General features: G+C 37.4%; 4 protein-coding genes across 4 annotated transcripts; all 4 read left to right on the forward strand.

Annotated features, from left to right (window-relative positions):
• Window positions 1–1807: 1807 nt before the first annotated feature.
• On the forward strand, window positions 1808–34177 carry LOC128208901 (nidogen-2-like). Its single transcript, XM_052912594.1, has 24 exons — window positions 1808–2322; window positions 4078–4223; window positions 5213–5354; window positions 7526–7740; window positions 10489–10583; window positions 11649–11804; window positions 12121–12357; window positions 12635–12832; window positions 13706–13924; window positions 17076–17198; window positions 17963–18082; window positions 19228–19359; window positions 19625–19759; window positions 21496–21621; window positions 24450–24665; window positions 25652–25804; window positions 27213–27341; window positions 28049–28168; window positions 28547–28660; window positions 28945–29067; window positions 30056–30227; window positions 30652–30933; window positions 31406–31524; window positions 33244–34177. The coding sequence occupies exons 1-24, from the start codon at window positions 2122–2124 to the stop codon at window positions 33387–33389; spliced, it is 3819 nt and encodes a 1272-aa protein (XP_052768554.1). The 5' UTR covers window positions 1808–2121; the 3' UTR covers window positions 33390–34177.
• Window positions 34178–37708: 3531 nt separating this feature from the next.
• LOC128208403 (uncharacterized) lies at window positions 37709–40313 on the forward strand. The gene is made up of 4 exons (XM_052911961.1): window positions 37709–37894; window positions 38025–38139; window positions 39063–39533; window positions 40096–40313. Exons 1-4 carry the CDS (start codon window positions 37709–37711, stop codon window positions 40311–40313), a joined length of 990 nt encoding a protein of 329 aa, XP_052767921.1.
• A 1751-nt stretch (window positions 40314–42064) lies between these two features.
• On the forward strand, window positions 42065–44681 carry LOC128208404 (uncharacterized). Its single transcript, XM_052911962.1, has 3 exons — window positions 42065–42611; window positions 43696–43821; window positions 44095–44681. Exons 1-3 carry the CDS (start codon window positions 42065–42067, stop codon window positions 44679–44681), a joined length of 1260 nt encoding a protein of 419 aa, XP_052767922.1.
• A 12733-nt stretch (window positions 44682–57414) lies between these two features.
• Window positions 57415–60995, forward strand: LOC128208405 (uncharacterized). Its single transcript, XM_052911963.1, has 3 exons — window positions 57415–57961; window positions 58258–58383; window positions 60409–60995. Exons 1-3 carry the CDS (start codon window positions 57415–57417, stop codon window positions 60993–60995), a joined length of 1260 nt encoding a protein of 419 aa, XP_052767923.1.
• The last annotated feature ends 11094 nt before the right edge of the window (window positions 60996–72089 follow it).

Genomic DNA, 72089 nt, shown 5'->3' on the forward strand with positions numbered 1-72089 from the left:
TGCAAAATAGAGCTATCTGACTTGTTTTTTTAAGTAGGTTGGATGGTTGAGTAGCTTCATGTACAGTATCAATGAAATACATCAAGCAGTTGCTAAGATATTAACATATGGGTGCAAAAGCTTAACCGAGATTGCTGGGAATACATGTCTAAAGTTTCAATGCAATACATGACGTATTTGCTACGATAGTGACTTTAAGGTGCTTACATGCAAATCCTTACTAAGGTGTGATGCCGACGCCGAGACGCAGACGCCTGCCCTAGGGTGAGTAGTATGGCTCTCCTTATTCTTCGAATATTCTAGCTAGAAAGTGATTACCATTTCGGAAGTTAAGGGTTATAAATTGTGTTAATGTATGAAAAACATTTTGTATTGAAATAATACCATTTATAATTTTGAGATATGTTTTGATGTTTTAGAATTATGGTTTCGGCCCCAGTGAAGTTATTACAATTGATATTTAAAGTAGTCCATGTAGTTGTTAATTTCACTTAAATGGACATGCGAAAATATCAGATTTGTATTTTCACTGTAAATATTACACCGAAAGCATAATAGAAACAATTCTGACAAACATTTTAAGATAGAATTGTATACCAAAGAATCTTCACATAAGAAACTCAGATCATTAATACGGTTACAGGATAAGACGTAGATTCAGTGTTGTTTACATCAAGCGTGTATTGTATGGCATTAAATGTGACAGCGATGTTAAATTGGTTTGGAACATTGCCGACACATATTTCGTGACCAGCTTCAATATGTTCCCTGGTGATCAAGGCGGACTACGTCCTTCTGATCGTATGCCGCCATAAAATCAGTCAGCAACAATTTGAGTTAAACTGTATCTATTATAAAGTCTCGATGGACACTGCATTATTTTTAAGACCATCACGGACGTAATATATGGCATCGCTTTATTTTCTTCTTCCACATTCAAACCCAGTATATGCTGGCGTTTCGACGTTGTTTTCATTATATATATGTCTGCAAAATAAATGATTAGAAAGTAGTACTAGTATTCTCGCCATTTTCATTTTGTGAATGCAATATTGTTAAATGTATCACATTGGTTCACAGATACTTGAAAGTATGATGCAGATCCCAACAGCTGCCCCTGGCTTACTTAAATAGTTGCCTGTGGCCTCAGTTGGGTAAAATCAGTCTTAACACTGAAAATAAAAGAATACAACATTTTATGGCCTGCTTATCACGTGATGGGACACAATACAACTATTAATCATGATTTGTCGACGATAATTTCAACAAATTATAAAAGCTTAAAATCCACTAGGGTTATATAACTCTAGTGGATTTTTAGCTTTTATAATATGTCCAAATATCGTCAAGACTGATTAAACATATTTTGCTGTTTATCAACGTCCATAGTTTGCCCTCTACTGGTAAGCTATTGTTGTCTGTAATAATAACAATACGATGCCTGCCCTGTATGCCCTGCTCAATAAGCCTACTAGTTGTGTTGTATACTACGGCACAATTATCAACTGATAATTTGTTGCGAGACAATGTCGACAACGATGCCGCCGCCGTCCTTGCTGACGATGACTTAGGCGATGTTGATGAAGATGATGATGATGATGACGATGACGATGATGATGATGATGATGATGATGATGATGATGATGATGACGACGCAGATGATGATAATTATTTTCATGACTGCGCATTGGTCTACTAAAGAAATTTCAAAGTCTCTAATGCGAAAATTATGCGTTACTTTTTGAGCATCCCTCTTACAGGTAGACGGTTATGCGATGCGCACGTAGCGTGAAGTTCGCACACCCGTCCTGCCAATCAGCACAGCTGGAGAAATATCTCAGCCTTATCTCCAGATCAGCCACTGGAATAAGGATAACGCTCCGGTCGGATTAGGGCGTTTAGGGGATTAAGAAACACACATTTTGGGGACCCACTGTGTAAGAAACCATCACAAATTCGCTTGGATAACAATGTGGTTTTAAAACTGAATTTCAACATAAGAGTTTGGGAGATTGGTGGATCGCATTCCTGGAAATTACTCAGTGTGTGTTTTTCTGTGCTTTGTGCTGATATCCAAGTGGAGTTACTGGTACCTGGATTGTTTACCCGCTCAACATTGAGATGGGAGCCAGTGTTTGTGCTTTAGGCTTGCTGATATGGGCGTGTCTGGGGCTGGTGGCCCCGGTCCCCCTCAGACTTTTCTACCCGTACGGATCATCCCGGGGGGATGAAACTCTATCCAACGAAGACGACATCAGTTCGCCGGAAGTACAACTCACCACACCTATACATTATTATGATGGCTTCTATACTAGTATTTATGTAAGTTTTCAATGCATTGAAACAATATATTCGGACATATATATCTTGTTTGTGAAACGAATAATGTACTTGAATAACGGGCGGAACACTGATTGACCATCATTGTGTTTTAATCGGTTTAAAGGATAAACGATGATTGTTATTGAATAAGCCATTGTGTCTTCTCAATTGGAGTTACGTAAGGTGTGAAAATCCTTACCAAAACCGCTATTTAAAATTGTTGACATAATGAAAGTTATTGTCATGTTTCTTTGAATATGTCAGAAGCATTTTATAAAAGAACCATATATATGGGCATGCTTGAAATACGTGTATCCGTATCAAAAACAGTTCTTAAAAAAAATCCATTAGTGTCGCCATTAAACTGCTACTGTATCGCTACCACCTGGGACCAATAACAGATTTAATTTCACTCCTAGCTACTACGTATACCTTTAGCGTATTTCTCTTGTATGGTGAAGTTTAATATAGAGAACATGTGTACATGTACACACAATAGCAATATTTTGTTTAATATAGTGAACATGTGTATAGCAATATTTTCTGGCGCCATGTGTACATGCAAACACAATAGCAATATTTTCTGGCGCCATGTGTACATGCACACACAATAGCAATATTTTCTGGCGCCATGTGTACATGCACACACAATAGCAATATTTTCTGGCGCCGTGTGTACATGCACACACAATAGCAATATTTTCTGGCGCCATGTGTACATGCACACACAATAGCAATATTTTCTGGCGCCATTTGTTTGGATTGTTAAAAAAATATTTCAATAACTAATTACATGCATAAATAAATTTAATTAAATACTAAGTTTAATTGTTGACCATGTTAAGCGCTAAGTTTCATGTTTAATTGGCAAGATCGCAAATTCATAAGCCTTTGACCATGAACAATACGTTACCAGGTACATTTTCGTACCATTTCAGAATATTTCCGTTTATACTTGATCAAAGCTCGTGGGTTGTTTAACATAATTGATGGACTACTTCCCTATTCTCGCAGAGTCTCAAATACCAGGTCATACTGCGAGGAAATATAGGCCAGTCGACTGATGAACCACATGTTGGCTGAGCCGCTATGCCAAATTATACTTGATAAATGCATGCGTATAAGGTTGTTACTCATCTACAGAAACATGGTTCTAGGTGTAGGTTGGCACGGCATAGTGTATGTTTACTCCCCACGATACATGTTCACTTTGATGCTATATCAAAGAAATGTAGCGCCACTCGACAAGTTACAGACAGATACTTAATGCCGAACAGATGTTTAATAATGGAGAATGCCAGAATAGCCATTATTCATACTATATGATCGATGTAACGCTCCCAGTCTTTGTGCGAACATCCTAAACTCCTCATATCCGGCCACATTATGGGTGGTGTTGTTCCGGTTTTAATTTTAATAATAACAACAGAGTAAATTCAATCTTTTTTAGCTCGTAAAAACGAGAAAAGTCAGTGTATCCCAAGAACCGAATGAAATTGACAAAACAAAAGAAGATTATTGATGGTTAATACATGTACTAAACTCTAACATTACACTACATCCGGGTCCCCATCCCATCAACAAACGTATCGTGCGATCACCTTATCGAATAAATATATATGAGTTGTTATATTGTCATGTCAAAAAATTGATGTCACTTTTAATAGGCTTTAACGTTTGACCATTCTTACTTTGCAATGATACATTTTATATCATAATTGATGCTATTTTATTATAAATGGCAACTGGTTTCAGGTAAATTCCAACGGTCACGTGACATTTGAGAGCGAATTGCCGGTAATCCAGCCGAACATGGTGCTGCCGATGGGCCGCGAGTTCCGGTTAATCGCTGCCTTCTTTGCGGACGTCGACCTCACACAGGGTGGCAACGTTTTCTATAGGTGAGAACAGTTGATGACTTCGCCGGTTACGGGTGGGTGTAGAGATAGGGGATATGGATAAACATTACGCTTTTGCTTTGGTTTATAACTTTTTATCAACATGTAATGAACAAATTCCTTTTATAAATAACCGATTGTCAAACGAGTTTAATTGTTCTTTAGTGCTGATTAACGTAAGAGACGATAATAGCCCAACAGAATAACAGGTGAGGCATTGAGGAGGGTTAGACGTCGAGGTACGAATGGGAGGAGGGTAGAGGGTAAGCGTATGAGGTGTGCATGGGGGGGGGGGAGGGTAGAGGGTAAGCGTATGAGGTGTGCATGGAGGGAGGGTAGAGGGTAAGCGTATGAGGTGTGCATGGGGGGAGGTTAGAGGGTAAGCGTATGAGGTGTGCATGGGGGGAGGTTAGAGGGTAAGCGTATGAGGTGTGCATGGGGGAGGGTAGAGGGTAAGCGTATGAGGTGAGCATAGGGGAGGGTAGAGGGTAAGCGTATGAGGTGTGCATGGGGGAGGTTAGAGGGTAAGCGTATGAGGTGTGCATGGGGGGAGGTTAGAGGGTAAGCGTATGAGGTGTGCATGGGGGAGGTTAGAGGGTAAGCGTATGAGGTGTGCATGGGGGAGGGTAGAGGGTAAGCGTATGAGGTGTGCATGGGGGAGGTTAGAGGGTAAGCGTATGAGGTGTGCATGGGGGAGGGTAGAGGGTAAGCGTATGAGGTGAGCATAGGGGAAGGGTTGAGAATAGGAAGATGATGTGCAAATGGGGGATTGTTTGCAAATAACGGGATGGTGTGCGAATTGGGGAATGATTGCGAGTAAGGGGAGAAGGTGCGAGTGGGGGAATATACGGATAAGGGCGAACTTGTAAACGGAATAAAACAGTGGGGTTGCAGATGATGCCACATCGAGCAGAGCTAGTGTACATGCGGACTCAAAACCTTTAGCGATGCTGTAGTTTTAATAGATACTTTACTTGTCACTTTCATTATAGGGAGACGAACGAGGAAGCTCTTCTACAACGAGCGGGAGCGGACGTACAAGGGCACTTCTCACAGTTCCCGGACTTTGAGCCCCTCGGACTTTTCATCGCCACCTGGGACAAGGTCCTACCACACAAGCCAGAAAGCGCACTGGTAGGTTATATAGTTATCAAATGACTATATTATAGTCTTTCGTGTTTTTTCTTTGGTACTTTTTGTCCATCCGGAATTGTTTGTCTCTGTGTGTTTTAAAGCCAGAGACTTTAGCCTCAGTCAAACCTAACAAAACGGTTCAAATGTCCACAAGAAACTTCGGACAAATAGCTCCTGTAACAGTAGATATGTGTACAACAAAACGTCATATTTTTCAAGCAACATTTCCCTACCGGTACTTCTGAACGCTCACAGACCGCTCCGATGCTCTTGTACTGTTTGCGCAATGTGTCTTGGCCGATGGCCATGTCTTGTTCAGTTTTGGCCAATCGTTCAAGTAATTTGACAGTACAATTGTATCGAAGGACAGAATTTATTTTCATGCTTTCAATGTATAGGTATATTTGAGACATCATGCTATTCTTAAGTTTTTATTCAGAATCGGTTCTTAAATAAAAATAATTAAAGAGTGAAGTGAAGAGGGATTTATTCCTGTGTGCCTCTAAATGTATAATTCTAGTGAAGCCAAAGCCCATGAAAGTAACCATAAGCGCCGATGGAAAGTGCTTCTACATAACAACTGTTCATAAGTTCATGATATCACATTATTTCCCGGAACCCGACTACTCTACCGGACTTAAGACACATATGTTGGTCTATTGGGAAACCATCCTCATAAAATGCCGGTAAATGTGACCGTCCTTGCATGGCCATATAACCTACACTTTGCCCTTTTTACTATTGGCATTGACGTCATTCGACATTTGTTTAGAGAATTAAAGATTACTATTACTCCCAAATAAGACACATTTAATACAATTGTTTTAATATATCAAAAAGGATGAACAAATGTCGGAAAACAATGGCTCTTATGAAGACTAACGAGTTTAATTTAAAGAAATGTGCAGAAAACACGGTATTGCTCCCTTATGAGACCATAGTAAATCGCAGTAAATCTTTTAGCATTCACCAATCATTTAATATTTTTGCGTTTTCAGCTTTTAAATACACAGTTATAATATTGTTAAAAGTAATTAATATTTTCAATAAATGCATTTCGTAGTAAGTAGTTGAGGGTGTAACACTCACAATTTATGTTTGTTTTACATGTGTTTGTATTGTTTTTTAATAAGAGTGTCACTTTAATGTTAACATCAATAATGTACTTTTGCTATCAACATCAAATGACTTCGATATATATCAATTAAAATGAATTGAAGGAATGGTAAAAATGCATCAAGTGGCTTGTTAACAAGGTTATTCATTATCATTTATTATTTTTGTTATTTTAAAAAAAATGTATTCGTGATTGACTGACGGTTAAGACTAAGATACTTCCATTTTATTACTACCACATTTATGTGAGTTTCCGTTTCAATATCACACAAAGACAATGCTTCCTGCAAGCGAGGTTCTATCTGTCGGCGGTTCCATCAAGTGGCTTGTTAAACAGGGTAATTAGAAAGAGATAAGGGCGGGACGGGTGTTTATTCCGGCTCTTGAAATGTTATATCACAGGGATTGATAGATAGGCACGAGATAAGACGGTGATTGCGGCTATAAATCAAGAATTTAGGCTATTTGCTAAGTATTCGCATAGTTGTAATCGTAACACTAACGGTTTAGCCATGATCACTGTTTGGCATTTATTTCGATACGTCCTTTACCCCGTTTAGCCAATTAAGAGACTCCAAAAGTATTAAGATACGAACACAGACTTTATAACAACCGGTTCATCGGTAGATATTTACTTCAAAAGATGAATGTTTCTTTGGTCGGTCCACTTTTCATCTCCCTTCATACGTCTGTGAGACAGTGGTGAGGTAAAAGAGGGTCGTTCAATAAATACCAGTAGTAGAACATCGACAACTGTATGAACACACTGAACCAAGTGGAATTTGAGCCGTTTACAACAGGTGATTCCTTGTTTTGTCTAAGACGTTTATCGTAGTAGAAATTGTCACAACTCGTGTCAGCCCATTAAATTTGTATGTCCCTAAAATGATATCATTTTACATTGTTGAAACACACTGTACATATATAAGTAACGTTGAACGTTATCTGCCTATATTGAAAACCAAACCCGTCCTCTGGAATGAATCGGGACTACATTTATACAAAAACTTTATTATTTTCATGCAATTGAAAAACAAGTATTTTTTTATCTTCAGACCAATACATTCCAAATTGTGATAGCCTCCGACGAGCTCAATTCCTTCGTGATCTTCAACTACCTGGACGAGGGGGTGATGTGGACGAAGAGCGTGGGGAAATGGGCGGAGTACAATCGACCCGACCCCCCGGCTCAGGCAGGTTTTGACTCCGGTAGCTCCCTTTCCTACACCCTCCCTAAGTCCGGCGAGCCGCAGGTTACCCGTCTGGCAAGGTGGGTTTGCAATGAAAAACATAATGCACACAGAATGTACACTTATATTGCATATATATTGTCGCTTGTGTGTCAAACTCTGTTTTAATCATCGTAAACAATGCAATACAGCATGGAGGTACATTTACAAAATATAATACAGCATGGAGGTGCATTTACAAAATATAATACAGCATGTAGATACATTTACAAAATATAATACAGCATGGAGGTACATTTACAAAATATAATTCAGCATGTAGATACATTTACAAAATATAATACAGCATGGAGGTACATTTACAAAATATAATACAGCAGGGAGGTACATTTACAAAATAAAATACAGCATGGAGGTACATTTACAAAATATAATACAGCATGTAGATACATTTACAAAATATAATACAGCATGGAGGTACATTTACAAAATATAATACAGCATGGAGGTACATTTACAACATATAATACAGCACAGAGGTACATTTTACAATATTAAAAGTATCATCATTATTATCATCGTTACCATCGTCGGTGTCGTCGTCGTTATCAACATCAATGATTTAACTTAAAACAGGTGAAAAAGCCAAACATTTGTCAATGTTGGTTATTTTGGAACGAACACATTAAAACAACGCATTTATGACTGTCTTTGTTTTTGCTGTTGTTTAACTTCTTATTTATTTCATGAAAAATGTATGTTTGTGACCACGTCATTGTCAGCGGCGTGAGAATGATCAGGCAAACTCGTTCTGGCGTTTATGTTCCCTGTACAACGTTCACCCCTGTATTGAAATATGCCTCTATTACTACAGGTGTCAATTACTTCAATCAATTCACAAAGACCAATTTCATTGGGTGGTTCTTAGTGTTAGCTGCATTAAAGTATAATCGTGAAACAGGGGAAACAACTAAGCGAAATGAGTAAGAGTTATGGTTCTTTTCTTTTTAATAAAGGCAAGCAAATGGTTTATATTTATCTTTTATTACTTAAAACATAAAAGTCATTTTGTCAAAGAAGAACAAGTTGTGGATGTCGTCTTAAACGGCACGAACTAATAATTTACTTTGTTGTGAGCTGCATGCGGCATTACAGCCTATATTCATCAGTGTGTCGTTCATTAGGATTAAGTAATTCTGAGTCAGAAAATAATGTATAAATAACAAGTATTTGACTTCACACAACAGTATCAGATTCGACCAACAGTATCATATTCAACCAACTGTATCATATTCAACCAGCAGTGGCAGATTCAACCAACAGTATCAGATTCAATTAACTGTATCACATTCAACCAAGAATATCAGATTCAGCCAAAAGAATCAGATTCAACCAACAGTATGAGATTCAACCAACAGTATCAGATTCAACCAACAGTGGCAGATTCAGCCAACAGTATCAGATTCAACCAACAGTGGCAGATTCAACCAGCAGTATCAGATTCAACCAACAGTATCAGATTCAACCAACAGTGGCAGATTCAACCAAAATAATCAGATTCAGCCAATAGTGGCAGATTCAACCAAAAGAATCAGATTCAACCAGCAGTGGCAGGTTCAATCAACAGTATCACATTCAACCAACAGTATCATATTCAATCAACAGTAACAGATTCAACCAATTGTATCACATTCAACTAACAGTATCACATTCAACAAATTGTATCATATTCAACTAACAGTATCAGATTCAAACCGATTGTATCACATTAAACCAACAGTTTCCGATTCAACCAACAGTATCACATTCAACCAACAGTATCATATTCAATCAACAGTAACAGATTCAACCAACTGTATCACATTCAACTAACAGTATCACATTCAACAAATTGTATCATATTCAACTAACAGTATCAGATTCAAACCGATTGTATCACATTAAACCAACAGTTTCAGATTTAACCAACAGTATCACATTCAACCAACAGTATCATATTCAATCAACAGTAACAGATTCAACCAATTGTATCACATTCAACTAACAGTATCACATTCAACCAATTGTATCACATTCAACTAACAGTATCACATTCAACAAATTGTATCATATTCAACTAACAGTATCAGATTCAAACCAATTGTATCACATTAAACCAACAGTTTCAACCAACAATCATATTTAGTTAACAGTATCATATTCAACCAACTGTATCGCATTCAATCAGCATTATCAGATTCAGCCAACAGTATCAGATTCAGCCAACAGTATCAGATTCCACCAACAGTATCAGATTCCACCAACAGTATCAGATTCCACCAATAGTATCAGATTCCACCAACAGTATCAGATTCAATCAACATTATCAGATTCAGCCAACAGTATCAGATTCAGCCAACAGTATCAGATTCCACCAACAGTATCAGATTCAATCAACATTATCAGATTCAGCCAACAGTATCAGATTCAGCCAACAGTATCAGATTCCACCAACAGTATCAGATTCCACCAACAGTATCAGATTCAGCCAACAGTATCAGAATCAACTTTTTATTTTTCACCGTTATTCAGGTTTGCCATGATTTGTTGTGAAATATAAACAGGATCGACTATCAGAATTTTTTGTTAATTATTTCTCCTATTTAGCCAGTAATGAGTTTTGTTATGCAGCATCTTTTTAAGCATTTTCATTTGGGGGAGGGGGGGGGGTAAGTATGTATGTATGTGCACTTCTCTGTGAATTTGTTCGATTTAGAAGAAACAATAATTTTAATCCGTAAATAAAGTAAATAAATCACATACAATTTACGTTTGACGTAACATTCCAGTGCCTCTAACGTGAACGTGCCGGGTGTGTGGATGTTCCACGTGGGTAATACGAAGGGATCTAACGTCGGCGGGCCAGACCTCAACACGGGAGACGGTAACGCCTGTTTTACATTTCTCATTTAGACCCTGGTTCATGTCATTTTCGAAAAAAAACACCCTAAACTTGGGCCATGCCACCTATTAAACCCCCACCTTGAACATAGGCCATGTCTATTTCGGAAAACGCCACCCTTAACTTGGGCTATGTCACCTTTGAAATCCCCACTTTGAACTTGGGCCATGCCGGTTTGAAAATCCTCACCTTGGACTTGGGCCATGCGAAAACCTTCGAAAACCCAGCCCTTTAACATGGTCCATGTATATTTCTGAAAACGCCATCCTTAACTTGGGCTATGCCACCTTTGAAAAGCCTCACTTTGAACTTGGGCCATGTCACCTTTGAAAAAACCCACCAGGAACTTGGGCCATGCCACATTGGAAATCCCCACCTTGAACTTGGGCCACGACACCTTCGAAAACCCCGACCTTGAACATAGGCCATGCCTATTTCGGAAAACGCCACCCTTAACTTGGGCTATGCCACCTTTGAAAACCCAACCCTGAACATTGGCCATGTCATCTTCGGAAAGCCCTACTCTGACCTTGGGTCATGCCACCTTTGAAAACCCCACCCTGAACATGGGCCATGTGTCTTAGGAAAACCCCACCATGACAATGACCCATGTCGTCTTAGGAAAACCCCACCATGACAATGACCCATGTCGTCTTAGGAAAACCCCACCATGACAATGACCCATGTCTTCTTAGGAAAACCCCACCATGACAATGACCCATGTCGTCTTAGGAAAACCCCACCATGAAAATGACCCGTGTCGTCTAAGGAAAACCCCACCATGACAATGACCCGTGTCGTCTAAGGAAAACCCCACCATGACAATGCCCCGTGTCGTCTTAGGAAAACCCCACCATGACAATGACCCGTGTCCCACCATGACAATGCCCCGTGTCGTCTTAAGAAAACCCCACCATTACAATGCCCCGTGTCGTTTTAGGAAAACCCCACCATCATGACAATGCCCCATGTCGTCTTAGGAAAACCCCACCATGACAATGTAAATATTGTATAGTACGGTATAAGAGCCAACGTGCCGGTTTTCAGTGGTGATCTACCAACCGGAGCTGGATCAGGGGACGTGTGCAGGCGGCGGAAGTCAAGAGTGCCATGAGGACGCCATGTGTGACGACCACGAAACCGGATATTGCTGCCATTGCGTTCCGCCCTCCTATGGCAACGGACAACACTGCATACAGCCAAGTAAGTCCTTCCTTGATCCAACTGTTGAACAGTACAAAACCTCGTGGTTTTGCATTTCGTTTCGAAATAGAAGCTTAAGAGTTTTAAATGATTAGTATGTTGTTGCTGTTGTTTTTTCAAATAAGAAATAATATTGTCCACCAGTAGCATAATTAAACGAAATCATGAACTTAGGGTAACCATACGTTTTAGTTCGTTTTACATTCTATTTAAAGCAAAGGCGAAAGATGTTGGTGTCGGCAAACGACATAAATTTAAACACTAAAATCGCTGTTTGTGAACATTTGTAAAGGCCAGTGCAACTATTTCCATACAGCTGCTCCACAACGGCTCAACGGGAAGATCTCCGGTCAGATCAATGGCACAGAGCTCGGTAACCTGGACATGCACACGTTCGTGGTGACTACGGACGGACGGGCGTATACCGCCTTCAGTCGCATACCGGAAGAGCTCAGCACGCCCCTCATGACGCTCAACACGATAGGGGGCGTTATTGGATGGATATTTGCATTGAGAGGCGGCCCCGGCGCTAAGAACGGATACATGTACACTGGTACACTATTATTTCCTCTCTTATTTTGCCACAATTTTGCAACGAATCCAGATATGATCTCATAGCCAAACCAAACATTTTCTTGTTTCAATGGTAATACATGTGGTCATTTTGAACAATCAAACCGGATGGTAGTGATTGTCGTTTATTGTAGCCATACAATTTACAAGAAACATCAGTAAATCGTGCATCGAAATGTCATAAGAGATCAGGGGGTACATTATCAAATCAGCTCAAGTTAATAATTCAAAAACATTTGGTTTTTTTATGCTATCAGGCGGGAACATGAATCGCACCGCTCGTATCACGTACCGTGACGGTGGCGAGGTGACGATCAACCAGCGCTTCCTGGGCCACAACGTGCTTAACAGCATTCGTTTGGAGACGTCAATCAGCGGCACTGTCCCCACCCTCCCAAAGGCCGACCGCATCACCGTGGATGATTACAATGAGGAGTACCGCCGGGTTGGCAGAGGTACATAAGATATGGGTCGTTTCGGCATATTACCATTTCGGCCTGATTCAATTCGGCCACAGTGACAGACTCAGCCTATTACTAATCGGCCTTTTTTATTTACCTTTGAACAAAATGGTAACATGACTGAGATGACTCGAAATATTTCCTTTAAATAGCAACTTTTCAGAATTTCCGTATTGGTTCGGAAGTGTCTACTTTTTAAACAAGATCTCCAATTGTCTTCATAGATGCGAACATGAACGTGGGGCTTCCTTTCTGAGTGCTGCGTCACGTAGATATCTGTATACATCTGTATACACGTAGATATCTGTATACATCTGTATACACGTAGATATCTGTATACATCTGTATACACGTAGATATCTGTATACATCTGTATACACGTTGATATCTGTATACACGTAGATATCTGTATACATCTGTATACACTTAGATATCTGTATACATCTGTATACACGTAGATATCTGTATACATCTGTATACACGTAGATATATGTATACATTGTAGAAGTTGATACATTGTGTCAGCCAAATATGAATAATTTAAGTACAAATTCTTGTTCCCAATTTGTAAGTGTTACTATGCATACACTAAACGTTCAAGTACTGTTTCGGAAATGTATATATGTAGTTTTTCTGGAATTAATTCACTAGTTTGAGGTAAGATAGGGACACGTATACCAAAACGCCACAACGTTACAGCGTAGTATTTGAAGTATGTTTTAGTGTACACATTGTAGAATTACTTATCCACTCAAAGTTTAGCAGATACATGGTTAAATACTATGGGCTTTTGGCATTGAAAATAATGGATTCGTTAAAAGTTTGTTTTCATTATTAATGAATAACATTCATGACGTCATATTTTAGGCCGTATTCAGTCAACGTCAGAGCGTACGTTCCGCGTGAATGAAATTGCCCACCGCTACACGTGGGACCAGACGATCACGTACGAGGAATGTGAGCACGCGCCCGTTGACGCGGAAGGCAACTACATGAGGCTCGGCGTCACACGGAACTTCATCAACTATGACCCTCAAGAACGTGTGGTGAGACACGCCAGCTCAAACAAAGTCGCGCTTATGTCAGGTATGAAAACATTGAGGGACATGTACAGCATGTAGGCTCGAGATGCTTGTGTGTATGTTCTGGGTTTGTAGGTGGGCTATTGGCTACGTTGCCACTAAGAAGTCTTGGGTTCGGGCACCATCAGGGGCACGTTCTCTTTTCTTCACTACTCGATATTTCAAAGGGGACACCTGTTTTTGTTTTTACACAGGAGATGGGGTCGACGTAATCCATAAAAGAGGTTAGCTCTCTTCATGGAGGAGGTAGACTTTATTTATTCAAACTATATACTAATGCGTGGATTGCGTTGTATAACTTTTATTTTAGAATTTAAACACAAGTGAAATCAAAAACGCAAGTAAGTATGAAAAAGAACGTTATGCACTGTATCGTCGTTAAATTTTTACAATAAAACACTCATTCAAATTAGATTTTAATTAAATTTGACAGTGAAGCGCCTGTTTCCAACGGCATCGACGAGTTCTCGTTTAACAGCCCTCTCTTTGGCTTCCTGTTTTGCCATACCGTACTTCCTGTTGAGGTAGTCTTTCTTCAGGACGAATTCGTTGAGAGGAACGAAATGTCTAACGGCCTCCCGGAAGCTGTACAGTGGCGTACAGCCCACGTCGTTGATGAGGTGGTTTGCGATGTGCTCGAGCCCAGTCAAAGTTATAGTCAGGTTTTCCGTGTTCATTGCTCTACATGGCGAGGACATGTTGTTCATGTTGGTATTGAAACAGTTTGGAAAAAAGACTCGTTTCTTGTGTTTGAAGAGCTTAATTAGTTTCTGCATGTCGTCTATAAACGCCATGAGGCAGTCGGCCAGCTGGTCATGTAGCGGGCACCTATCGTCATGGTAGATGACCAGTTGTCGGATCACGTGGTCGGTAAAGTACTCCGCCTCCGCCACCGCCGTCCGGTTGGGACCCTGGACCAGATACTTGACGATCTTGTAGAGGCGCTGGTGGTTGGGCTTCATGGTTTTTAATATCTCATTTTCAACGTACTCAAATGTGTATTTGAAATGGTCTTCAGAAGAAGGGATGGGTCTCAGAAATAGCATTCCCGACGACGTGACATGATCAAAGATGAGTTTTGATACTACATCACTTTGTTTGAACTTTGACATGGTCTTGCTCCTTATGACAGGCGTGAACATAAGAGTTATCCTGTGTTCATTCTTCCAGGAAAACTTAATTACTGTTTCAATGCCACGTTTTGTTACACAGGTCTCCGGCACCAAAACCAGAAGCCCAGTTTTGCGATGCAGCGTAGCTCTGTTTTTGCTTTTGACAATATCTAACGCCTTTACAATTCTATCATAAAACGTGGTTGCTAGGCCAATGTCGCCTTTAAGTTTGTTTTTGCCATTCGTACTTTCGTCGACCATTTCGCTCCATCGAACACCACAGGTATCCGTCAAATATACACTAAATACCTCATCATTATGAACACTTTCAGCAACCCATTCTGTTACATTGTCATCAGACAAATCGTCAATTGTTACTTCAAAATGTAGTGTTTCAACGGTGACAACCTCTAAATCGATGTAAAAACTCCCAATCCGTTTAATATCATGGACGGGAACCTTCATACGCCTGTCAATTTGCTCTATCTCGTGAAACAGAAACCCAACAAACTCGTCTGCAGCGTCTGTTATATCTTCTCTCTCATCTTTTGGAATATTCACAGGCAAAGCTTCCTCTTCTATGTCATCAAGGTACTTCGTCAGTCTAACGTAAAGCCAGTCTTCAAAGGCGAGTTTAGTTAACTCATTGATCGGTTTCTCATTCTCTGTGGAAGTCGGCGCCGCTTTCGTCTTGGGTCCTCTGGACGCTTGCAGCTCATCGAAGCTCTTCCTGTTTCTGGATCGCTCCCCCGCGGTCGCGCGTGCCGGCCTCACTACTGTAGGCTCATGACGTGAATCAGATATGGAATTAACAGCGTTGACTTCGTTACTTGTGTTATTCCCCATATTAATCAACTTAACTTATCCATCATAGTATATCGATTTCTGGCAACATGATAAAATGCAACACCTCTTCGCTGTTGTACATTTCTACATTTAAAAAAACAACCTTACATAAGTATTTTTGACGTGTATTAACTATTGAGTAGTCATTTAATTGTAAGGGAACGAAACAAGATCCGAATAGAACCGTGTTCCGTATCATATTACCCGTATCATATCACCAGATTGTTTATTGATACCAGAACTCTATTTAAGTGTATTTTATTGAAACAAAAGTAATTAAACAAAGGGAAAGGTTCAATTTTAAATCAACCAAATGCAGAGCTCTGACGCATAGGAAATCTCTTAACAAATTAAATGCTTTTCGTCAGTTATATGGGCGTCATTGAAAAAAATATAATGAAATTAAACGGATGCAATTTTCAGACATCGAGGCAAATAAAATTCAGTTGTAGGAATGTTTAGATGTCTTTATTAAACTCTTAGGAATTTCAAGATGTGTTTATGAAACTCGTATCTTTTGTCTCTATATATATCAAAGATATACCAATGGTTTGTCTCCCTACAGGGGGTGTCGGAGACTGATATGAGCATTGTTATTGCCTTATTTCGTAGAGACTAAAATCAGTCCTCTCGATGTATTGATTTATCAAGTCTAGTGTTCGTTCGGTAATGTTCATGTTGCTTCCTATACCATTCCTGACACAATACGAAACCATTATTTCAATGTTTAATAGTAAAGTGAAATTGTCAGTTGGCTCTTGGACAATTCCGTCACACACAAGCACACGCGCGCACACACGTCTCACGCATGCACGCACGTACGCGCGCGCACACACGCACGCACGCACGCACGCACGCACACACACACAAATACACATCAATATATTATATATTGACTGAACACAAGTCGGTTGATTACTATTACACTTTGTAATAACCAACGAAATAATCACACTGAGGATTTTTTGATGAGTACTCCACAAACATAGCTTCCATTCTGTATGATAAAAATCATAATATGTATTACTAGTATATACATTATATACGAGCATTATAATCAACCCTTTTTATTGAATATAAATGTTTAAAATCGGTGAACGAAAGCGTTCTACTTTTTTCGTCTCTGCGCGCATATGGATAGAAACGTATACATGCTTATACGCCTGCTATATCTCAACTTCCGGTTTAACACGGCAGGCGCGGACCCATGCCAGGAGGGAGCAAAGTCATGTGACCAGAACGCGGAGTGCATCCCCGAGGCCGACACCTTCCGGTGTAAGTGCCGGACAGGCTTCCTAGGGGACGGATTCTCCTGTCAAGGTACGGCTGTTGTTTATTAGAAATTGTTGTTTTTTCGACGAAAATAACGCGAAGTGTTGTGGTAGCCTTTTTGTATTGTGTAATGGTCGGCGGTGCAAAGCCCACAACTCTGGTGTTATTCAATTTCGAGTTATACCTTTGTTTGACTTAAAATTACAACAGACGATCGTTGGTGCTCGTTGCGCGGCGCTCTCGTCTCTCTTGGTTGTATATCATTTTTGTGGCATAGCATTGTTTCCAAAAAATGTAAAAGTAACTACATGTATATGTACATTAAAAAAGATATGTATAAACCTCAAAGCTAACCTTTGAAAAAAGATTCAGTAAAAGGCCTTGATTGATCAAAATTGTGTTCCGGGTATGTAACATTTCTTGTAATTTGTGCGCAAAATAAGCATTTAGCTTTAAAAGCATGTCATCATTTTTTTTTTTAATATTTCAATAACTCGCCTGTGAAGACAAGTTTTCGGACATGTTCAATGCTTTTCATTAATCAAATAATTGAAACTAAAGAACAAATGAGAAAGGCGCCAAATGGAGAAGGGCGGACAATTTTAACCTACGGTATAAGAAAGAGTTTCCTCCTTAATAGTTATTAAATTTCCTCAAAATTTGTTAAATTCCTGTAGCATGTTTAGTTAACGTTTAATTTAGTTAAAGTTTTTTTTTCTTATGACCAAAGCATGCTCGTTGTGAATATCCCCCGAATGCTAGGGTTAGGTTTTGTTTGCATTTTTTGGAATTGTCTAATGCTGTGTTTTTAGACCTAGACGAGTGTACCATCTTGTCGGCGTGTGACCAGAACGCCGTCTGCACAAACGTCCCAGGCTCCTTCCGGTGTCAGTGCGTGTACGGATTCACCGGTGACGGCCGCACGTGCACACGTAAGCTACTGCACACACACTTCATCACTTTGTTTATCATGAGTATCAGAGTAACTTTGCATACTAGAATTGAGTGATAATCAAACGTGTGGCACTGTAGGAGAATGGAATTGATGGTTGAACGTTTGAACTTTCTGATTCAGTATGCCATGAATGTTCTGTGCTGTTTCAAATGATTTTGTCTCAAATTATATTATTGTTTAGAGGATCTCTATAATGGAGATTGATGTTCTTAAATGTATAGTGTGTGTTTTGCAGCTACAATGCCCTTTTCAGCTGTTAATAGCGATTTATTGGAGGGCTCAGGTTGGTCTGGTGGCAGGGGCGTTTTATTCAATGCTTTCTTTGTCGCTCTCATCATTATGTTTGTGTATAGAGGCGGCCCACTGATACACGTTAAACTATATACTGCTCTCCGTCGTGATTGACCTGTCATGTTTTTACCCTTTTTGATTGTCATAATTTGCGGTATCTAGTGTCTGGTATCATGTTTTCTTTTTTCGTTCCGAATTGTATCTAGATAATGAAATACAATATTATTATTAATATTATACGAGTAAATCTCCAATTCATACTTTAAAACTGGCAGGTTAATCATCAAGGAGACTGGTTATGATTTTTTTTCACGTTAAACTAATAAAAGGTGATGGATATTAATTCAGTTTTATGAAATTTGAAATTTAAAAAATGTAATAAATAACTACGTTTCTATTTTCAATTATATTCATTAATGTAAGGGGGCAGGTGTATCGTACATAACTTGTCACCATAAAGTTTGTTGTTATATTTGTCTTCTTGCACCATTTCTATTTTGACAAAATAGGAACGAGTTTCTAACACTCGAATAACCATTGATGTCAACTGCCATGGATATATGTATAGCCTTTTAAATTGGCGGAGTATTCGAACATAACGTAATTTATGTATAACCATTCTTCGGCTCTTTCGCACAATTCCATTTAATCAAATGCGCAACTTACAATTTTATGTTAGAATACACTTTATTTATGTGCTTTGTAGACGAATGGGCAAAGAACTATGACGAATTATGATATCGTTAATCCCGAAAGCTTTGCTTGCCTTCAATCAGCAAACCCTTAGTGAGAATATATAATCATATGTACTCGTTCAACCACACGCGACAGGTGAGGTCCAGCTGTGCGGTGACGCAATATGTGACGACAATGCCCGGTGCGTGTTTAATGACGTCGAGAACAAGCCGATGTGTGAATGCAAGACGGGTTACCGCATGGACGGAGATTCCTGCCGAGCTATCTGTAAGTCCACTAAACATATTTTCAGCCTGAATTTCATATTTAAATTAATGAATGACAGTACTCGTTCTTAACTGCAGTGCAATTTATTTACTTTTTTGCAAGTTATAGCACCGAGCGGATATCAAACATATGCTACTGTTGAACATGCCATCGAGCGATAAAACGTGTGTTGACACACATCCAAGTCAGACCTTTTCAACCCACGAATATAAGAATCAATCAAATAAGTATTAGTTGATTTCCCATGTGTTATGGTTTCTTGCAGCGTTCGACTGTAGCGAGTTGGACATTTGTGGCGATAATGCAGAGTGTGTATACAGCGAAACAGAGGGCGGCTACGTGTGTGAATGTGTGGAAGGATTCAGCGGGGACGGCTTGGATTGTGGAAGCACCGTTATAGGTGAGTGTGTTAACACGGTAATTACTAAGTTTGGATGTGAGAGAACGATGTCTCCTTGTACGACGAGATGAGGACCGCTGTATTCTGGGTTTTATAAGCGTACGGCTTTGAATGTGGTTGCACAATCATAGTTGAGAGTGACTACTTGGTCATGCGTAAGTGTGAACGTGAGAGTACGATGCCGCCATGTACAGCAAGGCAGATAGCCGCTGCGTATGCGGTGGATTAAATGGGTACGGCGTTGAGTGTGGTAGGTCAGTGCGACTACTTGGTCATGCGTAAGTGTGGATATGTGGGAACTATGCCTGCGTGTACAGCGATGCAGAGGGCCGGTATGTATTCGGGTGAGTAAACGGGTACGGCGTTTAGTGTGGCAGCACCATTATAAGTAAGTGTGGATACGAAGGAACGATGCCTGCGTGTAGAGCAATGCAGAGGGTCGCCATGCATGTAGGTCACGGTACGCGATTCAGCGAAAACAACGTATGTGGCAGCAATTTTATAGCCTGGGTGAGTGGGAGTACACGGTTATGCACCAGTCAATTGTAACCACGCCCCCCCCCCCCCAAGGTCCGGGGGTATACAGCGGATAGCCGGGGAAATGGGCCGTGTTTTTACTTCCCAGGTGGCCCCGCAGGGCCGGGTTACCGCGCGTTTTTTGTCTGAGCGCCAAATTTAGCGGAGATTGGGCCTTATATAGAGTCTCTGGGGTGCAGGGGCATTTGGCCGGGATTTTACCATCAGTTCGTCCCTGCAGGGCGGGGATTTTACGCGGGGTTTGCTGGACCGAAAGTCAAAGTCCCCGCTATTCCCCGGACCTGGGGGGAGGAGCTTGGTTACAATTGACTGGTGCATTATTCGTGAGTGTCATGTGAGAGAACGACGCCTGTGAGTACAGCGAGACAGAGGGCCGCTACGTATTTTGAAAATTCAACGGGAACAGCTACGTATGAGGAAGCATTATTATTGTTGAGTGTGATAACACGGTTATTGGTGAGTGTGATAACACGGTTATTGGTGAGTGTGATAACACGGTTATTGGTGAGTGTGATAACACGGTTATTGGTGAGTGTGATAACACGGTTATTCATGAGTGTGGGTGTGAGAGAACGATGCCGGCAGAGGGTCACTACTTATGTGGGATTTCAGCGGGGACGGCTACCTGTTTGGCAGCAACACATGTGGAAAAAGTGAGTGGCACGATAAGTTGGTGAAAAGAAAAATAGAAAGTGTCCATGGAAGTCTTTGAGGTATATTCTAGATATATGTTGTAAGCGGTATGGTGTATGGGAGACAAACGCAAATAAGTACGTGTTAGGCGTTACACCGAGTTACAGCAATATCAAAGAGATATCTGATGTAAAACCATTTCAAAACCATTCAATTCCCGCTTTGATTTTAATTGACGTCAGTGTATTTCTCTTGGTAGACTAATAGGCATCATGATGGCCGTTATAATGAAATCTTTACAAAACATGATCAAATTGTTGATTTTTGGACTTACTAACTGAATAATCATATAACTATTCCATCTATTTGTGCACTATTTTACGCTTTCAAAGCACGTCGTCGTTTTATTTGTTTTATTTGTTTTATTATTGTTATTGCTCGCCTGATGAGTTTAGGGCATTTTCTTTAAGAATTACCAAAAAATACTCGTTGTGAACAACTCTCGTAATATGTTTTTCTATTTTACCAATGACGTGTAACTTCTATATGCCACTCTCCGCTTACAGCGACTGGCTGTGAGGACTGTGACATTAACGCTCGATGTGTGACGGACGTTGACTCGTTGACGTACCGCTGCCAGTGCCGGGAGGGATACCGAGGAACGGGTTACACGTGCACCAGGGAGTACATCGGTAAATAAAGACCGTTGGCAGATTGGTCATATGTTGCCTAATTTAGATATTCAAGTTGCGATCCCTATAACTTCATATTCAAACAACGCTAACAATTTCTAGTTTCAGACACCTTTAAATCATTATGTTAAAGGCGGGTTTAAAATACGTTTCAAGTTTCTTGATGAACAGTAAAGGTATTGTTGCACTAGCGGATCCAGGGGAAAGACGCACCCGGCGCTCCTTCCCCTGCCTCAATCGTCCAAGTTGACTTTTTACTTCTATACAGAAAAAACATAGCCCAAAATGCACCATTTCGGACAAGAAATATTTACATTACCTTGGGGGAGTACCCCCAACCACCCTACCAACACTTAAAACCAAGTAACTTTCGGTTCTGAGGAAGGGGCGCAAGTCAGTAGGTACGCCGCTAAGTTTCGATCTCTCTGATTTCAAATCATGGATCCGCCCCTGATATGCTGTTCGTAGCAGCGCCAGTGTGATCTTTCAAAAGGCTAAAAAAGACGACAGATGATCACTGGCTTTCGCCTTGTGGCGCTCTTGTGTTGCTTAAACTAGCTTATATTTACTCACGTGTCTGTGTGTTCATATATGTCCAAAATACAGTAGTTAAACACAAAACAGTTTACTAACAAAGCCATGGCAGTTATTCACAAAAATCACAATTGATTTGGATAAGTCATTTTATAAGTTCATCGATTTCTTTTTTATTGATAAAATAGAAACAATCAGAACGAACATTTCATCTCAGCATCAGAGTGAATCAGTACCAGAAGATCGACGCACAGAAGTACGTGATATTGCGCGAATGGATAATTTCATTCCAGCAACAGAGGAGAAGGTGAAAAAGCTTGTTCAACAGTCAGCTAACAAGTCTTGTGAACTAGATCCTCTTCCTACATGGCTCTTGAAATCGTGTATAAACGAACTTCTACCAATTTTGCTGAAAATTGTTAACAGCTCCCTTCAAAGTTCAATCGTGCCTAAATCATTTAAAGCATCACGAATAAGGCCATTGTTAAAAAAGCCTAGTCTTGACAAAACATACTCAAGAACTACAGACCAGTATCAAATTTGCCATATCTCTCAAAAATCCTCGAAAAAGTGGTAAACAGGAGAATTGAGGAACATTTGACAAACAATCAATTACATGAAACAAACCAGTCAGCATACAGGAATTTTCTTTCAACTGAAACGGCATTGGTAAAAGTTCAAAACGAAATTCTTGAATCATTAGACACAGGTGATGTTACAGTACTCGTGATGCTGGACCTGTCGGCTGCATTTGACACCATTGACCATAACACCCTTCTTCAAAGACTCGAATCTGACTTTGGATTTGCAGATATACCTTGTCAATGGGTCGCATCATACCTAACAGACCGCTACCAAACGGTATGCATCGACGGCAAACTCTCTGAACCGGTCCTTATGAAATTCAGTGTTCCTCAAGGATCGGTACTGGGCCCAAAATTCTACACGATGTACACTAAGCCGGTCGGGTCTATCTTTAAAAACCATCGTCTAAACCACCATTTTTATGCAGATGACTCCCAACTCTATCTTTCGTTTAAACCAACTGACCAAGCATCAAAGGTAGTCACAATCACGCGAGTTGAACAATGCCTAAAGAAATCATATCATGGATGAATTCAAACATGTTAAAATTGAATGCAGACAAAACTGAATTAATTCTTTTTTTCAAGTCAAAAACACTCCAAACTTGTTGAAAATCTAGAACTGGAAATTGGCGATACGAGCATAAAACCATCAAAAACTGTTCGAAACCTTGGTGTTACGCTTGATTCGAACATGCACATGGACCAGCATGTTAATTCGGTGACTCGAACATGCTATGGTCAGATACGACAGATTGGTCACATTCGGCCATATTTGACCGCTGATGCCACCAAGACTCTCATAAACTCGCTTGTGACATCACGGTTAGATTATTGCAATGCTCTCTTGTATGGCGTGCCGAAATCAACAACGAACAAACTGCAAATTGTTCAAAACACAGCTGCACGTATCATTACGAAAACAAGCCGTTTTGAACACATAACACCAATCCTTAAAGACCTTCACTGGCTTCAAATACAAGATAGAATTAAATATAAAATTATCATTCAAACTTTCAAGACCTTGCATGGTCAGTCACCGGTTTACATGAGCGACTTAGTAGAGGTTTACGTGCCAACTAGAAACATGAGATCAGCAAGTGCAGCAACCACCCTTTTGCCACAAAAATGTCGACTGGTCTCTTACGGTGATAGGAGTTTCAAAGTTGCTGCCGCAAAACTATGGAATTCTCTCCCGGACACTCTCAGAAAAGAATCATCACTTAATTCATTCAAAAGAGCTCTCAAAACACAACTTTTCAAAACTTCCTACGTATAGATAACAACTGTGACTGTTTTTATCCCTACTTATTTTTACGATACAGAACTACAGTAACTATATATATATATATATATATATATATATATATATATATATATATATATATTTGGTTTCATGTTGTTGATTTCTTATTCTTATTTTACTTTTTTATGCTTATTTTATTGCATATAGCATTTTAAGGCACTTAATGTGTGTGTGTGTGTTTTTTACAACATATGAGTTTCACTTGAATTGGTTTGATATGTTAAAATATGTCACTTTTGGTGATTTCCACATATCTGCGATATGTCACATGTTTAATTGTAAAGCGCCCTTGAACGTATTTTCTTATGAAAAGGGCGCTCAACAAATCTGGTATAATAATAATAATATAATAACTGGAATTTGCAAATAAATGTTAACGAACATTACTCCGTGTTATTCTTCAGACAACAGGGTTTGTGACGACTGCGACCGTAACGCAGAATGTTTGTTCGACCAGTCTGCGCAGGCGTACCAGTGTGTGTGTCAGGCCGGATACCGGGGTGATGGAACTTACTGCAGCGCATACGACTGCCGGGAATCAGACATTTGTCACGTCAACGCCGCGTGCGCCCAAAATACTGACGGACAGTACTTGTGTGTCTGCAATCCAGGATATAGCGGTAAATTATTCACTTCAGTGCATAGAAACTATTGTATATCATTAAAACTCCTGTTGGGTCGCAAATACCGTAGAGACAAGGGTTTTGGTGATAATTAATGTTTTCATTTAAATATCAAAATAAGCTTGAATTTGTCATATATGATCTCGCTTCAAATAGCAAAAAATAGTTTTGGGCTAAATAAAACAACAAGATATATTGTGTCGCCTGCGAAAAGTGGCTAATAGTTTTCGATTAATACCATTGGTATGGCTTGATGTAGAGTCTTCAATCCTTATAATGAACATTGTCCCTTGTCAGTCGATGACCCCTATTGATGTTTGGCTAAAAAAATGTCAAAGGTCAAGACCATGATGACAATTACTAGAAGAACTACCTTTAATATAACGGGCGTTTCAGATAAATACATTTTGCAAAATCGGGTGTCGAGTCTTCAAACTTGGTGTGTTCATTGGTAATAATATCAGGAGATGACACTTATTCTTTTTATGTCTAAATAGGTCTAAAATAAAAGTTGCGGTAAACTTTACTTGAACAATACGGGCGATATCAGCTTTGCGGAACTCTAGTTTATATAGGGAATTTCCTATTGTAAATCCGGCCTTTAGATTAAATGGTAATTAAACAAAATCAAAATTTGTTTAAAAAACATTAACCAAATGCCTAAAAACTTTCAGAATGTCTTAGGACATTTGTCGATCAGTGATTACATTTTCACTGAAAAACATTGATTTTCCAAGTATTCTTATGTTCTTCTCTCAGAAATCTTACTTTCCAATTTGGCAAGTTACAAGATCCGAAATACATATAACCTTCAAATTTCAATGAAATAATGAAGTGAATGATAGAAGTTAAATTCAGAAAAAAGCTTGGTAATACAACATTAAGTTACATCATGTTATAAGTAAGCCTTTGAGAAAACCCGTATGTATTATAATGTATGTGTGTGTGTTTATGGTAATCATTTTAATTTCAAAATGACACAGGTGACGGCCGTCGGTGCGAGGCTGCAGGCTGTAACGTGTTGAACGACTGTGATGTTAACGCGCGATGCGGGCCCGACCCTAGGGACACAAGACGCTACATCTGTCGCTGTAACGCCGGCTACACTGGGGACGGCAAGGCCTGTATCAGAAGAGGTGGGTTGCCGTATTTAGGCCGTGTATATTAATAACCTGGCGGCAGTTTCTCGTATTTCATACTCAACTAAGCGTGTCTGTAAGGCATAAAACCAACAGGGTCGTTGAGCAGTGTCGTCATGAAAAGATGTTCCACTCTGATTGAAACGGTTCAAGATTTCCCCATAACTGAATGCCAATCTGTTATCTTCAGATGTGTTGTTTACCTCATTATATGTACACAAAATGATATTAATCAACATTTAAGACACAAACAATCAGCCAGATGCCTGTGGGACTATTAATATCACCTTCATCGTTTAATGATAAGTTAACTGGTCAAAATCTTCTGCTCCTTGACCAGTGTAATGCAAGCAAAGTTCTTCGTTATTGTTAATGGTGATTCATGCATATACATTGTATACAGTTAACTATTAACACTTGTAATTCAACAAAATGATTTAAGCATTTAAAAAATGCGTTATCTAATCAGAACCGCATTCTAGCCAATTCCCGCACTTTGACGACGCTTACATCACAAAATTACCAGACAAACTATTTCATTCAACGTTACTGTTAACGGCCTGGCGAATATGTTGTCAAATTCTGCCATCCCATTGGTTTAGAAATGTCCAACCATTATGTAATAATAAAGTTATTAATGAGACACCATTTTACTTCACCATTTTATATAATTAAGTAATCTTTAAAGATTTTTAGTATGTACTTAAATAAATGGTTTTATGTGACTGCTGATTTACGGAAAAAAATGTATTGGTAATACTGCATTATTGGACAAAAATATAATGGTGACCACAAGGTATCTCTTAAATGCTGGAAGTTAGACACCAATTTCTTTATGCATATCATGTCCAGCCAGTATGCAAAGCCTAGTCACGTTAATTCAATCACTCTAGTAGCATGTTTACTGGTTTAAAATTATTTCATTCTAAAATAGGAGTTTTGGTGTTCAGCATTATATTATGACCAACAAGAAGGCAGTAGTTACCCATTACATTTACCTCAGTAAATCACCAGTCAGACGTTGTTGATTTTTATCAGGTAAAGCGGTATGTATGAACAGTGGCTGTGGCAGTCAGTGGGTTGTGTACACAATATAATGTATACCACTAAATCATAACACTTTTGTTAGTATCTACTTACACAAAATAAACGGTTATGCGGCTTCGTCAGTTTAAACCATTTATTTTCGGAAGTACATATTTACAATCTTAAAACATTACTTGACATTGATTTGATTTTCTTACAACAAATTTAGTGTGTAACGTCATGTGATCGCCATTGTTTTTCGTTGTTGAAGAAAAAAATAGATTTATGTTTAAATGCAACAGATGCATGCAGTGATTCTTTGTAACGTGATTTCCCGTTGCTACGGAGTTGTTCAAATGAACTTTATTTCACCCCACAGTGGTTCCCTGTAACGAGGTTAACAAATGTTCAGAGGATGGCCAGTGTCTTTACGACCCGTCTGTAGAGGGCTACCAATGTCGTTGCAACAGAGGCTTTGAAGGCGACGGATTTACGTGCAGATCTAGAGGTACCATTCTGATCGAACTTCTGAAGTTGTCATTATCCGTTAACGTGTTATTCTGTTCTAAAACCAAAGAGTGCATTTCTCAGTATACAAAGGTTATGTAGAGGAAATTCTAACTACTCTGTTCCATATTGAAATTCTTAGTTTTGGTGTATGTGCACCCCCCCCCCCCCCTACAACCCCAAACCATGCCCCGCGCGAATTGTGTATAATGACATTCCCACAAAACAGGTAAGGTTATACTTTTCAGCTTCACGGTCCGTCTGTTGTTCTATTGATCGGTTTGTCTATTGGTTGTATCCGGACGATAACGGGCTCAACAGATTTATTTTTTATTTATTTGTTGGTTAACGTGCATTACACCATAACTACAGATAAAGCTTGACTTTGATGGAGTTATGGCCCCTTTTCCCCTGAAATTTTCTCCGCATTTGATTTCTGGGTGATAACTTATGAAAGGTACGATGGATCTAAATAATGTGTCAACACTAAAAAAATACATTTCAAGTTCGATTTTAGTTAAAATACACCAATGTTTGACAGAATTATGACCTTTTTCGAAAGAAAAGACTTACCATCCTAGTGTTCAGGCGGTGAATGGGGGTATTCGTCAGCTCTTGTTGTACTAACGCGGAATGTTGGAGCAGTAGATTTTGAAAATTCCAAATATTTTGATTCTGTTCTCATTTGTGCAATTATTTTCCCTGTAGGCGTTGACTGCCAGCGGCGGCCGGGTCTCTGTAACGAGAACGCAGACTGCATCCTCAACTTGGACGCCTTTATGTGCGTTTGCCGGCTAGGCTTCCGGGGAGACGGGAACTCGTGTGAACGTACGTTTGTTTGTGTGTTTATTTATAATACCTACGAACGTATCATTATGTCACTGTACAGCTTATATAAGAGTTTGTGATTTATTATTATCGACCATCTAAATGTTTAATTATTTGTGAACTAATCTTAAAATGTTTTTAGCATAATAGAACATAGTCACAGTCTTTAAGAATAACTGAATACAGTAGTTTACGAATCCTTGTTTTAACGTAGTGTCTAATTCAGGTAAAAAAAAGGATTCGAGGAAATATGATAGCCTTCTGTTCCTTGTCGCCATCGTGCAATAACTTGGCCATTACTCAAAAGCGTTCAAGATACATATTACTCATCAATGATATTTTGCACATTTATAGCCAATAACTCGTATTTTGTTTTAGCTGTACGTAACGAGAACAACTACCTACTGTTTTCCCGGGGCTACTCCATCCATAAGGTGCCCTACTACCAAAACGGTGACGTCTCTGACGGCTCCCGCGTCCTATATCTACCAGGTAATGAGCTTAACCTCTCGTCATTACTTTTTGATTACAAATCTAAATAATTGGAGTTACTTTTATGTCCCTTTAAAGGCAGAGCTATCATTTTCGTACACTATATTGAATACGGGTAATATATTAAGCATAGTCAGTGAAGATGTTTCACACTCCACCGATTTTAAGTGACACTGTTTTTTTGTAGATCGCTCTGTATGTAATGTGTGCTACAAAAAGGCTCGATTATCACTACAATTAAACAGATAACATAATTACATAATGATTGTACTTAATTCCGCCAGACGAGCTCGCTGTTGGCGTGGCAACTGACTGCCTGGATGGAAAGTTCTACTGGACGGACGTGTCTCGTGGCCAGATTTCCCGCGCAGATATTGACGGCTTTAACAAAGAGCGGGTCATGGACGGTAGGTGACGTCAATTAGAAAGCATTGAGTTTTTAGTTCTTTTGCAATGTTTGATATAGCGCCAAGAAACTATAGTGGTAGGTGGCCCTTGACCTCTTGTACCAGGGATGCCAATTTTCCTCTTTTTAACTGAATTCCTCTTTTCTCTAATTGTTTTTCTCTTTTTTTTGGCCACACATCTTATGAATATAAAATTGTTGCATTTTATCTGATCTATACAAGAAAGGGTTTTTATGGAGATTTACATGTAAATCTTATTTATATACAACCCGTTGGAGCCTCGCACTACGCGGGCTTTCCCGGACGCTGATCATTCCGGACAATCTGTGTCAGGTGGTTGCAGCGTAAAGACCTGTGCTTGCTTTGTTTGCCTATATAGTGTGATGAGGATACTCCTTTCTCTTACTAGTTTCCTCTTTTTTACAAATTTGCGTTGGAATCCCAGTTGTTCGGAGCGATCAGTAGACAATAAGATATCTTCACTGGTCCATAGTCTTAGGAAAACTTTGGTCAAAATTTTTGTGCATAAACAATCGATGTATTTTTTCTTAAAGTGCCTTTATATAACCTTACCCATGGTTCTGATTAAATGGCGCCCAGGGGGGTGGGTGCTTTTGGGAGGAAGCATAATGTTTGACAAAAATCTTTATTAATGTCATTACGCGCACATGGCCGGAACACCGACGACGTCATATCCAGAATGACGTTATATTTGTTTTAAAAAATACAATTAATTGTCATTTTATATCATTAATGCATTTAACAACTAAAAACGTGTTTGTTTCAGCGTAAGCAACAGTGCAATATAATGTTTAGTTTATATAAAGCTCCGGAAAGCATATAGTGAAATCAAATATGTTTACGCCAATTATATAAATGTCTGCAAAACTTAAACTGCAATAATAAACAAAATTTGAACTGAACTACAACAACAATATACAAATGTATTGTTGAAAATGGGTCTAAAACGGCGTAGTTATCTCCGCAGGGTTCAGTTCGCCGGAAGGTATCGCCGTGGACTTTGTAGGACGGACGTTGTACGTGACGGACTCCGGGCTTGACGTCGTCGCCGTGGTGAACATTAACGGAACGTACCGGAAGACGCTGATCTCGGACAACATGAGGGACCCCAGGGGCATTGTCGTCGACCCACATCGAGGGTGGGTTATTGATTTACGGGTTTTTGGTCTCTTCCATTTCTATGTTACCATCCTGTAACATACTCTCATGCACATTGAAACATTAATCAAGTCTCAATAAAAAAATTGTTAACTTTCCTTTTTTCGTACAAATGTAATGTGTATTTGACATTACCCTTGAGCGTAGTTGAAAACATTCTCGTATACCAGAGTGATGATGCCATGCGTACCACAGATTTATCATTATCAAACCTCTGATGAATGAGAATGGTTGAAAACGATATAAGAATAAATGAACATGCAAGAAAAGATAGCAAGAAAAGATAGAGTTTTAAACTCGTCCGTAATAGATACATGTAATCAACATTGAGAGAAGACGTTGAGTGGGAGGAATCCCATCAATACTCAATTTCATCCTTTAATTGATGTTTATGTTTCTATATAGAGTAATGTACTGGGCGGACTGGTTTAGGAACGCTCCCACGATTGAGCGCGCTAACATGGACGGCAGCGACCGCGCCCAGTTCGTCACCACAGACCTGGGGCTCCCTAACGGCCTTACCCTCGACACCTACACCCAGCAACTGTGCTGGGCAGACGCTGGCGTCAAGAAGATAGAGTGTGTCCGGACGGACGGCATTGGACGCCGGGTAGTAACGGAGGAGGCGCAGTATCCGTTTGACATCACGTTTTACGGGAACATGCTTTATTACTCTGACTGGACTGTGTAAGTCTCTTGTCCATTTCCCATTTATAACGCATTTTTATACACATATAATAAATAGGAAACGGACAGAAAACATACATCACAAACATTGTAACATCGTTATTGTTCGCTATGCCAAGGGCTTGAGCACTTCAATCATGGCCCCCAGCCAAACTTAATGGCATTAATATTACAGTTATTTTGTCACGGACCATTCTATATGATTAAGCATTGTTATCTTTAATACAACGGTCACAGGGACAATATTTAATACTCATTTTTAATCGATCTTACATTGAAAAATATTATTCCGTTTTTATTAAATTGTAAAACTTATTGCAAAGTCAATTGATACAGTAATTGGAATTACAGAGGCTAGTACTGGAAAAGGGTAAACATTTTACATTAACTACGTTGTCTGGTTTCAAAGACCCTTCTTTCTCTGTCACGTTTACGACTTCGTATATAGACATTACGATCTATCTTTTTCCAGGGATGGAATCTCCAGTGTAGATGTAAACAGCGGCGAGGCGGGAGACGTACTTACACTTCCTGTAGGCGGAAACGGCCGTCTCTATGGCCTTACTTCTATCGGGGAGTTCTGCCCTAGAAGTAAGAGTTATTTATTGTTGTTTTAATTAGCTGCAAATGAAGCCCATCTTCAGATGATAAACTAACGCGTTTTCCACCTTATTGTTTATGCGCCCATCTAAAAAGTTCTTTTTAGTTTACTGTGTAATATATTTCATCTTCAACTTAAATAATTGACAAGTTAACTTCGTATTTTGAACATTTTTATTACAGCAGTTTATATAGTGTCACTCTCTGTGACACGATGTTACACGAACATGAGGTATTTTAGTGTTCGGGAAATTGGGATACCCGAACAAAACCAAATTGTCCATCCTAATCAACACAAACTTTCTATCATAAAATAGCAAACTCGTGATAATTTACTTAAACTGCATATAATGCAAATTATGACCCTTTATTTTTGGCAAGGTATTGCATGTTACCACATTTAAGCCAATATCTCAGCTAAAACCTTTTGACATGAGATCCCAACTTTTCAACCATAGTTAAATTTATCAAGTAATCAAGTGTGAAGTAAGATAACTCTTTTTTGCATATAATGCAAGATATTGCCCTTTATTAACTCAGACATTAAGGTTTCATGCGTATCCGTATTTGGGTCAATATCTCAGCAAATTCTTCCTGGAATGCAATGAAACTTTAGACAGGTGTTCCCAACTATCCAACGTACTTTAATTATAATAGTAAACTCTATTCTGCGTATAATGCAATAGATGACCCTTTATTGTTCAACTTAAAAACCCAGTCATGAGTTCAGCAAACGTGTTTGCCGTTTGGTTCCCCGCTTGCAGTGTATACGCTACGTTGCAACAGGGATATAAAACAGAATGTTTGCCTACGTAAGCAAACGCTCGCCCTACTTTCAGCACTGCAGGTTAAGGTTGTGCATGTAGGCTGCATTACTCAATATCTCAGCACCAACATTGTGTATTGCATATTGGTACTTTATACAAGGTATCCCAACCATCCAACATAATTAACTGAGTTAGATTATAAGTATCTACAATGGTCGAGTGTGTAAGATCGATTCGTCCCAACTGCCCGAGGGTTGGGGTAAACCTATCTTACAAGGGCGGCCAAGGTAGATACCTTTTCTCCCACCGCACCGCGGTTCAACAAAATTAAGTAAAAATGTATTTTATTTTTTTGTTTATATATGGGTACTTTTTTATTTTTCGCCCTAGGGATTTCCAGCATGGCCAAATATGTGTATCTGTAGGAGAAAGTTCTATATTGCATATAATACAATTTATTGGCCTTATATGTAATTCGAAACAGAAACTCAGATTAAGGTTTTTTATGTTATCAATGCATATGTCAATAATGAATATATCAACAATTCTTGACATATTGCATGAAAAACTTAAGCAAGGTCTTTCATCCATCATTCCTACTTGATTTATCAAATAATATAACCTCATGCTGCATATAACGCAATTTATGGTCCTTTTTTATTCGACTAAGTAATTTTGTTAATTTTTTTTACATGTGGGCGTGCATAAGTAAATATCTCAGCAACTATATACACATGTATAATGTATTGCATTGAAACTTTATACAAGGGCTCCCACACAACCAACCGCCTTAACAAATGAAATAAAATGCCCTAGGAATTCTGGTTAGAAGCGATGAAAGAGGCGAGCGCGCTGTCTCTATGACAACTCATGTAATTTCACCGATATTTCGCTAAAGATCACTGGAAAACATATCTTATAAAAGTTATTTTAATATTTTCAGTAACAAACGCGTGTTTCCGGAACAATGGCGGATGCCGGTACCTGTGTCTCCCTACCCCGAATGGCGGCAGAACATGCGCGTGCCCTGATGACGTAGACGAGCTGACATGCGCAGAAATAGGAATTGTTACTAAGCGAAAGAAGTGATCACGTGACAACTTTAGGATATATTGTTGTGAAAGATGTGTGTAGTACAGCATACAGCAAACGTCTGTATATAGACAGAACAATGAGAGCAATACTCATTAACTACCTATTTTAACTTACAATTTTGTATTTTGTAGATCTACATCTTAACCGAAGTAATGTTTTATTTTAAAAAAGGTTTTAACCATGAATCTCTGTGCAATATATATTCTGAATAACATAGATCTAGGTATTATTTCTTTGTACTGGAAATTTAACAGCAAGTTGTTGTTGGTATTCGTACATTGGTACTTTGTGTAAATGTTTACACGTGTATTTGTAAGTGCATTATATATATATAAATGCTTTAATTTGTCTATAATCTTGGTTGTATTCACATGTACTGTATGAGTGGACAATGGTCAGTTACTCTTCATTCTAGTGGAATGCTTGGACATACATGTACGTGTTCTAGTATCTGTTTATATTGCCTTGTCTTGCAAGAGCGTAAGATATTTTCTCAAAACTACCGTTACTTTGTTTGAATGCACTTGTCTTTTGGAGATTCACCCCGCAATATGTCAGTATGATTACGTTGGAACTGTAGAAGTAGACTAAAAAATCCTCTCCTAAAAATATTTTGATTGACATCAAATTTACTAAACTCCTTGTTTCACGTGATAAAACATCGGAAGTGTTTACTTTTTTACTATATGGTACAGAGTTATTTAGCACAAAACAGTTTTCATTAAAGAGCTTGGTAACACTTATGCTTTGATATTTCTTTACAATAAAAGTTACAACATGTGTTCACAGGTTTTGTATTCACTACAACGATTCGGTTTAGTTTTGGCGGAAACAAAACTCATTGCAAGAGAACAAATAAAATGGATCTTGGTAAGAAACACGGTTTGGTAATAAAGTTAACATCATCATCATCATCATCAGCAGCAGCAGCAGCAGCAGCAGCAGCAGCAGCACACAGCAGCAGCAACATCATTAGTTATTTCGTAAACCAATTTTGGTCCGAAGCAAAACACGGAAACTACTACGTATAACTGATTGCAACGAAGAAAGATGGCTATGTAAAGCTCATTTTATGCTCCTCTCAGGGAGAAGCATATAGTCGCCGCTTTGTCCGTCCGTCCGTTCTTTCGTCTGTCAGTCCCACACTTCTAGAGGTATGTGATTTGTCCGGATTTCAGTAAAAAACATTGCTAAAAAAATAAATAATATATTTCATACGCCAGTCGTTTTTCCGCCTCATCACGAAGGGTTTGTAAGGACATGGTTCACCAAAACGACTACAATTGGTTCTTACTTGTTAAAACAACTTGATTATTCGACCAGCCTTGCGAACATGTGACTATTATTGTAGGTAACATGTGGGTATTGTCGAAGGTAACGTGTGGCTATTATCGCAGGTAGCATGTGTATTTGCTCTCATCGTCGAAAACCCATGACACACTATAGCGCTAATGGAAGAGGGTACCATGGTTGCCGACGATGATTGGCTATGGATATGTTACAGATTAATATAGGCGATCTTTTGACGTGGTTTCGCTTTCATATCTGCAGCACTGAGGGTTTTACTATGAAGCGGAGATCTAAATGATTTGTATAAAAACGTGCATTGCGACTGTTCCACATACAAAGGATGAAAGAAGATTTCATATCATAAATGAAATAAAACGAGAAATATTCGAAATAAACTATAGATAATTTCGTAAACACTGTGTAAGAACACAGTCCATTCAAATTAAGTCCATTTAGACAAAATTCACCAAAATAATTTATAGGTCCGTGCACAAACTTGATACTTAAATTATTAAGTTCGGGGATAATTGTTATAAAGCATGCACAACTAACATACTTAGTTCATATTTACGGCCCGCCAAATCGTTTTTTTTTACGCCTGCTGGTAGGCCTTCGACATTTCACGCTCATGTATGACTGAGTCACGACATTACACGCTCATGTACGACTCTGTTACGACATTACACGCTCATGTACGACTCTGTCACGACATTACACGCTCATGTACGACTCTGTCACGACATTACACGCTCATGTACGACTCTGTCACGACATTACACGCTCATGTACGACTCTGTTACGATATTACACGCTCATGTACGACTCTGTTACGATATTACACGCTCATGTACGACTTTGTTACGACATTATTCGCTAACATACGACTGAGTTACGACACTACACGCTCATGTACGACTCTGTAACGACATAACACGCTCATGTACGACTGAGTCACGACATTACACGCGCATGTACGACTCTGCCACGACATTACACGATCATGTACGACTCTGTCACGACATTACACGCGCATGTACGACTCTGTCACGACATTACACGCGCATGTACGACTCTGTCACGACATTACACGCGCATGTACGACTCTGTCACGACATTACACGCTCATATACGACTGAGTCACGACATTACACGCTCATATACGACCCTGTTTCGACATTACACGTTCATATACGACTGAGTCACGACATTACACGCTCATATAAGACTAAGTCACGACATTACACGCTCATTTACGACTGAGTCACGACATTACACGCTCATATACGACTGAGTCACGACACTACACGCTCATGTACGACTGAGTCACGACATTACACGCTCATGTACGACTGAGTCACGACATTACACGCTCATGTACGACTCTGTTACGATATTACACGCTCATGTACGACTTTGTTACGACATTATTCGCTAACATACGACTGAGTTACGACACTACACGCTCATGTACGACTCTGTAACGACATAACACGCTCATGTACGACTGAGTCACGACATTACACGCGCATGTACGACTCTGCCACGACATTACACGATCATGTACGACTCTGTCACGACATTACACGCGCATGTACGACTCTGTCACGACATTACACGCGCATGTACGACTCTGTCACGACATTACACGCGCATGTACGACTCTGTCACGACATTACACGCTCATATACGACTGAGTCACGACATTACACGCTCATATACGACCCTGTTTCGACATTACACGTTCATATACGACTGAGTCACGACATTACACGCTCATATAAGACTAAGTCACGACATTACACGCTCATTTACGACTGAGTCACGACATTACACGCTCATATACGACTGAGTCACGACACTACACGCTCATGTACGACTGAGTCACGACATTACACGCTCATGTACGACTGAGTCACGACATTACACGCTCATGTACGATTCTGTCACGACATTGCACGCTCATATACGACTGAGTCACGACATTACACGCTCATGTACGACTGAGTCACGACATAACACGCTCATGTACGACTCTGTCACGACATTACACGCTCATGTACGACTCTGTCACGACACTACACGCTCATATACGACTGAGTCACGACATTACACGCTCATATACGACTGAGTCACGACATTATACGCTCATGTACGACTCTGTCACGACATTACACGCTTATATACGACTGAGTCAATACATTACACGCTCATATACGACTGAGTCACGACATTACACGCTCATGTACGACTGAGTCACGACATTACACGCTCATGTACGACTCTGTCACGACATTACACGCTCATGTACGACTCTGTCACGACACTACGCGCTCATATACGACTGAGTCACGCGATACACGCTCATGTACGACTCTGTCACGACACTACACGCTCATATACGACTGAGTCACGACATAACACGCTCATATACGACTGAGTCACGACATTACACGCTCATGTACGACTCTGTCACGACATTACACGCTCATATACGACTGAGTCATGACATTACACGCGCATAAATGGCTCTGTTACGACATTACACGCTCATGTTCGACTCTGTTACAACATTATTCGCTCATATACGACTGAGTCACGACATTTTACGCTCTTGTTCGACTTCATTACGACAATTTCGCACATGTATAGGTTCTATGACAATGTTTCACGGCTGCTGACATAAGCTATTTTCCATCTCGTTGCCAGTTGTTGAAAATCCACTTGACCACAATCAGCCACTACTACTTTGGAGGAAACAGTTTCATTTGTAGTCGAAAGATTAAGAATGTCAAAGTTAAACGATATCGTAACAAAACGTTTATTGCTCAACATTGCGTCATGATGGCTCACATGCTGACAACGTCGACCCCATTCGTGACGCCGGATTTCACTTGACGTAACGTCATTACTTAGCAACGTCAAAATAATCCTCAACATCGAACGTCGAACGCTCTGCACAGTTCAAATCTCAAAAAAATAAAACAGTTATTGCAAATAATGTTTCAATTGTTCTTTGAAAAGTCATGGACCGAGTGTTCGGAATAAGAAGGGTTTCTCGGGAGATGGCGCTGCAGTACGTGCCAGGGGATTGCCACGTCTGTTTCCAATCCGGCGTCCGCGTGCGGCGTTTGACATGTGGCCGCCATAACTACTGCCGCATGTGTGCAGACTTTCAGCCTAGGCTGGTCAACGGGGATTTTTCTTGCAAGGTACATTTAGTGTTTGTCCACAGTTACACTGACCATGCAGTTTGATTTTTATAGAGATACACGAGTTTGAACAATACTTATAAACTGCATTAGCATATTGTTAAATAATGGAATTTCGCTCACTTCCTAGCAATGTCAAGACGGAAAGAGGAGGCGAGGCGGCGACCGGGCTATCATTGACGACTTTCTTGCTTTGAGGACAGGGACGCCAGCGACACTTACTGGCGACCAAAGGGCGCCTGCTGGTTGAAAAAACACACTTTTTGTTGGCTACTTTTAGAGCATTTGTTAAATCTGCATTAAAAGACAATGAAGTTGATTGTTAGAAAAGCATCCATTTTAGAATCATATAATAAGATCTAATATCAAACAATTATTTGGATTCATAATTCAAAGACCACCGTTAAGCGTTTCCGGAAAGCGATAAAATGAATGTAATACTGAGAATTAAAAGTCACACTTGACTTAAAGGTATTAAATAGGGAATCCCGTATGAATTAAGTGTACATTAACAGAAAGAAATATTTGTAATCAATTTTTTTTTCAAAGCACAATTTAAGCCTAGAAATAGTTTCAACAATAGGTCAAGCCATTTCACGTGTTCTATTTTAAATAATAAGCGTAAAAGCATTACTTGTATATCTGTCTGATTATATAATTTGTTTGATTAGTTTAAGTGATACTCTTATTCAAAAACAGTATATACACATGTATAACAAACATAAATTTTGACTGATAAACCTTTTTGCTACTTGCTGAATAATGCATTATGGAAAATATGTATTACTGATAACAAGATTGTAACCGTTTATTGAATAGAAAAAAGCGCAAAAATATTAAATGATTGTAGAATGCTAAAATATTTACTCTGGTCTACTATACTCTCATACCGTGTTTTGTGGTGATTTCTTTCAAATTAAACTGGGAATCCTTCAAAAGAACCATTGTTTTCGACATTTATTCATCCTTTTTGGAATATTAAAACACTTTTATTAATCGTGATAAATCTTATTTGGGAGAAAGAGTGCATCTTTAATTAACAACTTTTATCAATAAGCAAATTATACTCATTCAATTGAAAACAAAAGTATCTGGTGTCATCAGGCATAAAATGAAAAATGATGGCTCTACAAAATGACAATGACAAATATATTGATATATCGCATAGATGCAGAAACAGTGGATGACACTGACCTGGATGGGAATAACGCTGAGTGGGAACATCTCCTGCAGCCCGCCTCTACGAGTAGCACCCTCCCCCGGGCCTCCAGTTTCCAGGAGGAGTTTCTGCCGATCCCCCGAAAGAGCTCCTTCTTGCATCTGGTGATACCCACCGCTTCCAAAGAATCCTCCGACTCCAGCCCCAGTCCCAACCAGCCAACCATGATTCAAGCGACCGTCACGCAGCTGCTGAGCGCCAAATTGGAAAACCTCAAGCAGGTCAGGCAGACAAACCAGACCCGGAGCGGAAGTTCATCAGATAGTAGTGTCTGCGCATACACTGTGCACGCCATGCCGGAAGTACTCCCCAGATCGGAAATGCCTTCGCCGGTGCCGCGTACGCCGCCACCTTCGGCAAGAAAGGCTGATGAAAGGTTTAATATTGTTGAAGAAGAGAGGGGGTCGTCCCCATGCAAGGGTGCGTGTTTTTTCTCATGTTACAAACCGTTTTCTTTAGCAAAGTTTGCATTATATTATTTACGTATATAAATCCAACTTTCTATTTTCATTTCCATCAGCGTTTGCTGCATATATGAAAACAATTACATGTTATATGTAATTTTGATATTCAGATATACACTTATATTTTTTTTATTTTGATAGCAACAGTCAAGAGTTGTAGTTGTATTCTCTCGAATCTATTTTCATATAATATACAATCGAACCTTGTTGGCTCGAACTCCCAGGGACCGGCGAAAATACCTCGAGCTTCTGAAAAATCGAGCCATGCGGGGTTTTTAACTTCGCACTCCAAAGAAATCGGTCCTTTACATCTAGTTCGAGCAAACGAGTAATTCGAGCCAAGCGAGTTCGAGCCAACGGGATTTGACTGTGTTATTGAGTTATATGATTTATATCCACATCATAAATACGGAACTATTGGCAGTCATTTAGAATGTACGAATATAATGGTATATATATATATATATATATATATATATATATATATATATATATATATATATATATACATTTTGCAGGTATACGATCTCGGAGCGATTCTATTTGGTATGATGTAGACGAAGCGTTTCCTAAATCGGAATCCCAGATGGAACTGGAACAACTGAAAGATGATATCGGGGATATAGAAGGCCCGGGGTTTTCCTCATCAAGTTCGAGATCAGCGTCATGTGACTCGCTGACGTCATCAGGGAGATCCTCACGAAAACAAAACTTTGACTCGTTTTGGGATTCTTAAAACGATGAGAAAAACATATTTCATCATATGACTTTTCAGTATCTTATTAAAAAAATAATAATATAAATTGCCTGTGTCATTGTATTGATGTGTTTGGATCAAGCTATTCTATACTGCGAAAACATGAATGAAACATTTCAAAAAAGATCATATTAGGTAATATATACAGTAAGAATGTCGTATTTCATTTTGTCAATAATCTAATAAAAATACCCTGATATTTTAGACAGTTAGTCTTGATCAGTCCGTTCATGATTTATTCTTATTTATTTATACTTACTTTTTTTAAATGGAACCTGGATTTTACAATTCCCTATCAAAATATTCTCTCATTATTTTTTTTTAAACCTTCGAATAAAATCCTATACTGCTTTGAGAGAGAACGGGCTGACTGTTCACAACTTTGTGAACAGTTTGATGAAGTGACCTTTGTTAACTTTTGAATGTGAACTATTGTTTATCTAACATCATTAAATAAAACGAATAAATCTAATTTATTTTTAAAAGCACCCTTAAGAGCTGTATATCACAAGTGTGGCCCTCAGACTTACAGAATGTAAACAACGATGATGTTAACAATGTTGTAAACTTTAACACAGTTCTGAACAATCGGCCCATAGATTTGACAAATTTCAGCCTATTTTACGTTTAAATTTTGATCGCTCTTACCATAACTGCCATTGGTAGCGAATGGTATAATGAAAACTGATGAAGAATTGAGGTTTGTAAAATTGTTGAATCCCATACTATCCCAAAACATGACACCAAGAATGTATGGTTTACACCCGGATCATATCGTTCCTTAAAACTAAATAAAACATGAACTTTTGAAACGTGTTCATGTTTTACCTTCCCCGCCCACTTTGCAATGTATATGGACCTTAAATGTTACTAAGTGTACGATAAAACATGAACGTTGAAATAGAGCCTCGACAAAGTGCATTAATATAGTTCTATGTAGAAGTGTATGAAAAAAACAACATTTTAACAGTTTATTCAATATCTTTACAGTGTCTAAATAACTGAGTAATGATATAAAATCGCGCTCATTGACAATTCAAAGGCTTTTGATAGTAGTGTTAATAGTTGTTGTATGATTCAAAATAGTTGTTCAACCCACGAAGGGTACAAATATGCGTGAATGTCACAATAAAACATTTATACTAATGGTATTTGACATCGAAATACCATATCGCATTGCATTATAAACTTGTTCATGGCAAGCGGTAAAAAATTAAGAGTATTAATTCAATTTAACTGAATCACTAGACTGATTATCAAAAGTCGATAGCTCACGCTTGGTTGTCATCAGAACAGGCAGACGACATATGTCAGACTGGTTTCGCGTTATTACTTCCGGGTAGATTTCGCGCCATTATGTCATGGCGGACACACATTTTCTTGAGTATAAATACTACCACTCCTCATTTTAGATTTATTGTAGGATTTCATCCACAAGTAAGTGTTTGTATTTATTTCTGTATTTTCATTTTTTATTTATATATTTACCTCATATTTAAGCAAAATCGCTATAAATATTTAGTTTATCTGTATTAAAATCCTTACAGATGATTTGTATTTATTTGTTATTGATTTCAATAGGCAAAAGAAACAATTTCCAAATAAATAGATGTTGTTCAAATATGTATACATATAAAACAACCAGCGCATTCATTTCTCTGATATACTTAAGCACCCCATTCCATATACGTTGATCGTTTATAGCTGAATTTCCGTGATTTTCAGACACTATGACACTTTCACTGATCGTTGTGGTATTGTCTGTGGCCGCTTTGGCCCAGGCACAGCCACATTCCGGTGGGTGGGACAACAACAACTGGGACAACAACAACGGCTGGAACGATGACAGATGGAACAACAACAACGACTGGAACAACAACAATGACTGGAACAACGACGAAGGCTGGGGTCACTCAGGAGGATGGGGTGGTTCTTCCGGCAGCTGGGAATCTTCCGGAAGTATCGGTCACGGCGGCGGTGTCGGCAGCTGGGGATCTTCCGGAAGTATCGGGCACGGCAGCGGTGTCGGCAGCTGGGGCTCTTCCGGAAGTATCGGGTACGGCAGCGGCGTCGGCAGTTATGGCTCTTCCGGAAGTATCGGCTATGGCAGCGGCTACGGTTATGGCGGCGGTTACGGTAATTCTTTCGGAAAGAGCTACGGGGGCGGTTTCGGCCAGTCTTTTGGGAAGAGCTACGGAGGCGGTTACGGCAAGTCTTTCGGAAAGAGCTACGGAGGCGGTTACGGTTACATGAAGCCCAAGATCCATATGCCCATTGGTAAGCATTAATTGATTTTTTTAATATTCGAATATAACAAAGTCACTTTATACATTCGCTTCATAAATGAGCCTTTCCAGCGAACAAATGGTCTCACATTTATTCAGAGCGATTTTGAAACCATTGACTGATGTAATTCATACAAGGTCTCGCATTTATTCAGAGCAATTTTGAAACCATTGACTGGTGTAGTTTATACAAGGTCTCGCATTCCTTAGATTTTGCCCATTTTGCTTAAGTCGAAATGTGTACACTGTCGAAGATGAATTACATATGCTGTTAATTTGTCCACTTTATAACGACTTGAATAATGAACATTTTATGCCACAATGGCTAAATATATTTGTGAGTGTTGCTCTATTTAATGCTATCATGTCGAGTGATCAGGAAGAACATATACGTTGTTTGGCAAACTTTTTACTAAAAGCATTTTCTTTAAGAGATGCAACTATTCAAGTTTAAACAACATTCAATTACGAACATAATTATATTTTACAAACATGTTTAAATATTGCCTATATACTTATTTATGCACCAATGTTATCGTTTCATAACCATTCTATGTGTTACTGTACATACATGTGCATGTCTATTTATTATTTAAATTATGAATATGTCATCTATATAACAGAGGTGATACTGTGTATTTTGGGCTGGAGGCCTCGTACTACGTAATAAACTATTCGTATACATTCATTCATTCATTCATTCATTCATTCATTCATTCATTCATTCATTCATTCATTCATTCATTCATTCATTCATTCATTCATTCATTCATTATTCATTCATTCATTCATTCATTCATTCATTCATTCATTCATTCATTCATTCATTCAGAACAATTTTGAAACCATTGACTGATGTAATTCATACAAGGTCTCGCATTTATTCAAAACAATTTTGAAACCATTGACTGATGTAGTTCATACAAGGTCTCGCATTTATTCAGAACAATTTTGAAACCATTGACTGATGTAGTTCATACAATTAATTTTAAAGTAGGAAACACATCTTAAACATTCATTGACTATAGGATGTATGGTTGTTATCATGTGTACAATGATAACCGTTTGTTATGTAGGTAAGAAAGTTCTGCCTCTTCCCAAACCCATTATCCCCGTTCCGGTGGTCCCCGTGCCCATGCCCGTCCTGATGCCCACACTCCCCATCATCCATAAACCAGTCTTCGGCAAGAAGATGATCGGAGGTTTGTTTCTTGTTTCTTTCACATGTCATTAACATTATAATGCAGCGCATTTCTTGTTATTGTGCGCAAAGAGTTTGTATATTGTATCCAGATTTCTTCTTGAAATGAGCATCGACCTTTTAAATTTACGTTACTATTTGATATGACTTTCGATATACAGGCATACATTCTGTTTATATTTTCATCTTAATTAAATGACCTTTCAAAACAATTTGGGTTTATAAACTGAAATATTTCGATCGCTTGAAATGAATATTTGATATGCTTCGTCAGGATACGGAAAGATCGGAGGCGGTTACGGAAAGATCGGTGGTTACGGAAAGATCGGAGGCGGTTACGGAGGAATCGGAGGCGGTTACGGAAAGTTCGGTGGAGGTTACGGAGGAATCGGGGGAGGTAGCATTGGTGGTATCGGAGGAGGTTACGGAAAGTTCGGAGGCAACTACGGCAAGCTCGGAGGAGGATACGGAGGAGTTGGGGGCGGTTACGGGGGTGTCGGAGGCGGCTACGGAGGAATCGGAGGTGGTAGCATTGGTGGCTACGGTGGAGGGCACGGCGGATTCGGAGGCGGACACGGAGGAATCGGAGGTGGTAGCATCGGTGGTTACGGTGGAGGGCACGGAGGAATCGGAGGCGGCTACGGAGGAATCGGAGGTGGTAGCATTGGTGGTTACGGAGGAGGGCACGGAGGAATCGGAGGCGGCTACGGAGGAATGGGAGGTGGTAGCATTGGTGGTTACGGTGGCGGTTTCGGTGGAATTGGAAGTGGTAGCATTGGCGGTATCGGAGGGGGCATTAGCTCCGGATACTGGGGAAACGACGACTGGAATAACAACAACAACAATATCAACAACCACTAAAACGGACCCAACTGGTGAACGTTTCAGCTAGTTCATTTATTGGGTTTCGAACACATTTTCACATTCGGAGAAGTTCCTTTTCTGAATGTTAGATGGTACAGTTTTCTTAAATTGAAGAACCCTGTTATTTGAAAAAATGATTTCAAAGCAAAAATAAACGTATTTATTTAGTGGAACTTATGGAATTAGCATATGTAAAGAAATAAGTTAGATTTTTTAAGATGATAATCTGATGGCGTTTTTATTACAATAAGCATGTTTGCATAAGCATGTTTGTTTTTCAAAATGAGTTCACCACTTACAGATTAATAGGGATAATTATTCGAAACAAACCAATAATTTGCTTAAAATGAAAAAAACAAAATCGATAAAAATGAAAATACTGTATTGGATAGAAAACATGAATGTAACTATGTAAAATGTGTAATATTGCTGAATTTGTATTCACTATTTATTAAAAGAACCGACCTGTAGACCTTTTGTGACACCAAATAATTTAAAGTAACCTGGCGTCAAATGTATAAATAATGCTAAACATTTGTCAGCAACATAAGTATTATTTTTGCACAATGAGATATATACATCATAAATAATTGTTATAGATTGACCAAAAAAATCTTGAGGATGTGGGGGAAATACAAATGAATAGTTTTGTGTTTTAGGATTTATTAATAAATATTACCCTTTCATACATTATAGCCTCACATTATTTTAAAAAATATAGCTGAATGTAACATTTGTTCGAAGTAAGTTTTTAGATCATTGTAACGGTCCGCTGTAGGTGAATGGGCGTTCATAGTAATGACCAGTTGACCCCTTCAGTGTCGAGCATGCTTTTTCCTGACGGGATCTGTTGGGACCCCTTCAGTGTCGAGCATGCTTTTCCTGACGGGATCTGTTGGCCTTGTTACATTATGTTTTATTAAACCTTTACTCTGGAGAAAAAATATTTTAAAGATACTTTAAGCACTACACGTTATACAATGAAAATAAACACGTACTGTCAGGCGAGATAAAGCAGCAAGGTCCCAGTACAAACAACAAGGTCGGTTTGTCATGCATAATTCCGTGTTGATGTAGAAATCCTTTGGGACTGTTGACTTATTGCTGTACATTGTCGTTGATAACAAATAAGTCTCTGTCTTTTCTTCTCATACACCTGTGTTATCTTGTATTTATGTTATCGCTCATTGTGTCTGTATATGAATGCATTTCTTAATAACTTATACCATGCAATATTTATTTATTTGTCCATGTATTAGTATTTGTGCAAACAGGACGTAAAGAATAAATGTGTTTTGTGTTGAGTTGATATATAAATATATGAAAAATAAAGTTTCAAAAATATATACCTGCTTGACTTTTTAACCTGAATCATACTCGAAATCACTCCTTTCTATTAATACAAGATTAATCCTAAATAATTTCAACTTTTGCGGGTGTTTAAAGATCCGACTACTACCACTCATACGATACACACTAATTGCGTCAGGTTTTGTGTTGACAATGTGTCATACAAAGTATCAAAGACGTCGCGAATGTTGTTGAAATATGACTTGAAGCAGATGCAGTTTACTAGCATACCAATTTTGAGGTAAATAGGCCAATAGAACATGACGAAGTTAACCAAATGATATTGAAAAGTAAGAATGGCAAAACATCGTCGCAGTTTGATAAACAAGCCGGATTTCACGTAAATTATTCAACCTGCGTTCATATTCTTACATTGCATTTCCTTATAAGTAAACTAAGAGCCCAGAAAAATAAACTGTTTTGCTCATTTATTGATTTTTCGGCCGCAATATTATGGAATGGGAATTTATTTTATTTAGTGGTGGGAGCGGTTTTTAATTTGATTGACAGTTGGGTTTTATTGTTATTTTATTATGATTAGAAAATGCAAACAGATGGCGATTGCATGGGTGTTAAAAATGCTATTCATGGTTGAATGGATTGTCTTTAATTTAACTTCAAAACATTATATCGGAAGAACGACAAATAAGTTTAATAACAGTTCCCGATTCGTTTACGTTTTCCGATTGGTTACCTGTAATCATGTGCCGGAAATGTAAAATGTGTGGACCGGTAATTATGTGAATGTGAATAGTTATGTTTTATGTTGTTTTGTTATGTTTACTGCATTGATAAACCATGAGGTAAGCTGTTTTCTTTAATTTAATCGATATTGGAATAAAATGTTCACCTAACTTTATTTGTTAATGTGTCGAAGGTGACATAAGTAAAATTTCATTACGATTGCCCCCGAGTTGTTTTATATTTAGAATACTACACAGTGAGCACAAAACGATTGGTCGAGTAAATCATGTGATAATATGTTTTCGCGGGAACTTCATAAATCTTACACTTTCATTAATTCAGTTTAAATAATAATGGCCTTTAAGGATTATTGTTTTCATATAGATTTCCTGTTATATATATTGTTACTATTTCTGTTTGCAACTTTCAGACGAAATGATAATGTTTATTAAAGTACTTCGAAAACTGTTATTAATTGTTAAATTGTTATTTCATATCACCCCTTCATGATGAATCCCCAATATAAAGAGGAAACTTATTTTTCCCTTCAAGTTGTCATTCCAGCATGGTGACGTGACTTCATTAAACATCATTCAATGGTAAAGCACAACGAGAGGAAGTGCAGTGCACAATAACTATTACAGAATGTTTGCCCTTTGCCGCTTTTTCTTGATCAGAGCATTTCTTTTAAACTACTTATGTTATTGCAATAAAATTTGTATATAGATAGGTGGCAATGACAAAAAGTACAGTGCACAAGCACGCTAATTCTGGCATGTTAATTAATGTATCACCCGTAATGAAATCTTCAACTTGAAACTCTTCAACTTTAATGATTTTGCTTATGTTGTTAAGCAGAAAACTACAAATATTTTGAGAATTTCATGGATGCTGTTCGATGCACCATAATATGCTTGTTGGCCTTGACTATTCCTTGTTTTTCAACATATAACAAATGCATAAACTATTAAACGGCACCCTTTGATGCTTTGCATCAATGGTCTTTCTTGTATAAACTGGTTTACAGGGTAAAATTCTCACAGTCATAAAAACATGTACAATGATATATAATATAATCATGCGTTTCTATCAATGGGCATCTGTCTCCTATGTTCCTAAGCTTTTGTGGAGTCCGTCAGGGAGAAACCTTTCTCCGATTTTATTTTCTATTTACCTTAACGGTTTAGACGAATTCCTTAAAAGAACACGTTCTAGTGTTTCCATAGAAGTAGGTGCAATTGAGACAATTATGTACCTTCTGTTACTTATTCTCTAGTATGCTGACGACACTGTACTTTTTGCAGACAATGAACGTGATTTTCAAAAAAGTTATAATTGTTTTCAAGACTACTGTTTGTAATGGAAATTAAATATTAACCTCTCAAAGACTGAACTAATTGTCTGAGGTGCCAGAAATCTGAAGAAATTTAACTATAACATTTCCAACCAAGCACTAGAGATAGTTAAGGAATACAATTACCTAGGTGTATTCTTCTCGTCCACCGGTATCTTTTTATTCAGCCGTAAATATCTAATAAGCCGGGCTAAAAAAGCAAACTTGTCTTTCGACATACAACTGAAGGTTTTTGATTTTACCACTGTCCCCATTCTAATGTATGGATGTGAAGTCTGCGGTTATGAAAACCTCGATCTGTTGGAGCAACTTCGTTGTATTTTTTGCGGCGGATAACATATACTAGAAAGTGTACTCCCCGTTACATGCTCTACTCGGAACTTGGTAGATACCCTCTTAACATCATAGTTAAAACCAGAATGACAAGTTACTGGAGTTAACTCGTTTCGTCCCATGACTCGAAAATAAGTTTCTTGATATATATGAAGACATTTTACATAGTAAACATTGAGTTTGGGCCAGTTACATCAAGTCAATACTTGATTCAACGGGGTATTCATACGTTTGGGTTAATCAAACAGGAGTACCTACAACACATGTCAGTAAACTTGTGAAATCTAATCTTGTGTACCATTTTCAGCAAACTTGTTTTGAAAAAAATAATATTTCGTCTTTTATTTAAAGGGTAAAATGTATTCTCTGTTTAAGTCCGATATTAAATTTGAAGAGTACTTTAATATCCTACCCGAATCTCTACGTTTTACATTTTTGCATTTCCGCACTAGCAACCATAAATTTCCTAAATGTCAATAGTCAGTGTACGTTTTCTTTTTTTACTTAAGACCTAATGTCTTGAATTTAAGTGAAGTTTTAAATAGTAAAAACCCGGATATCTAAAGGAAAACAGCATTTTAAAAAAAACAAAAACAATATATAATAGTTAATCGCTTTTAACGATTCTGATCATGTGTTTTTCATTAGTTACCTCATTACTGTATCGATTATATTGTATCTTAATTCAAATAAGTGAATTTGTTTTGTTATACAAATAATATACTATTTGAACTAACCACATTCCCCTTATTAATTATACTTATTATATTTCTTTTGTATAATGATGTACTCCAAACCTGTTGTTAAGCCGCAATTAACCCACCTCTTTTTACCTGTGTTAACATGTTGTTATATTGAGTTTTCACATGCTTTTATTTAAGTGTAAACTGTGATATAATTTAAGAATATTGAGTTGAGTTGAGTTGAGGTATCTAGATACAAGCATTCTATAGTTATTGAAAGTCACCCTTGATTTCAGCCCATCTGGCATCAAAATAGTAAGAGCGCTGGTCATGTATGAGGGACCTCTACCAAGTTCGATGTCTCTAGGCCTAAGCGTTTTTCAATTATTGATAGGAAACTGGGTATTTTTGGCTTACGGTCACAACGGCCTTGACCTTTTGCCCACTGATATCAAACGCAAACTCAAAACGAAAGTAGGGAGGTGCTAAAACCCGGTACCCGGTATCACTTTGAAGTGATACCGGGATATTATCAGATGGCACATCTCGGTATCAAATTGCGTATTATTTATTGCCTATTGAAGGAATGATTACCGGATAAAGATCTCTGTTTTACAGTTTTTTTTATTACAATAAGGTAATCTAAGTATCTTCTCTAAATATGGGCCATATAATCACAATTTCAAAAATTGGAGGAAATAAATGGCTAGGATACGAAATGACTACATTAATTTATCGGCGTTTTAAAGATCAAAATACATTTTTATTGTATTGATTAAAACATTGAGTTATATAATACATTTTTTTCAATTATTTTACCAATATTCACATTAAAACACACACAAAAAAAACAAACAATAATTATTACAGTGACACTCTCATTCAAAATCAAAACATACACATGTATAACAAACATAAATATTGAGTGATTAACCTTTAACTATTGCTAAATAATGCATTTATGCAAAATATTAATTACTGGTTACAAGATTGTAACCATGTATTTAATAGCTGAAAACGCAAATGATTTGTGAATGGTAAAAGATTTACTGTGATCTACGTAATCATAAAGTAGAAATACTGTGTTTTATGCACATTTCTTTCAAATTAAACTCTGTATCCTTCATAAGAACCATTGTTTTCGACATTTATTAATCTTTTTTAATATTTAAACAATAGTATTACTTGTGGTAAATCTTATTTTGGAGTAAGAGTGCATCTTTAAATTAAAAGCTACTATACTCAAGATTAACAGTATGTTAAAAGTGTGTAATATTATCTATTAGTACATGCTAATGTTGTTTAACATATTCAAAGTCATAGTAAATTATTGTGGACATTTATACCGGGCATATCGATACCGGGATTTCTAAAGAGAATATTATTGGCGCCGCACTGAAGTGCGCGCCTATAATGGGATGGGAATTTATTTTATTTAGTGGTAGGAGCGGTTTTTAAGTTGATTGACAGTTTGGGTTTACTGTTATTTTATTATGATTAAAAAATGCAAAAGGGTGGCGATTGCATGGGTGTTAAAAATGCTATTTACGGTTGAATAGATTGTCTTTAATATATCTTCAAAACATTATATCGGAAGAACGACAAATAAGTTTAATAACTGTTCCCGATTCGTTTACGTTTTCCGATTGGTTACCTGTAACATCATGTGCCGGAAATGTAAACATTCGGAGAAGTTCCGAATGAAATGTAAAATGTGTGGACCGGTAATAATGTGAATGGGAATTATTATATTTTATGTTGTTTTGTTATGTTTACTGCATTGATAAATCATGAAGTAAGCTGTTTTCTTTAATTTAATCGATATTAGAATTAAAATTTCACCTAAATTTATTTGTAAATGTGTTGAAGGTGACATTAGTAAAATTTTATTACGATTGCCCCCGAGTTGTTTTATTTTTATAACACTACACATATCCGGGTGTTGCTATTTTTAGAACCAGAAGGTATTTCCCCGCTATTCATAGGTCAATAATGGAATTTCTACATCGTCGTTTAATAGTTGGAAACTAGGTGATGTTTTTTTCATGAATATACGTTTAAAATAAGTAAACACTAAAAGTGCACACTGGCAGTTGATAACGATACATCTAACAATTTGAGTCATCACAGTAAAACATGGATTATAAGTGAATTATACGCGTAAGAGAAGATTTCCTGTCGAAAAACCTAATGTCAACAATCAGCATGGAACTGGGATATTCGTATCAAAGGGCTATTCTATCCTTGAGTAGTTGTGTACGTTTATGTGTTCAAAAATGCTTGTTTTTTTTAATTTATCTTTAGAATTCTTAAATCTATCTATCTCTGTTTAATGTCAACTCCTCTTCCGAGTGTTACTGACATGAACGGTGCGCGCCGGCTTGTTAGTGAAAAAAATAGAACACTGATGAGGCAAATCACATTAGAAAAGTGAGAACTAGGGTATAAATGAGAACACAATTTAGGTAACATGATAAAAAGTGATTGGTGAACTGGTAAAAGGATAAAAACACTGCTCGCTTATCTAATGCTTAATGGTTGCCACAGCCACCTTGAATGTGTCAGGGGTGGGGATAGTGACAATATGATTTGGCAGACTGTTCCAAAGTACAACCGAGTGAGGATAGAATGAAAATTTGTGATAGTCAGTTTTTACTTGAATTTGTCTGAAACTTAGTGGGTGCATTAGTCTGGTAAATCTTATTGGTGTTTGAATATAAGATGGCAGCGTAATAGCAACATGATGATGGTATATGTTGTAAAACATTACAAGTCGGGAATCTAGTCTACGTTGTTCAAGTGAGCGCCAACCAAGACTTTCCTGCATTAAGCATTATATAAGCTATAAAAATATATAGGTACATGACATTATGTATATTTTCTTCAAAACTGAACGGTAAATTATCATAAATTGTCTTTTAAATTGTTCATTAGACATCATAGAAAATATTTGAAATGATTTTAGCAGGTTGTCTTATTATTAACTATTTTTTATGAATTTATAAAACTGCTATATATTTTCAAACATCGAAATACTGCTCTGTTCCGAGGACTCACAAGATCAATCAAAATGATTTTTTTCCATGTGTATCAATAATATGTTCGGTTGAGTTTTCTGTTAACTGAAGTTTATTTTACCAGAAACTGTTGTGTTTATTTCATAGTCTCTGATAATGTGAAAACAAAAACCAAATAGAGACAAAATATTTTTAATTCACAGTAAAAAATCTTCAAAATTTGGATAAAAGTCCCAAAGTGTACCATGATAATAACTATGTTGTTGGTAAAAGCTTTATAAAAGTGTGTATTACTTATAAATACCTTAATTCAGTTTAAATAATTATGGCCTTTAAGGATTTTTGTTTTTTTGTTTAAACTTTTTGCTACTGAGCATGTTTCTGTAGCTTTTTGCATATATATTCATATAGATTTCCTGTTATATTGAGCTTTGTCAATTTTTGTTGTTGTTTTGTATTATGTACAATTACTACTTCTATTTCCTAACTTAATTTTTTTGTTTCATTTGTCAAATTGAATTGTTACATAAAAAAACACACACACTATTTTTAAAGATGCACTCTTACTCCCAAATAAGACTTATCACAATTAATATTATTGTTTCGAGTTTTTAAAATGGGTTGATAGATGTCAACAACAATGTTTCTAATGAATTAAGGATCTTGAGTTCAATTTGCTTATACGAATGAACATAAAACATGGTATTTCTGCCTTGTGATACTATAGTCGACCACAGTAAATCTTTAAGCAATCAACAATCATTTAATATTTGTCATGCTTTTTTTTAGTAAGTAGTTATTGTTTTATCAGTCAATTTGATGTGTGTTATAAATACAATTATATGTATTGATTTCAAATAAGAGTTTCACTTTAAAGATGCTCATTTAAAGATTATGAACAGACACACAAAAACTAGACACATTTGATACTAATTATATGAATGATTATTGTTTAGGGTGACCTCTGGTTTGTTTTGGAGATATTCATAAATGGGTGTTATTCTTTGTTGTCTTCAGTTTCTTATACATTATATATGGTATATATTACAATGTAATTTAATGCAAATGAAACCACACTTTAAACTAGACACATTTGATACTAATGATATATATTGTTTACATGTTCTCTGATTTGTTATGAAGATATTCATAAAGGTGTGTTCTTCATGTTATTATACATTTTGGACTTGATTTAGTATTGCTTTTCTGGTATATATTCATTTAATGCACAAAGAAATTATTTTAAGTGTTCAGTATCAATTTCACACATTGTTTACTTTTTTCATATTTGGCCTATTTATGCTTATATATGAATTGCTGTATTTAAAAACCTTTGTGAAAAATAGAAACATATTCAGTTTAAATGCGTTATTTTTATCATATTTGAATAAATTGACATTGTCCAATAAGACACATGCTGTTTTTGTGTTAATATCATTATCAACTAAAAACATCCATTTTCAACTCTTCTTTACCATTTAAATAAAGAAGTTAACATTATAACTCCATTGACCAGATTTTTATGCATTTTTACATTAAATTTTAGTATTATTAAACAGCTTAAAACAAGGCATGTTATGTTATAAATGCATGTCATCTAGTAAACAATGTCCACTTTTTATATAACAGTTCAATTATTATGTTCTATTTATGTTTGCAACTTTCAGACGAAATGATAATGTTTATAAAAGTACTACAAAAATTGTTAAATTGTTTTTTATATCACTTCTGTATGATGAATGAGGAAACTTATTCTTCCTTACAAGTTGTCATTCCAGCATGGTGACGTTGCCCCCTCCCCCTATATGATTAGAACTGCGGTGTACATGAACAATAACTCTATTTCAGCGTATTGCAAGAGTGATTCCCTTTGTACCTTTTCCTGTCCGGAGCATAACTAGAAAACTTCTTTTTTGGAATTTCATTAAACATCATTCAATGGTATTTAGCACAACGAGAGGAAGTGCAGTGCACACTGACTATAGCTGTATTTCAGCTAATTACATAATTATTGCCCTTTGCCGCTTTTTCTTGACCAGAGCATTACTTTAAAACTACTTATGGTATTGAAATAAAACTTGGTTTATGGATAGGTGGCAATGACAAATAGTACAGTGCACAAGTACCCTAATTCTGTCGTGTGCATTAATGTACCACACCCCTAATGAAATGTTCAACTTGAAACTCTTCAATTTCAATGCTTTTGCCTATGTTGTCAAGCAGAATACTACAAATATTTTAAGAATTTCATGGATGCGGTTCGTTGCACCATAATATGCTTGTTGGCCTTGACATTCCTTGTTTTTCAACATATAACAAATGAATAAACTATTAAACGGCGCCCTTTGATGCTTTGCATCAATGGTCTTTCTTGTATTACCTGGTACCGACTGTGACGATAAACCCGGTATATACATAATCGGTACCAATAAAGTGTGATACTGGCTTTTCCCGAAATCGATACAAGGTACCGGGTTTAAGCACCACCACCGGAAGTATCTTAACTGAAATTCCTGCGATTCAATTGGATGACGGGTTATCGTGTGAGCCTAGGTAATTGTTGGATTACGTACAGTTCCTACATTTTATCACTGATACTGTTATATGTAATGAATTGTCCTTGACTTTTCGAGCCAAAATATTAAAAATCAGAATATTTTAAATAAGCAAAACATCCTCCGAAACGTTTTTCTGATTTTTTTGGGAGTGAGTTATTAAATACCCATTAAATCTGCCAAAAGGTTTGTAGTAACGGTATAAGACATATGTTTTTTGTATCTTGTGTTTCATTTCCTTTAATCAGTTTATACAATGGTTTGTTTGTGAAGGTGTTTTTTTTTTTATCAAACAAATTCTATATTTTTATTTTACAATAATAATTTGGCTGGTCCATTTTGATCACGTGATCCTCCATGGTACAACATTGAGACATATTCCAGGCTTTCGGCGTTCCACGTGACGTCAAAAAGTTTGCATTCTAAGTCAGTTAGATGGCCTAAAGTGCCTTAACGATTATGAAAAGGCTCGTTTGCTCTACTCACTCCGCACACGCATTAAGATTTTACTTCATTTTTATGTCAGGGCTACATTAAGACTATTTCCCTTTCATAATAATGGAGCTAACCAGACAAGAATTAAAAACAAATTGAAGATACAAACGCTACAAGAACTACTAAGAAACTCTTTGACTGTTCATCTACTACGTTGATCGCAGGTACGCGGACGTGATCAGTGGCCCCTATGGTACCACGATCTGTGTTGAATACTATATTTTCCATTTATTTTTAACACATTGTGAATGTACAGTTCTAAATTCAAAAAGCTATATTTGCACGCCCTGAATACTTGAACTTTTCTGCATATGGCAAAAAACGCCAAAATGCACTAAAAAGTAAAAACCATCGTTCAGCACTTGCTTGTGAACATGGCCGTGATGTTAGCAGTCTTGCAGCCTGGCAGCTTAGCAACGTGATGTTATCAGCCTGGCAGCGTGGCATTCTGGCAACTTGAAGTAAGAAGTCCGACAGCGCAATAGTCTGGCAGCGTTAAATTTGCAGTCTATTAGTTTTGCAGTCTGGCAGCATGAAGTAAGCCATACGACTTTGCAGTCTGGCAGTCTGACAGCACGATGTTAGTAGATGAAATAACGTAATATTTAAAATACGAATGCTGTATTTTATTTTAATAATAATCTAATGAAGATACTCTGATTTTTAGACAGTTGGTCTTGGTCAGCCCGTCAATGATTATTTTATTTATTTATTCTTACTTTTATTCAAAATGGAACCTGGATTTAGCAATTCCCTATCAAAATATCATTTCGAAAACTTTTTCAAAAACTTCAACTTTGTTAAAGCGACCGTTGTTAACTTTTAAATGTGGACTTGTGTTTAGCTCACATGATTACAAATGTAAAACTCAAGCAGGTGTCCGAAATCTTGGTCAAGCTGCATATCACAAGTGTGGCCCTCAAACTTACAGAATGTCATCAACGATGATGTTAACAATGTGGTTTCACTTTAACACAGTTCTGAACAATCGACCTATAGATTTGACAAATTTCACCTTTATTATTAATAAATATTTGGCGTTTGAATTTTGGTTGTCCTTAACCATTACTGGCATTGGTAGCGAATGGTGGAATGGGAACAAACTGATAACGAATAGAGTCAACTGAAGCAAACATATACAATAATCGATATAAATTTGTTATAAATTGTTACTTAGTGTAGATCTATTATTAAATTGAGAGTTGATATAGAGAAACGACAAGGTGCATAAATATAGTTCTATATTCAAGTGTTCGAAAAAAATCACCTTTCAACACTTTGTTTAATATTTAATATCTTTACAGTGTCTAAATAACTGAGTAATGATATAAAATCGCGCTCATTGACATTTCAAAGGCTTTTGATAGTAGTGTAAATAGTTGTTGTATGATTCAAAATAGTTGTTGAACCCGCGAAAGGTACAAATATGCATGAATGTTATAATAAAACATAACACTCATATAAGTATTTTTAGGATGTGACAAAATGACACATTTTCGGAATTTTTTATAATTTATAGTAATGGTATTTGACATCAAAATGCCATATCACATCTCATTATAAACTTTTTCATGGCAAGCGGTAAAAAATTAAGAGTATTAATTCAATTTAACTGAATCACTAGACTGATCATCAAAAGTCGATAGCTCACGCTTGTTTGTCATCAGAACAGGCAGACGACATATGTCAGACTGGTTTCGCGTTATTACTTCCGGGTAGATTTCGCGCAATTATGTCATGGCGGACACACATTTTCTTGAGTATAAATACTACCACTCTTCATTTTAGATTTATTGTAGGATTTCATCCACAAGTAAGTATTTGTATTTATTCATGTATTCTTTTATTTATTTACTTCATGCTTTAGCAAAATCGCTATAATTATTCAGTTAATCTGTATTAAAATCCTTACAGATGATTTTTATGCTTTAAATTGCCTTTCAGAAATAACCAAAGTTGTACCGAAAGAAATTAGCGGGCTGATTTAATTTAAAACAAAAAAGACAAAACATGTCCTTCAAAAGTTAGAATAAAAATGTATCATTATTTTATAAATTTTAATAGTCTACGTATTTTGTACATTAACTAAATCAAACAGTTCAAAAATCATTTTTAGAAGGCAAAAGAAATAATTTCCAAATAAATAGATGCCGTCAAAACATAAATATAAAACACGCATTCATTTCTCTGATATACATAAGCATCCCATTCCAAATACGTTGATCGTATATAGCTGTATTTCCGTGATTTTCAGACACTATGACACTTTCACTGATCGTTGTGGTATTGTCTGTGGCCGCTTTGGCCCAGGCACAGCCACATTCCGGTGGGTGGGACAACAACAACTGGGACAACAACAACGGCTGGAACGATGACAGATGGAACAACAACAACGACTGGAACAACAACAATGACTGGAACAACGACGAAGGCTGGGGTCACTCCGGGGGATGGGGTGGTTCCCAAGGCAGCTGGGGATCTTCCGGAAGTATCGGTCACGGCGGCGGTGTCGGCAGCTGGGGCTCTTCTGGAAGTATTGGGCACGGCAGCGGTGTCGGCAACTGGGGCTCTTCCGGAAGTATCGGCTACGGCAGCGGTGTCGGCAGCTATGGCTCTTCCGGAAGTATCGGCTATGGCAGCGGCTACGGTTATGGCGGCGGTTACGGCAAATCTTTCGGAAAGAGCTACGGAGGCGGTTTCGGCCAGTCTTTCGGGAAGAGCTACGGAGGCGGTTACGGCAAGTCTTTCGGAAAGAGCTACGGAGGCGGTTACGGTTACATGAAGCCCAAGATCCATATGCCCATTGGTAAGCATTAATTGATTTTTTTTAATATTCGTATATAACAAAGTCGCTTTTTACATTCGCTTCATAAATGAGCCTTTCCAGCGAACAAATGGTCTCACATTTATTCAGAGCAATTTTGAAACCATTGACTGATGTAGTTCATACAAGGTCTTGCATTTATTCAGAACAATTTTGAAACCATTGACTGATGTAGTTCATACAATTAATTTTAAAGTAGGAAACAAATCTTAAACATTCATTGACTATATCATGTATGGTTGTTTTCATGTGTACAATGATAACCGTTTGTTATGTAGGTAAGAAAGTTCTGCCTCTGCCCAAACCCATTATCCCCGTTCCGGTGCTCCCCGTGCCCATGCCCGTCCTGATGCCCACACTCCCAATCATCCATAAACCAGTCTTCGGCAAGAAGATGATCGGAGGTTTGTTTCTTTTTTCTTTCACATGTCATTAACATTATAATGCAGCGTGTTTCTTGTTATTCACGGATGCGAAACAGTGGCTCCAGCTCTTTTAGGAGCTGTGTATAAAAAGGAGCCAATGACACTTCCGAGGTAGAGCAAAATAACGGATATAATCGTAAAACGTAAGTATGACTCGTTATTTTATCTAATATCACTATTATGAGGGCTTATTTGAGAAATCGGGGAATGCAGTGCAATATAAATATGTTTAATCTCCACACGTATTTGGGTTATTTTGTAAACATATTGTTTATGGAGTTATAAAACCGATTCTCCCATCAAACACACCAATGTTTACAAACGAAAGTAGAACATCTTCACCAATTTTCAGCTGAATTTCACTCAAGAAGCTTACATTTAAGATAAAGCCAGTATTATCGAGTGCTTTTATTTTTTCGGGAATAAAAATGACCACCTGATTACCGAAATAAGCATGTTTATACTCCTTTTCTGGGTTGAGCTGGAGCCAAAGCCAGGGAGCTGGAGCCAAAGCGTGGAGGCTGAGCCAATACTCTGTATAATAATGCATTCAACTGGTCATATTTGGAATAGTTGCAGTTTTTTATTTATAACTAGTATTAAGATATTGTTGTATTTTTTTAAATATATAATTATTTTTGATTATTTAATGCAATTCATCTGATAATGGGTTTACAAAATGTTCAGCATCTTCAGCATCTAACAGAAAAAAATATATTTGAAAACTATTTGTTCATTGCATACGAAGTAATGGAATCATGTCCATATAAGTCGTTTGTTCTGAATAAAATCAACAAAAATGACTAAAGTTGGGAGAAGTTAAACGTTTTAGACTTAATTTAGTCATGTTAGTGCTTTTTGAGCAAACAAATAGTCAAAACAACTGCAGAAAGTACTATCTAGTAAACACACATCAGCTTGCCAGGAAAAGATATTTCAGAAGGAAATATGTACGTAATATATGGTTTATTTCATTTCTTTAAAGTTTGTATAAAGCTATATATGCTGAAATATGTTTTAGTGCACTATTTGCATCTTTGACCCACTTTCGGTAAGAAACCAGGTCGCTCAGTCTCCATTGTTATGATGCGGGCCCTGATAGAGCTTGTGTTAAACAAAAAAGCCGGGAATTAACGGCACGTGAATTTACTGAATATTGCACGTTTTTTTACCGATAACGCCCGGGAAATTGCGTTTTAACACACCACGACAGTGGACCGAAAACACACATTTTATGCAATAATCGTTATTAATAAAGAATTTGGCCGATCAAAACAGGCATTATCATACAGCGTATTGGCTCAGCCTCCACGCTTTGGCTCCAGCTCCCTGGCTTTGGCTCTAGCTCAACCCAGAAAAGGAGTATAAACATGCTTATTTCGGTAATCAGGCTGTCATTTTTATTCCCGACAAAATAAAAGCACTCGATAATACTGGCTTTATCTTAAATGTAAGCTTCTTGAATGAAATTCAGCTGAAAATTGGTGAAAATGTTCTACTTTCGTTTGTAAACATTGATGTGTTTGATGGGAGAATCGGTTTTATAACTCCATAAACAATATGTTTACAAAATAACCCAAATACGTGTGAAGACTAAACATATTTATATGGCACTGCATTCCCCGATTTCTCAAATAAGCCCTCATAATTGTGATAATAGATAAAATAACGAGTCATACCTACGTTTTACGATGATATCCGTTATTTTGCTCTAGCTCGGAAGTGTCATTGGCTCCTTTTTATACACAGCTCCTAAAAGAGCTGGAGCCACTGTTTCGCACCCGTGTTATTGTGTGCAAAGAGTTTGTATATTTTATCCAGATTTCTTCTTGAAATGAGCATCGACCTTTTAAATTTACGTTACTATTTGATTTAACTTTCGATATACAGGTATACATTCTGTTCATATTTTCATCTTAAATAAATAATCTTTTCAAAACAATTTGGGTTTATAAACTGAAATATTTCGATTGCTTGAAATGAATATTTGATATGCTTCGTCAGGATACGGAAAGATCGGAGGCGGTTACGGAAAGATCGGTGGTTACGGAAAGATCGGAGGCGGTTACGGAGGAATCGGAGGCGGTTACGGAAAGTTCGGTGGAGGTTACGGAGGAATCGGGGGAGGTAGCATTGGTGGTATCGGAGGAGGTTACGGAAAGTTCGGAGGCAGCTACGGCAAGCTCGGAGGAGGATACGGAGGAGTTGGGGGCGGTTACGGGGGTGTCGGAGGCGGCTACGGAGGATTCGGAGGTGGTAGCATTGGTGGTTACGGTGGAGGGCACGGCGGATTCGGAGGCGGCTACGGAGGAATCGGAGGTGGTAGCATCGGTGGTTACGGTGGAGGGCACGGAGGAATCGGAGGCGGCTACGGAGGAATCGGAGGTGGTAGCATTGGTGGTTACGGAGAAGGGCACGGAGGAATCGGAGGCGGCTACGGAGGAATGGGAGGTGGTAGCATTGGTGGCTACGGTGGCGGTTTCGGTGGAATCGGAAGTGGTAGCATTGGCGGTATCGGAGGGGGCATTAGCTCCGGATACTGGGGAAACGACGACTGGAATAACAACAACAACAATATCAACAACCACTAAAACGGACCCAACTGGTGAACGTTTCAGCTAGTTTATTTATTGGGTTTTGAACACATTTTTCACATTCGGAGAAGTTCCTTTTCTGAATGTTAGATGGTACAGTTTTCTTAAATTGAAGAACCCAGTTATATGTAAAAAGGATTTCAAAGCAAAAATAAACGTATTCATTTAGTGGAATAAGCATATGTAAAAAAAATAAGTTAGATTTTTTAAGATGATATCCTGATGGCTTTTTTTATTACCTACGGCATGATTTGTCTAAGAACGATTTTACAATAAGCATGTTTGCATAAGCATGTTTGTTTTTCAAAATGAGTTCACCACTTACAGATTAATAGGGATAATTATCAACAGAATTTCCAAGAAACATTATTTACATGTATTTCGAAACAAACCAATAATTTGCTTAAAATGAAAAAAAAAACAAATCGATAAAAATGAAAAACTGTATTGGATAGAAAACATGAATGTAAAGTGTGTAATATTGCTCAATTTGTATTCACTATTTATTAAAAGAACCGACCTGTAGACCTTTTGTGACGCCAAATAATTTAAAGTAACCTGGCGTCAAATGTATAAATAATGCTAAACATTTGTCGGCAACATAAGTATATTTTTTGCCCAATGAGATATATACATCATAAATAATTGTTATAGATTGACCAAACAAATCTTGAGGATGTGGGGGAAATATAAATGAAAAGTTTTGTTTTTTAGGATTTATTAATAAATATTACCCTTTCATACATTATAACCTCACATTATTTTAAAAATATAGCTGAATGTAACATTTGTTCGAAGTAAGTTATAAGATCATTATAACGGTCCGCTGTAGGTGAATGAGCGTTCATAGTAATGACCAGTGGACCCCTTCAGTGTCGAGCATGCTTTTTCCTGACGGGATCTGTTGGCCTTGTTACATTATGTTTTATTAAACCTTTACTCTGGAGAAAAAATATTTAAAAGATACTTTAAGCATTAAACGTTATACAATGAAAAGAAACACGTACTGTCAGGCGAGATAAAGCAGCAAGGTCCCAGTACAAACAACAAGGTCGGTTTGTCATGCATAATTCCGTGTTGATGTAGAAATCCTTTGGGGCTGTTGACTTATTGCTGTACATTGTCGTTGATGACAAATAAGTCTCTGTCTTTTCTTCTCATACACCTGTGTTATCTTGTATTTATATTATCGCTCATTGTGTCTGTATATGAATGCATTTCTTAATAACTAATACCATTCAATATTTATTTATGTGTCCATATTTGTGCAAACAGGACGTAAAGAATAAATGTGTTTTGTGTTGAGTTGAAATATAAATATATGAAAAATAAAGTTTGAAAAATATATACCTGCTTGACTTTTTAACCTGAATCATACTCGAAATCGCTCCTTTCTATTAATACAAGGCTTAATCATTAAGAATATCCATTTTCGCAGGTGTTTTAAGGTCCGACTGCTGCCACTTATACGATACACACTAATTGCGTCAGGTTTTGTGTTAACAATGCGTCATACAAAGTATCAAAGACGTCGCGAATGTTGTTGAAACATGACTTAAAGGAAGCAGATGCAGTTTACTAGCATACCATGTTTGAGGTAAATAGGCCAGTAGAATATGACGAAGTTAACTAAATTATTCTGAAAAGTAAGAATGGTAAAACATCGTCGCAGTTTGATAATATTATCAATGAATACTTTAAAGCCTCGTGCGTCAATCTGGTCCCAACCTTCTGTACACTTTTCACTATAATTCTTGACACTGGTATACACCCGGATGTATGGCTAATCGGGGCAATAAAGCCAATTTTTAAAAAGAAGGGTTCTCCTCCTGAACCCTAAAAGTATAGACCAATTACCATTCTTAGTTGTTTAGGCAAATTATTCACGTCTATCCTTCATCACGCATCAACAGATCCTCATTCCTCTATGGTAATAACTTACTAGTGTTAAATGAGAAACAAGCCGGATTTCACGCAAATTATTCAACCTGCGATCATATTCTTACATTGCATTTCCTTATAAGTAAACTAAGAGCGCAGAAAAAGAAACTGTTTTGCTCAATTATTTAATTTTTCGGCCGCATTTGACTACAAACTGGTTTACAGGGTAAAATACTCACGGTCATAAAACATGTACAATATAATCATGCGTTTCTATCAATGGGCATCTGTCTCCTATGTTCCAAAGCTTTTGTGGGGTCCTTCAGGGAGAAAACCTTTCTTCTATTTTATGTTCTATTTACCTTAACGATTTAGACAAAATCTTTAAAAGAACATGTTCTAGTATTTCCATAGAAGTAGATGCAAATGAGACAATTATGTACCTTCAGTTACTTATTCTCTAGTATGCTGACGACACTGTACTCTTTGCAGACAATGAACGTGATTTCAAAAAAGTCATAATTGTTTTCAAGACGACTGTTTGCAATGGAAATTAAATATTAACTTCTCAAAGACATAAATAATTGTCTTTGTTGCTAGACATCTGATGAAATTTACCTATAGCATTTCTGACCAAGTGCTAGAGATAGTTAAGGAATACAAATACCTAGATGTATACTTTTCGTCCACCGGTAGCTTTTTATACTGCCGTAAATATTTAATAAGCCAGGTTAACAAAACAATGTATGCTCTATTTCTTAGAATTAACAACGTAAACTTGCCTTTGGACATACAACTGAAGCTTTTTGATTCTACCAGTGTCCTCATTCTAACGTACGGATGTGAAGTCTGCGGTTTTGAAAATCTCGATCTGTTGGAGCAACTTCGTTGTATTTTTGCGGCGGATTACATATACTAGAAAGAGTACTCCCCGTTACATGCTCTACTCGGAACTTGGTAGATACCCTCTTAACATCATAGTTAAAACCAGAATGATAAGCTACTGGAGTTAACTCGTTTCGTCCCATGACTCGAAAATAAGTTTCTTGATATATAAAGACATTTTACATAGTAAACATTCAGTTTGGGCCAGTTACATAAAGTCAATACTTGATTCAACGGGTTATTCATACGTTTGGCTTAATCAAACAAGAGTACCTGCAAAACATGTCAGTAAACTTGTGAAATCTAATATTGTGTACCATTTTCAGCAAACTTGTTTTGAACAATTTAATAGTTCGTCTTTTATTTAAAGGGTAAAATATATTCTCTGTTTAAGTCCGATATTAAATTTGAAGAGTACCTTAATATCTTACCCAAATCTTTACGTTTTACATTTTTGCATTTCCGCACTAGCAACCACAAATTTCCTAAATGTCAATAGTAAGTGTACGTTTTGTAATCTAAACGATATCGGTGACGAAATGCACTATTTACTTACATGTTCATTTTTTAATCCTATCAGAAAAAAATGCATACATTTTCCTTTTTACTCAAGACCTAATTTCTTGAATTTTGGTGAAGTTTTAAATAGTAAAAACCCGGATACCTAAAGGTAAACATAATTTAAAAAAAATATATATGATTGTTAATCGCTTTAAACGATTCCGATCATGTGTTTTTCATTTGTTACCTCATTACTCTATCGATTATATTGTATCTTAATTCAAATAAGTGAATTTGTTTTGTTATACAAATAATATACTATTTGAACTAACCACATTCCCTTATTAATTATACCAATTATATTTGTTTTGTATAATGATGAACTCCAAACCTGTTGTGAAGCCGCAATTAACCCACCTCTGTTTACCTGTGTTAACAACAATAACAACAACAGCAATTCTTTGTAATGTATTCAGGCAATAATGCCTATAGCATAAAAACAGTTTACGAGCAAACAGGTAAAATTTAGCGAGAAGCATAAAAATAAAATGTGAACAAAAAGATAAATGATTGTTAGTAGTCAGTAATAGTTACCTATTTTGCAATTAAAGGTAAATCTAAAATGCTTATATAAAACATTTTGTTACTAACAATTTGATAAAACAAAAATTTAATCAAGTAATTCACCAAAGTGTTTGTTTAACAGAAGTTAGATGGAGTAATATGTATCCAGTCGTGAATATCATGAGCTAACTCGTGTTTTTGTATGCTCTCAAACGACTGGTACTACAAGTAACTTTCTAGGATTGAAAAATATTATAAATTTGTGAATGGCATTCCAACCGTGGATATTTAATGAATTATTTGCAGCAATGTATGGTAAGTTGCAATAATTTATATGATATAATTCATATATATACTGTCCAATTGGTAAAACTGAATAATGATGTTATGTATTTTAAGTTCTGAGGTTATTTGCATGGTATATATATTTTGCCATATTGATGGTTGTGTTAATGGTTTCTTCGCATAATAATTTTGTAGACTTGTGTATATTAGGCCAGTGGCAATAGAATTTTTCAAAGAATTGTTTACGTACATCCCGAAATTTAGGACATACTAAAAGAACGTGTAGTAATATTGAGTTTTCACATGCTTTTACTTAAGTGTAAACTGTGATATAATAAAAGAATATTCAGTTGAGTTGAGTTGAGGTACCTGGATACAAGCATTCTTCAGTTATTGAAAGTCACTTTTGATCTCAGCCCATCTGGCATCAAAATAGTAAGAGCGCTGGTCATGTATGAGGGACCTCTACCAAGTTCGATGTCTCTATGCCTAAGCGTTTTCCAATTATTGATAGGAAACTGTGTATTTTTGGCTTACGGTCACAACGACCTTGACCTTTTGCCCAATGATATCAAACGTAAACTCAAAAAACGAAAGTAGGGTGGTGCTAAAACCCGGTACCCGGTATCACTGAAAAGTGATACCGAGATATTATCAGATGACACATTCCGGTATCAAATGACCCGCTATTTATTGCCTATTGAAGGAATAATTATCGGATAATGATCTCTGTTTTGCAGTTTTTGTATTACAATAAGAATATCTAAGTATCATCTCTTTGGGCAATATAATCGTAATTTCAAAAATTGGAGGGAAGAAATGGCTAGGTTACGAAATGACTACATTAATATATCGGCTTTAAAAAGATCGAAACACAAATTTCAAATATATTCCCCAACCATACACACAAAAACAAAAAATAATTCTTCAAGTGACACTCTTATTCAAAATCAAAGCATACACATACATTTTGAGTGGTTAACTTTTAACTTTTTACTAAATAATGTATTTGTTGAAACTATTAATAACTGGTAACAAGATTGTAACCATGTATTTAATAGCTGAAAATGCAAAAATACTAAATGATTTGTGAATGCTAAAAGATTTACTGTGATCTGCTATCGTCTCATAAGGTAGAAATACCGTGTTATATTCACAATCCTTTCAAATTAAACACGGTATCCTTCATAAGAACCATTGTTTTCAACATTCATTCATCTTTTTTTTAATATTAAAACAAAATTATTACTTGTGGTCTTATTTGGGAGAAGAGTGCATCTTTAAAGTAAAAGCTACTATAATCCAGATTAACAGTATGTTAATTGGGTGTATTTTTACCTATTGGTACATGTTAATTATTTTGTTTAACATATTCAAAGTCATAGTAGATTATTGTGGACATTGATACCGGGCCTATCAATACCAGGATTTCTTAAGAGAATATGATATTACCTGGTATCGTGACGAAAAACCCGGTATCAACATAAACGGTACCGTAAAGTGTGATACAGGATTTTCCCAATACCGATACAAGGTACTAGGTTTTAGCACCACCACCGGAAGTATCTTAACTGAATTTCCTGCGATTTAATTGGATGACGGGTTATCGTGTGAGCCTAAGTAATTGTTGGGTTACGTCCAGTTCCTACATTTTATCACTGATACTGTTATATGTAATAAATTGTCCTTGACTTTTCAAGTTAACCAATTTATTAAAACTCAGATTATTTTAAATAAGCAAAACATTTTGATGAATCGGGTCTTAAGGTTCTATAACCAAGCTATAAAAAGCCGTAGTATCCAATTCTGGGGGCAAGTTATTAAATACCCAATAAATGTGCCCAAAGGTTTGTAGTAACGGTATAAGACATACGTTTTTTGTATCTTGTGTTTCCTTTTCCTTTAATCAGTTTATGCAATTTTTGTTTGTATAGGTTGTTTTTGTTATCAAACAAATTCTATAGTTCTATTTTACAATAATAATGTGGCTGGTCCATTTTGATCACGTGATATTCCATGGTACAACATTGAGACCTATTCCAAACTGACTTCGTTCCACGCGACGTCAATAAGTTTGCATTCTAAGTCAATTAAATGGCCTGAAGTGTGTTAATGATGATGACAGGGCTCGTTCGTTCCACTCACTCCGCACTATCATTATGATTTTACTTCATGTCATCTGTCACGGCTACAATAAGACTATTTCCCTTTCATAATAATGGAGTTTACCAGACAAGAGTTAAAACCAAATTGAAGATACAAACGCTACAAAAACTACTAAAAAGCTCTTTGACTGTTCATCTACTACGTTGATCGCAGGTACGCGGACATGATCAAGATACCCCTATGGTACCACGATCTGTGCTGAATACTATTATTTTCATTTATTATTAACTCATTGTGCATTAACAGTTCCAAATTCAAAAAGCTACATTTGTACGTCCTGAATACTTAAACTTTTCTGGAAATGGCAATAAAACGCCAAATGCATTAAAAAGTAAAAACCATCGATCAGCAGTTGCTTGTGAAAATGACCATGGTGTAAGCAGTCTTGTAGCCTGGCAGCTTAGCAACGTGAAGTTATCAGCCTGGCAGCGTGGCAGACTGGCAGCGTGAACTAAGCAGTCCGACAGCGCGGTAGTCTGGCATCGTAAAATATGCAGTCTAGCAGTCTTGCAGTCTGGCAGCGTGAAGTAAGCCGTCCGACAGCATCGTAGTCTGGCAGCGTTAATTTTGCAGTCTGTCAGATGTACGTGAAGTTAGCGGCCTAGCGGCCTAGCGGCGTGAAGTTAGCGGCCTAGCGGCCTAGCGGCGTAAAGTTAGCGGCCTGGCGGCCTAGCGGCCTAGCGGCGTGAAGTTGGCGGCCTAGCGGCCTGACGGCCTAATTATTTTTTCTATTTCCAAGCAATTGTTAATGCGTTTTTTTTAAAACAATGATAAATCAAGGTTTTTTATTCATATAGTTACATAGCGACCTTAAATTGTTATATATTCAGAATATTTTTCTTTACCTTTTATTCTAAAACAATTTTAAATTAACTGTTTTATGCACAAATTATCACTCTGAAGCGTTTTTCAACTTTTTTTCAAAAAAGTCGATCAAGCACTTCAGCGACCTAGCGGCATAGCGGCGTGAAATTAGCGGCCTAGCGGCCTAAATTTAATCCTATTTCAAAGCATGTATACATGCATTTTCTTCTAAAACAATGACATTTTAACTGTTTTTATGCACAAATTAACACAATGAAGCGATTATCAACAGTTTTTTTCCAAAAACGTCGATAAAGCAGTCAGCTAATTCAAAGCATTAAACATGCCTGTTCTTCTAAAACAATGATGTATCTACTGTTTTTATGCACAAATTATCACTCTGAAGCGTTTTTCATTTTTTTTCCAAAAAAGTCGATCGAACACTTCAGCGGCCTAGCGGCCTAGCGGCGTAGCGGCCTAAAATGGTTTCCTATTTCAAAGCATGTATACATGCATTTTCTTCTAAAACAATGACATATTAACTGTTTGAATGCACAAATTAACACTTTGAAGCTATTAGCGATAATCAACATATTTTTTTCCAAAAAAGTCGATTAAGCAGTCAGCTATTTCAAAGCATTAAACATGCCTGATCTTCTGAATCAATGATATAATTACTGTTTATATGCACAAATTATCATTCTGAAGCGTTTTTCAACTTTTTTTCAAAAAAGTCGATCGAGCACTTCAGCGGCCTAGCGGCGTGAAGTTAGCGGCCTGGCGGCCTAGCGGCCTAGCGGCCTAAAATGGTATCCTATTTCAAAGCATGTATACATGCATTTTCTTCTAAAACAATGACATATTTACCGTTTGAATGCACAAATTAACACTTTGAAGCTATTAGCGATAATCAACATATTTTTTTCCAAAAAAGTCGATTAAGCAGTCAGTTATTTCAAAGCATTAAACATGCGTGATCTTCTGAATCAATGATATATTTACTGTTTATATGCACAAATTATCACTCTGAAGCGTTTTTCAACTTTTTTTCAAAAAAGTCGATCGAGCACTTCAGCGGCCTAGCGGCCTAGCGGCCTAGCGGCGTGAAGTTAGCGGCCTGGCGGCCTAGCGGGCTAGCGGCCTAAAATGGTATCCTATTTCAAAGCATGTATACATGCATTTTCTTCTAAAACCATGACATATTAACTGTTTTTATGCACCAATTAACACTTTGAAGCTATAAGCGATTATCAACAGTCTTTTTTTAAGAGCGTCGATTAAGTAGTCAGCTATTTCAAAGCATTAAACATGCCGGTTCTTCTAAAACAATGATGTATTTACTGTTTTTATGCACAAATTATCACTCTAAAGTTTTTTTTTATTTTTTTTCAAAAAAGTCGATCGAGCACTTCAGCGGCCTAGCGGCCTAGCGGCCTAGCGGCGTGAAGTTAGCGGCCTGGCGGCCTAGCGGCCTAGCGGCCTAAAATGGTTTCCTATTTCAAACCATGTATACATGCATTTTCTTCTAAAACAATGACATATTAACTGTTTTTATGCACAAATTAACACTTTGAAGCTATAAGCGATTATCAACAGTTTTTTTCAAAAGCGCCGATAAAGTAGTCAGCTATTTCAAAGCATTAAACATGCCTGTTCTTCTAAAACAATGATATATTTACTGTTTTATGCACAAATTATCATTCTGAAGCGTTTTTCATTTTTTTTTCAAAAAAGTCGATCGAGAACTTCAGCGGCCTAGCGGCCTAGCGGCGTGAAGTTAGCGGTCTGGCGGCCTAGCGGCCTAGCGGCCTAAAATGGTTTCCTATTTCAAACCATGTATACATGCATTTTCTTCTAAAACAATGACACATTAACTGTTTTTATGCACAAATTAACATTTTGAAGCTATTAACGATTATCAACAGGTTTTTTTTTCAAAAGCGTCGATAAAGCAGTCAGCTATTTCAAAGCATTAAACATGCATGATCTTCTAAAACAATGATGTATTTACTGTTTTTATGCACAAATTATCACTCTAAAGCGTTTTTCAATTCTTTTCCAAAAAAGTCGATCGAGCACTTCAGCGGCCTAGCGGCGTGAAGTTAGCGGCCTGGCGGCCTAGCGGCCTAGCGGCCTAAAATGGTTTCCTATTTCAAAGCATGTATACATGCATTTTCTTCTTAAGCAATGACATATTAACTGTTTGAATGCACAAATTAACACTTTGAAGCTATTAGCGATAATCAACATATTTTTTTTTTCAAAAAAGTCGATTGAGCAGTCAGTTATTTCAAAGCATTAAACATGAGTGATCTTCTAAAACAATGATGTATTTACTGTTTTTATGCACAAATTATCATTCTAAAGCGTTTTGTTTTTGTTTTTTTCCCAAAAAAAGTCGATCGAGCACTTCAGCGGCCTAGCGGCCTAGCGGCGTGAAGTTAGCGGCCTGACGGCCTAGCGGCCTAGCGGCCTAAAATGGTTTCCTATTTCAAACCATGTATACATGCATTTTCTTCTAAAACAATGACATATCAACTGTTTTTATGCACAAATTAACACTTTGAAGCTATGAGCGATTATCAACAGTTTTTTCAAAAGCGTCGATAAAGCAGTCAGCTATTTCAAAGCATTAAACATGCATGTTCTTCTAAAACAATGATATATTTATTGTTTTTATGCACAAATTATCACTCTGAACCGTTTTTTAACTTTTTAAAAAAAGTCGATCAAGCACTTCAGCGGCCTAGCGGCCTAGCGGCGTGAAGTTAGCGGCCTAGCGGCCTGGCGGCCTAAAATGCTATCCTATTTCAAAGCATGTATGCATGCATTTTCTTCTAAAAAAATGATATGTTAACTGTTTTTATGCACAGACTATCACTCTGAGGCGATTATCAACATATTTTTGAGAAGGATAGGCATGTTCACATGCTTTGAAAAGCTGACTGCTTGTTCGACTTTTTGAAAAAAGGTTGATAATCGCCTCAGAGTGATAGTGTGTGCTTAAAACAGTTAATATATCATTGTTTTAGAAAAACAATGCATGTATACATGCTTTGAAATAGGATAGCATTTTAGGCCGCCAGGCCGCTAGGCCGCTAACTTCACGCCGCTAGGCCGCTGAAGTGCTCGATCGACTTTTTTGAAAAAAAATGAAAAACGCTTCAGAATGATAATTTGTGCATAAAACAGTAAATATATCATTGTTTTAGAAGAACAGACATGTTTAATGCTTTGAAATAGCTAACAGCTTTTTCGACGCTTTTGAAAAAAACTGTTGATAATCGCTTATAGCTTCAAAGTGTTAATTTGTGCATAAAAACAGTTAATATGTCATTGTTTTAGAAGAAAATGCATGTATACATGGTTTGAAATAGGAAACCATTTTAGGCCGCTAGGCCGCTAAGCCGCCAGGCCGCTAGGCCGCCAGACCGCTAACTTCACGCCGCTAGGCCGCTAGGCCGCTAGGCCGCTAGGCCGCTGAAGTGCTCGATCGACTTTTTAAAAAAAAAATGAAAAACGCTTCAGAATGATAATTTGTGCATAAAACAGTAAATATATCATTGTTTTAGAAGAACAGGCATGTTTAATGCTTTGAAATAGCTGACTGCTTTATCGACGCTTTTGAAAAAACTGTTGATAATCGCTTATAGCTTCAAAGTGTTAATTTGTGCATAAAAACAGTTAATATGTCATTGTTTAAGAAGAAAATGCATGTATACATGGTTTGAAATAGGAAACCATTTTAGGCCGCTAGGCCGCTAAGCCGCCAGGCCGCTAACTTCACGCCGCTAGGCCGCTAGGCCGCTAGGCCGCTGAAGTGCTCGATCGACTTTTTTGAAAAAAAGTTGAAAAACGCTTCAGAGTGATAATTTGTGCATATAAACAGTAAATATATCATTAATTCAGAAGATCACGCATGTTTAATGTTTTGAAATTGCTGACTGCTTAATCGACTTTTTTGGAAAAAAATATGTTGATTATCGCTAATAGCTTCAAAGTGTT

This window comes from Mya arenaria, chromosome 11, assembly GCF_026914265.1.
Source record: "Mya arenaria isolate MELC-2E11 chromosome 11, ASM2691426v1".
Classification (NCBI taxonomy): domain Eukaryota; kingdom Metazoa; phylum Mollusca; class Bivalvia; order Myida; family Myidae; genus Mya; species Mya arenaria.

Bases quoted from the DNA above. Each gene is read 5' to 3' on its own strand.
- LOC128208901 (XM_052912594.1), top strand. From the start codon at position 2,122: ATGGGAGCCAGTGTTTGTGCTTTAGGCTTGCTGATATGGGCGTGTCTG. The intron at 27,342-28,048 runs GTACCATTCTGA...TTTTCCCTGTAG, and splicing joins ATTTACGTGCAGATCTAGAG to GCGTTGACTGCCAGCGGCGG. The intron at 31,525-33,243 runs GTAAGAGTTATT...TAATATTTTCAG, and splicing joins CGGGGAGTTCTGCCCTAGAA to TAACAAACGCGTGTTTCCGG.
- LOC128208403 (XM_052911961.1), top strand. From the start codon at position 37,709: ATGGACCGAGTGTTCGGAATAAGAAGGGTTTCTCGGGAGATGGCGCTG. The intron at 37,895-38,024 runs GTACATTTAGTG...CTCACTTCCTAG, and splicing joins ACGGGGATTTTTCTTGCAAG to CAATGTCAAGACGGAAAGAG. The intron at 38,140-39,062 runs GTTGAAAAAACA...TATATCGCATAG, and splicing joins CGACCAAAGGGCGCCTGCTG to ATGCAGAAACAGTGGATGAC.
- LOC128208404 (XM_052911962.1), top strand. From the start codon at position 42,065: ATGACACTTTCACTGATCGTTGTGGTATTGTCTGTGGCCGCTTTGGCC. The intron at 42,612-43,695 runs GTAAGCATTAAT...TTTGTTATGTAG, and splicing joins CAAGATCCATATGCCCATTG to GTAAGAAAGTTCTGCCTCTT. The intron at 43,822-44,094 runs GTTTGTTTCTTG...ATGCTTCGTCAG, and splicing joins CGGCAAGAAGATGATCGGAG to GATACGGAAAGATCGGAGGC.
- LOC128208405 (XM_052911963.1), top strand. From the start codon at position 57,415: ATGACACTTTCACTGATCGTTGTGGTATTGTCTGTGGCCGCTTTGGCC. The intron at 57,962-58,257 runs GTAAGCATTAAT...TTTGTTATGTAG, and splicing joins CAAGATCCATATGCCCATTG to GTAAGAAAGTTCTGCCTCTG. The intron at 58,384-60,408 runs GTTTGTTTCTTT...ATGCTTCGTCAG, and splicing joins CGGCAAGAAGATGATCGGAG to GATACGGAAAGATCGGAGGC.